Here is a 63,666-nt window from a genome sequence, read left to right as displayed (position 1 = left end):
CCTGGATTTGAACCTACAGCCTTCCAGTCTCAGAGACACAGGCAAACATTCAGCTTTGAAAACAAAATCCAGAGTTTTTTGTAACTAGTCTGATTCTGCATTTGTCAGATGAGAAACAGAACTAAGTTTCTGGCTTGCTGTGGGCCTCGTAAGTCAGTGGTCAGCCAGCAGGAGGTCGGAACACAGGGTCAACGTTCTGAAGAACATTATTTCTGGACGTTCGTGGTGGAGACACTGTGCTGGTATGGGCCAGCATCTCCTTTTCTTGGCCATCCCCACTGGTCTACTGCTGCCCATCAAACAAATGGAGGTTCCCTTCCAAATGTGGCTGCTTAGAGAGAAACCTGCTCTCTACCACTGCAGGAAACCTTACAGGGAAGCACAGACCATCTTATTTCCCTGCTCAGTGTACATTCTCAAACATGTCTGTTTTATAAAAGTATCCGGTTCTTAGACAAAACAATGGAACAGTTCACGGAAAATCTACCCCAGTTATCTAATGGTTATCCACTGAAGTGACCGGGATCCAGTTTGTTTGGTCTTCAGACCAACTTCAAACTGGGGCTCATAAGGTTCTCCTAACTTTTGTGTGTGTGTGTGTGTGTGTGTTTGTGTAAGTGTAGGTGCTGGAGGTTCAGGAGAAGATGGACTTGCAGGGCTCCATGGAATGTGATGAAAACCTCAGTGAGAAGGAGAAGGCCATCGTCAGGGAGATGTGTAACGTAAGTATTGGCTGTCTTACCTTTTAAACTCTCCATCTTTTATTCACTAGACTGGCCACATTTTGAGAGGGTTTGAAGGCCAACTCTTGAGCTGTATTCACACTGAATGCAATTTATGTTTGGTTTAATTGGTTTCTGTTTGCATCTTCATAGATCAGATGCAAATTCAGAGGAGACAAATTTGTTTGAGGCGTGTACGGTTCAGTGCTACAGACATGGATGGTGTTGAAGGAGTGGCTTTGATTTAATTTGAGACACTGGCAAACACGTCATGATGTCTGGGTTCACAAGTTCTTTCAGAAATGCTAGCAGGAGGCTTTGGAGGTACTGCAATACTGCAGGAGGGGGTATGTCTCTCTGTGGCCAGGTTTGATAACTTGCTGTCCCACATTAGTGCCTGAAAGTAAAAATAAGAGCCTTCACCTCACAGCACAAAGGCCTAAGTTCAAATTCTGATTGACCATTTTATGGAGTTTGCATGGTCTCCTCGTGCATGCATGGGTTTTCCCCAGGCACACTTCCCACCACAGTCCATAAAAACATGCTTCATAGGTTGATTGGTTACTCTAAAGTTGTCCTTAAGTACACATATGCATGGGTGTGTGATTGTGTGGACCTGCAGCAGGCTGGTGACTTGTCCTGGGTGTACCCCACCCTCACCCTACAGTGGTCAGGTTAGGCTGTGGCAACACAGTGACTCCAAAAGGGATAAAGCAGATTAAGAACATGGATGGATAGGTGGAAATATTTCCAAAAATTCTGGTTCTTGAACTCTGGAAAATTTGGGTCAACATTTTTGGAGTGCATCAAATCAAACGTTGGCATTAACTTAGCTTTGAAACTGCACACCCCCACCATGAGAATTGCATTTGGTGTGAATGCAGCATTAGTACAAGGCCAGTACTCAATCAGATGAATTGCAGGATTGAATATTGGTTTTGGTGAGTCCTTTGCCATATCTCCTCACAGGTGGTTTGGAGAAAGCTGGGTGATGCCACTGGATCAAAGGTATCTGTCCGCCAGTTCACAGGACTGCATCAGTAGAAACGGAGATGTCACGGGGGTTTGTCCCCATCCTCAAAGCAAAACCTTTACTCCATTAGATGAACATTGACTCTGACTCCTCCCATGTGCAGTCTGCCATGCATGCTGGGTATTTAGAGTAGCCAGACCTCTGCCTGCTGGTTAATTCAGGTGTTTTTCTGATGGGTTGTACACGTTCTGTAAGACTATTAGACTGTTGAGCTGAAGCACAAATATGTGACAAGTCATGTGATTCAAAAATGTCCAGCAAATGCTCACCTGTCACAGAAAAAACTGGTCCACCCCAACGACAAAACACTAGGAGAGAAGCAGGGCAAGTCAGGAGAGCTCTGACCTGTGCTTTAGTTAAAGAACCCCCTCACCATGGCTCTGCAGTCCACCTAAAGGACAGTGGAAGTTCTGTTTAATATTCTATACAAAGAGGACAGTTGGTTGAAAGAGGAGCCATGGAAGACATCTAAGTCTAAATGAAGAAACCTCTCAACAGAGGGGGCGGGCTCTGAAACATTTCCTGTCCTGTTTTAACGTCTCTTTCAAGCAGACTGGGGTCCCATTCACAACCCCTCATACACCGACAACAGACCACCAACGAGAACCCCAGAACCGCGAAAAGAACCCCATCAAGTACCAGGACATTACAACCATTCTGAAGATCACTGGATTGTTGACATTTGCATCTGCTCACATGACATCTAGTTCTTGAACTATTGGGATCACTTTGAAACAGTCGTAGTTTCAAAGTCTGAGTTCTCCATCAGTTGTTAGAGGAAAATAACTGGATGAGCAGACGAACAGTTTCTGGATCCGCTTTCAAAGTCCAGCTGACCTGGAGAACAGAATCCTGTTCTCTCTTGGTACAGTTGAGCACATCTCTTCAGTGATGGTTTGGTGAAGTTCCTCAGTCTTCTAAGCTCATCCTGCTGGTGCTTTATCAGAGAACATAATCAACCCAACTCTGGTCATTTTACCGGACAGTAAAATTCCCAGAAAAGATGTCTCCATGTGAGCATCAGTAAAGTTCTCAGATGAGCATCACCTGCCTCAGCAGGAGTCTCACTGCCCTCTTTTGCTGCATGTTTGCTTCATATTTAGTATCTGTGTCTGAGTTTTATGGAGTTATAAAAAATCTTTCACATAAACTGAGGTATACTCAACACCATTGCAGCTGAGAAACATTGTGTTTTTGCGTAGCTCAGGATGTTTTGCAGCAGTAAAGTATGTAAGAGAGTTTTAGATGCAACAAGAATTAAAGTTTATTTTGCAAACCTAAGTGATTGTGTGAATGTGGGATGATGAGCTTCACCTGTCAGAAACTGGTGGTGAACGGCCCATAATGGCAGAAACATATCCATTTAATAAACAAACTTAAAAATAATTTTAAAAAACTAAGGCCACAACCAAAAGGTGACAAAACCGATGACCCGACAATGTAGAACAGAAAATCAAACCCTTCTGAATTAGAGATATTTGCCCCTCTAAACATCTCTTATGATTGTGAAAATTAATCTTCAAAAATGCTTTGATCCAAGTTATGCAATGGATCAACTAATACATCTACAAATTTTTTATAAAAAATCAACAGAAAACCCATATAAGTATAGACGTTTTTAGACAAAATCAAAAAACGTGTGTTGTTTTCTAGGACATAGTTTCTGCAGAGTGGCAGTAGTTCATCAGAATTTCACCTCTGAGTTGTGTGTGGGACTGTTGGCACGGAATAAACCTGCGCTCATTTCCAATCATCCCTTTGTTTACTCACTCTCCCGCTATCTTACAGTCCTTCACAAACCCAAGCTAAATGATGAGCAATATCAGAGCTATCCAGCCGTACAGTTCTGATCCAGATTTTAGCTCAGACGAGGAAAACAAAGACGTTCATGAACCAATTTGTCTGCAAGTGGATGTAGTTTGTTAGCAAAAACTACAAAACTGCCCCAGGTGGAGGAGTTTAAATATCTTGGGGTCTTGTTCACGAGTGAGGGAAGACCGGAGCGTGAGATTGAGAGGCGGATTGGAGCAGCGTCCGTAGTTATGCGGTCGCTGTATCGGTCCGTTGTGGTGAAGAGAGAGCTGAGCCAAAAAGCAAAGCTCTCAATTTGCCGGTCGATCTTCGTCCTAATACTCACCTATGGTCATGAGCTCTGGGTCATGACCGAAAGAACGAGGTCCTGCATACAAGCGGCTAAAATTAGCTTCCTCTGTAGGGTGGCTGGGCGCTCCCGTAACCCTTGTGCTGTCTTAGGCACTTTAACGTTGGGAGTTGGGTCATCTAGACCCACTAGACAGTGCTCTGAACCTTTTTTCTTCAATGATTTGTGATCTTCACTGGTGTCCATGGATTACATGAAATCTTTCCACCTTTATCCACCTTTGTCATGGTTGGGAGAACACCTCAATGTAAGGGGGGGTCATCTAAGATAGAACAAGGACACGGTGAGAAGCTTGGTCAGTTGAGGGGTTGGAATGGCTGCCAAAAGCAACCACAAAATATATAGAATTTTCTAGGCTACCACCAGACCCTTACACCCTTCATCTAGTGCTGCACCGACATTCCTGAATCATAGGAAAAACTAAAGCAGGGGTCGGGAACCTTTTTTGCCGAGAGAGCCATAAACGCCACATATTTTTAAATGTAATTTCGAAAGAGCCATACATTTATGTAGTGTCCCTTTCCCACACTGAGGCACGGAGACTTAACCTCTTTTAAGGTTCTTTATTCTGGTTACTGCAGACCACAACAAACGCCGTACAATTAATTCAGCAACTCCTCAATCTCTCCCGCTGAGACGAGAGAGCGCTTCTCCCAACTTCATATTCCCCTGCTCCCGCTCCAGCCCTCCCATTTCCCTTATTCGGCCCATAGCTGAACCCCATTGGTCCAGATTACCTAACAACTGGCTGAGCGACAGAACTGAGGGCCAATCAGATCTCTGCTTGATGCGTTCAAGGAACTCCAGAACTTATAACGCGGCCCAACAGCTACGTTAAACTCAGTCCGCGACAATATGTTTAAAACTAAATATACACGTGAATGTGTGCATTTGATTTAATTTCAACATTTTTAAAGTACAATAAGTCTGTGGATTCTTTTGAATAACATTGTTATAGTGTTGCTGATAAATGATGAGTATTTGTTTCTCGTGGTGGTTTTGCTGATGGTCTAGTCTGGTTGATACGTGGTGAGTTTCTGCTTCATGCAGGCGTTGAGACTTTAAACGTGATCGTAGGTCTGAATGTTCTGTAGATGTGACAAAGACTGCTCACATGCAGACCTGTAGTCAAACACACACTCACACGCTGCAGTGAGTGACGGGCAGTGGGTTTTACGTTTTTACAATCCCTGCGCGATTCACCTGCTGCCTGTCCCCACAACACCTCACCCCCACCCTCTGCTTTCTTCCTCACACATCCCGTCCCCGCAACTGTGCGCTCTTTCTCAGAGAAAAAGCGCGCAGTTTTAGGCACGGCAATTCACAGGTTTCCAGTTGGTACAAACTCTGTGAAATAATAGATAATAGTAAACGGATAATGCTGGCGCTGATTTTTCTCCCGATACTACTGCCTCTGGCATCGCATCGCGCCCGAGAAGGACTGGTCTAATGAAAAAAAAAGTATAATTAAAGATTTGTCTGCGAGCCACATGTGACCATCAAAAGAGCCATAAATGGCTCGCGAGCCATAGGTTCCCGACCCCTGAGCTAAAGGGTTAAGATCTTTGAAAATGAAAGTAGGCGGTTGTTCCCTGCCGGTTCCCGTGTGGCGTTGGGGGGATTCCGGCTGCCGCTGCTGCTGCGGTGGGGGTCTTGGGGTGGGGATGGCTGGGCACTCTCCCTCCTTCTTTTCACGTTCCACCATCCATTTTAGAAGAACATAAACACTCACCTGAGCACTGGTGTTAGCTCACCTTTGCACTAACAGTTTGCATGACTGAATGACTGACTGAAATATTTCACACTAGTTGGTTTTAAGGCATAAGTATGCGTGTGAACACTATCTGTTTTGTGTACATGTCGACAGGTGGACATTTTTGCAACTAACAGGTGTGTTGATAACATTTGAGTGTGTGTGTGGACAGGCTCCGCCCTTTTTTTTTTTTTTACTACATTTGAACCTTACCATAATGATTAAAAACCAGTAAACTTGTTGCTTTATGCTGCTTCATGGTCTTATCCCCCTTCCCCTCCTATTATCACCCCCTACCCCCCCTCTCTCTAACGTCCCTCTCTCTTCTTCCCCTCTTTCCTTTTCCGTCCGGTCCAACACCAAAGATTTTCAAACATGATTGAAATTAATAAAGTTTGGCCTCAATTACAAAAGGGGTTTATTCAGTCATACCTTTGGTTTGTCTGAAGATGAATAACCCCTCTTGTTAAAATAAAATATGTCCAACACAAGAGGCCCTCAGTTCTCATCTGTCTGCCCAGCTGTTGGACAGGACAAGTTAAAAAAAAAAACAAAAAAGGAAATGAAAGTAACTGAACTGTACTAATCATTGTAAACATAACGGAGGAGAAATGAATAATTGTGGTTTGGCTGGAATCCTATGACACCAAGATGTACATTTATAGGAACAGAGCTGTAATTACAAGAAGCCTGGAGAAAGATTTGCACCGTTTTAACATTTCATATCAAGCTTCATCTCACTCTAGGTGGCAGACAAGCGGTGGCAAACAGTACAAAAACAGAAGAAGAATCCCCTCTCCGCCGCTATCTGCGTCTCCAGTGTGAACCGGCCAAATGCAAGTTCTTGAAGCCGCGTATAGAGTGCTCTTGAGTGTGGCATACGCGGCACGTGTGAACACAGCTTTTACACTGCCGCGCCTGACCCTCAGATGTCAGATTTTACCTATACCATTGAGTCAACATTGAAACTGGCCACTCCTGATGCACAATTCTTCTGCGTCTACTCTTGTTTAAGTGTCTACTTTCAATGAAAATTCTATGTAAATACCCGAAGACCCAAATTTTGGGCTTCTCTGTCCAGAACGTTAGCATTCACAGGTCGCTACACAAGTGGCAAAATTCAAATAAGTCCAATCATGAACTCTACGTACAAGTTGGGTGTTCATTGATCAGGCTGAAAGTTCAACCAGTTGAAAATCTTGATACTAACATGCAACAATGCTGAACTTTCACTAATCAGGGACCTAGAGTTGATAGTGACATATGGTGATCCTCACTTTAAACCACGGAAGTGCCAGCTGGTCGTGACAATCAACATGGATGAGAAATTAACAATAGGGGTTTGTGCTCATCCAGAAATACACGGTACTAGGAAACAAATATACTGGAACAAGGCAGTGAGGGAGAAAGCCTGTCGCAGTGTGTCGGAGGAGGTTGAAATGCCACGTAAGTAAAGTTCACAAGTTAAGTTATATGACATAAAATGCTGCTGACATCACCAAAAAACCTTTGTTATTTTAGTGGATCAGTGCAAGACAAGGTGGAAGAGCCTTAGAAAGAAGGCTCCTCCACAACAAACGTAGAGGTTGACAGGAAAAGTGGGTCAGCAGGAGGTCCATCTGGTGCTGCTGCTTCTGCCCCTTCCCTTCCCTTAGATCAGTTGCCATCTTCTGGCCCATCCACTGCTCTGGACTCATCCACCACCTGGCTCTCCATTCCCTCTTCCATCAACTGTTGCAGCTAGACCTATGTGTGGCAGAAATAATCAGGTTGTGTAAATTATAATTACTTCTGTCTTTAATGTCTGACCACCACAGCTAATGATAATTCTTCATTCATGTCCAATAGGATCAAAACGGAAGAGGAACCAGGCCCACACTGTAAAAAAAAAATCTGTTGTTTTTACAGAAAAAACTGGCAGCTGGGGTTGCCAGAATAAACATGTAAAGAATACATTGATTACGTGAACTATTTTGCAGGGATACTGTTAATATCACATAATTTAATGTTTTAATTTACAGAAACAAGAGAGAGATTGATCAGGAGATCCTCTGTGCACTGCAGGCTGGGCCCTCCCACCTGCACCCCCATCCGTCAGACACAGAACGACATTTCAGTCATTTCTAACCATTAATTGACAGTCTCCTGCTGAAAAGGGGAGACATTAAACCTGAGGTTCCATCAGCTCCTCATTCGCCTATGGACCTCCAATCATACGCAGAGGGTACAGCCACGAACTCCTTCACTATAGCCTGTCCCAGATGGCGGTTGCCACTTGGGGGATGATTGGGGCAACTGTAGACACACCAACATGGAAGCTGCTGGCTATGGTCTGATACGAGTCTCCAGTAGCCAGATAGCTGAAGAAGAGCAAAATCTGGAATCAATGTCTAATTCAGTAAATTGTCATTGTATTAATTCAATTTCCAATGATTATATGCATGAGAGCACATGCAGTAAGTACATATGGCCGTCATCACAAAGATGGCTCGTCAGATTCATCAACAGATGAATTTAAAAGAGGGTAACACATGATGTCCACTTGGACAAAAAACATGTGTCCAGTCACTGCAGTGAGTGGACACATGTTTTTAGAGGACGCTGGAATCCCCGGAGCAAACCCACGCATGCATGAGGAGAACATGCAAACTCCACACAGAAAGGTCCCCCATCGGTGTTCTGTTTCAGGTCCCCCAGCCTGAACTTGAGCTGGGGGCCTTCTTGCTGTGAGGCAGGGGTGCTAACCACTGCGCCACCGTGCAGCCCCGCTTCTTTTGCATGTAACCATCGATATAAAGCCTGAGATCTCTTTGTGAATTCTCACCACAGACAGATGGACAGGCGCTCCGCCGGTGGAATGGAGCACCTGCAGTTGGTGTCCTCATGAGTAATCTGTGCACCGATGTGGGACATCATGACGTCATCTGTCATACAGCAAGGACACAAGACACAAAACAAACTGTTGCAGTAAACTGAGGGACCTGTTTGGTTTTGCTGATCTGCTCCACTGGCACTTACCACACCAGGTGGGAGCAATTGAGATAACAAGCAAAGCAGCTGATTGTGGTCAGTAGGAGCATATAAAAGTGCTTAGAAACATTAGACCAGAAAGATAAGCAGAAGCTTTGTATGGTTCTGTGAGAAAACAGCTTCCCTGTGCAGATACAGCTGGTATGAGTCAGACATTTATTTTGGCTGTAGTAGTAAAGAATTGTTTAATTGACTAGAATAATCTGCTCTGTGTATTTATACTTTGAAAATTGTATTAATTGTGGTAATTGTCATCACCAGATTTTCACTTGTGTTTGAAGGTTTTTCACCTGGTTGTTCACATGACTTCAAAAATAAAAGACAATCTGAGTGGAATCCTGCTTCATCTTTTTAAAAGCAAGATAGAACCCCATTCAAGTGCAGGGGATGCAAACAATTCTGCAGCACTTCAAACTGTTTCCGCTTCATACCAAACTGACTGTGAGATTTATACCACTTTGATATTATCTTATTATTCTTCCAATAGTCTGTGGCGGCAAAGCTAGAACACAGTAGAGTGACAGAAGAAACCATTTTTTTATAAACTTGAATTTTATTTTTTTCAATGGAGCCATAGTAAAATTTAAATTTGTGTATAAAATATGGAAGAGACGGTTCTCATTTCTGAGTAATGTAATATTTTTGATGTTTGAGAATAGTCCAAATTATTCATAAATGGAGAATGTAAGATTAATCCAATTTATGTTTATCCTGAAATATGTACAAACAAGTGTTCTAAAGATTATCATTCTCCTGAGTACTAATTCTTTTATTTTGCTTCAATTTCTTTCTTTTTTTTGTAATGAAGAAATGACTTCTGAATTTATCTATTTTTTTCTCACAGCCCCTATAGTGTTATATTCATTTTCCTCAGATTTTTGTTGTGAGATGTTCAATAAAATTTAAAAATACCAGCTGAACCCCGTGTGAACGCAGCTTTTGGCTTTAGCTCTGGAGCTGAAGACAGCATTGTAGATCCATACAAAAGGCATTTGCAAATATACAATCACAAATATGTGATCTGTAGTTTCTCCACTTACCTTCTCTGGGTAATTGGAAAGCTCCTGCACCAATTCCTGCTGGGACGTGATATTTAAAAAAAAAATATATATATATATTTTACCCCCCCCCCCCTTTGTTTTATACGACAGGTTTAGGGCCAGTTTATATATATAGATAGATAGCTATATAGATATATAGATATAGATATATATATATATAGATAGATAGATAAAACTCAGCAATTTACGAGAGTCAGATTAACAAGGAAAGATCCCCCAAAGTTTTCAGTTTGTCGGAGCCTAGCTTGAAGATGAAACATGTGGAGCCTTTTGTGAACCTTTTTTCCGGATAGGTTTAAAAAAACAGATTCTGAACATTTTGGTTACTCAAAATCAGATATTTTCAGTGGAGCTGTCTTTCCGGGGTTCGGTGTCAGTAAAGCAGAGTTTCATTTGTAAAATGAGGAGCTCAGAGACACATTTGGGTGTAGAGGACCACTGCAGCCTTTATTCTCTTCATTCACAAGTTCATCTGTCACCTCACCTGAACCTGTCATCCGAACATCCATGCGGAAGTAAACGGCGTTACATACGCCACCTCATCCAGATGAAACGTCCCGGTTCAGCATAAAACAATAGAGGAATGAAAAGTCTGTTATATTAGCATTAGAACATTGAAAATGCCCTCGGACGGAAGCGTCACACAGACGTAGTGATCTGGTCTTTATTGGAGGAAGAAAGGATTGAAGTGGAAAGCTGCAGGGTTTCGCAGAACTTCATCGGCTGCAGAGATCCTGCAAACCACCCATCAATAAATAAAACATTAATAAATCGTAAATCAAACATTTGGAACGTTATCAATAAACATTCAGTTTAGGGAGCCGGTTTAGCTCGTGCTGGTTTGCGGCGCCTTCCGTCCGTGAAACCAGGGTTCGACTCCGGGCTGCTCCCTGTTCCCTTCTCTACCTTTGTGCTGGTTCCAAGCTCGGTTTGAGAAGGTTGCGTCAGGAAGGGCATCCGGCGTAAAACATTGCCAAGTTTACCCTGCGACTTGTTCGCTGTGGCGACCCCTGATGGGAGAAGCCGAAAGAGGAATCAATAAACATTCAGTTTACCTGTTCCATTGAGTTTAGTCGGTCTGCTCTGCTGCTGCGTGGCGTTCACCTGCTGCTGCACTGTATGCTCACTTCCACTTTAGTCTTGTAAATTTACGCGTTTTTTTTTTCGCTTTTTACTTTTTATTTATTATTTTTTTATTTTTGGTAGCCCTAAAACTCCGTAGTTTTAAACCAAGTGAAAATCTAGGTTTTCACTGCTCTCTAAATCAGACAGTTTAATCACCTTAGAGAATCCCAACACAATGGAGTTGGAATGAGGCCTTGTGGAGCATCTGTCAGGCCTGTCAGTCATTCATCCCCCCCCCCCCCCCCCCTATTTAAGCCCCCTCCCCAAGTAAAATCCCTTTTGTATCTAAATCTTTAATTCGTCTTTTGCCAAAGTCAGTGAAAACATTTCTGCACTGGTTGTCATGACCGTGGCGTGAACCTTTTTAAGAATCCAAAAATCTCTCATTGGTTTCAACAGCAGGAGACTAAAGTCTCTTATGTCAAACCACTTTTCCAGGAAAGCTGTTGTAGAGAATGGCGCCCCCTGCTGGCCTAATTGAGCCAATACAGAACGTTTGAACAGAATATCTACAGTATCTGTCTTTGCTAAGTTTATTTGTATTTTTGTAACCCTTGTGCTATCCTAGGTACTTTAACTTTGGGAGTTGGGTCATCTGGACCCACTATACCACATGTGTCAAACTCCATGCCCGAGGGCGAAATGTGGCCCGCCATGTCTTTTCATGTGGCCCGCGAGTAGGGCTGTGACAATGACCTCATCACCACATCACCGCACTTTTTTAATTTTTTTGTTGAAAGTTCAGCATGGTGCGTGATTGGAACTATAATAAACACATTAAACACGTTCATCTTTGCTGATAATTTACTTTTTCTGCATGTCCTGTGTTCACTTTCCTTTCTTTCAGACTGTTCTCTCCTTCTCTCCCACTGCGCCTGTCACTGGCTCTCGTAGGCACACGCTCTCACTGCCTCTGCTGCACGTGACACGCAGCTCCCTTTACACACACAGGTGCGCGCTTTCAGAAGCACACATCCTCATTCTACAACAGAAGTTTCTGTCTCGAATTACGACAAATTTACTGCATTCTAATTATTAATTTCCATTTGTATTCATTTCCGTAACAAGCTGCGTGCGTTCTTAAGTGCGCGACACGGCCGCCCGCCGGAGGATTTTGTGTTTGGGGGGGGTTTATAACTGTTCTCCTTCACTCTGTAACACCAAACATGAAGGAGAGCTGTTAAATTTCGATGAATATCACTACATGTTTTGTTTGGAAACTATTTTGTGCAACGTTACGTGTCTGTATAAACAAAGGCGGAGCCTCGTTCCCCGCGTTCTTCATGGGTGTCAGGTTCACAGCTACCGGAAAGGTGACAAAGTGTCTGCAGTCTGTTTATTACTGGGCAATAAATAATATTCTGAGAAGATGTCTGTATCAGAGAGTACAGGTGAAATTCACGTGTAGCTAGACAGCGGTCCACTGCAGAGGAATCAACACGCACCCCCAACACACGTGCGCGCTCCCTCTTCACAGTCCTACACACGACGCAGCGCGCTCACACAGTCACAGTCAATCTGCAACACCTATATAGTTAGTTCATTAGTTAGATAGGTAGTAGTTAGTTGTTACTTTCATTTGTTAATAAAGAATAGTAAGTCGTAATTGTATTTATTTCTGATGCGGCCGCCGGGGGATTTTGTGTTTTCTTTTCTTTTTTTTTTTTGGGGGGGGGGGGGGGTTGCGGGGGCATGCAGTTAACCGCGACACCGCGCCCCCTGGTTGTTCATCAACGCGGTGATCAAAAATCCGACACCGTCACAGCTCTCCCGTAAGAGCATAAAAGTTTTTAATTTCTTAAAATTAAAATTGGTGTGTATTTATTCATATCTAGGGGGAATTGGACTTGAAATATGGGATTGGACAACTAAACATTAAGACTTAAACACTGTCCATATAAACTATTCTGACAGAATCAAATGTAAAAGGATTTATGCTAAAGTAACAAGCAAACATATGTTTCTATGAAACTGTAATTGTCACTTCAAAACCTTATAATAAATAAATAAGTTATTTAACATTAAGGAGTAGTTACATTTATTTTTCATTACATTTAGTTACATGTATAAGTTACATCTGGCCCTTTGAGGACAGACACTATGCTGATGTGGCCCTCAGTGAAAATGAGTTTGACAACCCTGCACTAGACAGTGCTCTGACCCTTTTTTCTTCAATGATTTGTGATCTTCACTGGTGTCCATGGATTACATGAAATCTTTCCACCTTTATCCACCTTTGTCATGGTAGGGAGAACACGTCAATGTAAGGGTGGGGTCATCTGGACCCAACAAGATAGCACAAGGGTTAAACCAAAAAACAATGTTAAATCTCACATCGTCCAAGAACCCCGTCTGATGCTGTGACAGCTTTTATCTTTACAACATCTCACACTGTCACCTTTATGGGGCTTCAACGTGTGAAATAATTACCAGTGAAACCAAAACATCAAAGACCAACCAGTTTAAACTGAACTGAACTCACAATAAGTAAGTGAAGTAAGTAAATCTTTAATTATATGGCCCTAGCAGAGAACGACTTTTGTAGTTCTTCACAATGTTAAAAACAATAGACAATCTGAGAACACAGAATGGCACAGGGAGTCTAAAGCAGGTAAGACCCAAATAAAACCCACTCAGGCATATAAGTAAAAAGTTCAAATGAACACAAGCAAAAGTCAGCTAAAAGCTGTCCTAAATAAAAACGTCTTAACTTGACTGAGTCAATCTGGCGTAGAGACAGTGGGAGGTCACTCAAAAGTCAGGAAGCGACTGAAAGGCGAAGTCTCCCCTAGTTTTAAAACAAGTTTTTGGAACACATAAAACATTCTTATCAGTGGACCTCAGGGAATGTGTAGGAGTGTGTTAAAAGGTTAGAAATATAGTTTGGGGTTTGTCTGTGCAAGTCTCTTAAAAACTAAAATTAAAATCTTAATTAAAAGCCAATGTAGCGATAAAAGCAGAGGGGTGGCATGAGTGCACTTAATGGTTCCAGTTAAAAGCCTTGCTGCAGTTTTGGACCAATTGGAGATGTTTAAGATACTTTTTGTTACAACAGTTAAATTTTTTTTTTTTTTATTTAACCTTTATTTAACCAGGAAAGTCCCATTGAGATTAAAAACCTCTTTTGCAAGGGAGTCCTGGCCAAGAGGCAGCAAAAAGTTACAAACACAGACAACAAATAAAATTACATTCAATTATAAAAACAGTTGCATTTAAAGGAGTTGACCTCAAGTGCTCTCAGTCTGGTTTTAAAATGATTTAAAAAGATAAGATCAGGGAGCTTCCAGTTTTTTTGCAGTGTGTTCCATGACGTGGGAGCAGCGTGAGAAAAAGATCTTTTTCCCAGTTCTGTGCGGACAAATGGAACATTGAGCAACAGTTGATCATTTGAACGCAATGAATATGAATCAACATTTCTCCTCTGTAGTAAATCTCCAATGTAGGAGGGAAGCAGTCCAAGCATGGCCTTGTAAATAAAAATGTACCAGTGTCCTTGCCTTCTTGTGGACAGAGATGACCACCCCACACGAGAGTACAGTTCAGTGATGTGTTAATGCTCTACAATTGGTGATGAACCTCAGAGCAGCATGATACACAGAGTCTAGTCTATAAAGACAATGATTTGAAGCATTCATGTACAAAAGGTCCCCGTAGTCTAAAACAGAAATGTTGCTGTCACAAGCCTTTTTTTTACTTTGAAAGAGAAGCAAAGCTTATTTCTAAAAAGAAAACCCAATTTCAGTTTTAGTTTCTTCACAACATTTTCAATGTGGGGCTTGAATGTCAAGGAGTCATCAAGTAAGACCCCAAGGTATTTGTACTCATGTACTTGCTCTATAGCATCTCCGTGAAGAGTGAGAATCTTAGGGAGATCTTCTGGCACCTTTTTGGCATTAGAAAAGAACATGAATTTGGACTTTTCAGCATTTAGGACAACTGCATTAGTCTAAATGAGAAGAGATAAAAGCATGGATGATCAGCTCAAGACCAGATTTGGATAAAATTGTCTTCAATTTAGCCACATTCCTAAGGTGATGAAAACAGTTTTTGACTAGGAGCTTTGAATGAGAATCTAGAGGCATAGATTTGTCAAACCAGACACTAAGATTCCTGAGAACGGACCTGACAGAGTAGCTCATTGATCCGAGGTGTCTCGGAGGGTATTTTATCATCAGGGGCAAAAGATATTGTCTGTCTTTTTAGGGTTCGGAAGTAAATGGTTGTCATTTAACAACACTTTGATGTCGGCCAAGCAGTCTAGCAGATAAGAAAGATTTTTGTAATTATTTTTATCAAAGAAGCAATAAAACTGAATGTCATCAGCGTAGAGATGATAAGAAATGTGGGAAAATTTGCTGATGAGTCTCCTGAAGGGGGGTCATATAGGGAATGAACAAAATGGGTCCCAGAACAGAACCTTGGGGGAAACTAGACAGGATTTTTGCTTGTGAGAATAAAGAGTCCATACAGACCTAATAGGATCTACCACTGAAATCGGAGACAAACCAGCTTAGGACTGGCCCAGATAAAGCACAATCGTTATGAAGATGTTCAATCATAATATCAGAGTTTACAGTATCAAATGCAGATTTCAGGTCTAAAAGAGTGACAACAGTGTCCTGACCTGAATCTGCCGCCATGAGCACATCATTTGAAGCGTTTAAAAGAGCTCTTTCAGTTGAGGGGTTCTCACACCAGCTGAGCTTTGATTTCTGGTTTGGAGCTGCAGCTGCTTGAGGCTCAATTGCTTTTTGGATTTGTTCTGTTTTTAGTGTTTTTCTTCTGTTTTTGCTTCATGAATGTTCATGTCATTGGAAGCTCATTACTTTGGTCCTCTGTCCTCTCTTCTCAGTTGTGTTGTGTCATGTTGACAGTGTTTTACGTTTGTGCTGCCTTTCTTGTACATTTAAAGCTTCTTGTTTCAGAAAAGCCTAAAGATTACGCTGTGAGACTGAAACCAGACGTCTCTTTTGGGAGGTAAAAGTGGTTATTAAAGCCATGGCTTGCTATCTAATGAGCAGCTAGGGAACGGAGGTTTTACCAAAATGAGATGTTTGGGCTTTTAAGTGACAGAGGGGGAGCTGCTGCAAGTTCAAGGACTGTATTATCTGACGCATCATATCGCTGTGAACATGGAAAACCATAAACCTGCCTGATCTGTTATCGGCAGAAACCAGATCAGATATTTACAGATGGGATATGATCAGATGAGGGAGCAGCAGGTTCAGCACCGTTCCTCAGGCCCCACACCCACCACCCGCGGGTCACAATGTCAGGGGGAAGTGGTCCTGCTACCGATACTTTACCAAGAACATGTCTTTGTTTTGAAGAAGAGATGATGACACAAAAATAAAAGTAACTGAACCAAAACTGTAGGCCAGAGTAATCGAGTACTGGTTCTTCATCACAAGTCCACTAAAGTAAAAAGACTTTCCTAAAATTGAGGAGAGGGAACGTAATTTAGAACATGAAAGTGAGTGGATGAGGACTTTTTTCAGGAAGAGGTTGAACCTCTGAGCCAAGAACACAACAGAAAAGAACAGTGGATTTCTGACAAACTGCAGAGCTCCTTCAGAGTTTTATGTTTCCATTTTGCTCCCAGACTGTCAGGCTGTGACATAGCGTCCTGTATATCATGGGATTTGAACCTTTAACGTTTCACCAATGCAATGGAACTACTTCTAGTGTTTCTGTTGGCTGGAAATAACTGGATCTAAATCATCTGAAAAGCATTTCCTACAGCAGTTATTTTATCTGGTTACAGCACGTGTTCGTGTGGTTATTATAAGACAAAAATACTCTTTTTCTTTATATCCCAAATCTGTCTTCTGAGACCTTTGGTTAATGGCAGGAAAAGATTTTGACTTTTCAGCGAGGAAAATGCAGAGCAGAGAGGAAGAAACTAAAAAGAAACACTCATGTTTTTCCTGAAAGTGTTTGTTTGGAGACCTTTTTTTTTCAGACGGACCTCCAGGTTTGGCTCCAAATGATATCTCATGCACAAACGTGCACACACTCGTGCACAACTACAGACACAAACTCCTTCAAAATTGTGAAAGCTGAAACTCACTCCAAAAATTAGAAGCTGGATAAAAACGTTTCTCTTTCTTTTCCTAAATACACACTCCTACACAAGCACACATACTGACACACACACATGCATGTCGTCACGTGTTTTTACACTGTGTGGGTTTGAACTTTAGCTGTTGACTTGTGGGTAGATTGTTGATGTTTAACCTCAGGAGGCGTGTCAGCACCAGGGACAGAATAAATCTGAGCCGTCTTCTCTGTTTGGCAGGTTTCCTCTGCTCACCTCTCCTCCTCCTCTTCCTCCTCCTCTTCCTCCTTTTTCTTCTCTCCACCCTCCTGCCTCGCAGGCAAGCTCAGGCTCACCGCCAGACCAAATCCTGCAGAGCTGACTCCAGGTCAGCGTCCAAGCTCTTTAGCCCACAAGCCCCCGCTCTGTTCTGGGGAGCTTTCCTGAATAGAAGGCACCATGGTTGAATCGATGGTCTACGAGAAGCAGGAGCAGCGTCACTGCCTTCAAGGGAAGCACGTGGCCATCATCTGCGGGACTGTGGTAGCTTGTTCTTTGGTTTTGGGACTGGGGTTAGGCCTAGGCCTCAGGAGCCCCCCCTGCTCCACACTAGCCCCAACCACAACCAAACCAGCTCCAACAACAGCAACCATTGAGCCCCCTCCATCTGGGCGGGGGCCGTGTCTGCCTTCATCTGACTCCAGTGGGGACTGGAAGAACTTCCGCTTGCCGGACTACATAAAGCCGGTCCACTATGACCTGCACCTGGAGCCAGACCTGGACAAGGACACCTACACAGGAACTGTGCACATCCAGGTGGAGGTGAGCAGCCCCACCCGACACCTGTGGCTGCACATCAGGGAGACGTTTGTCAGCTCCATGCCCACTCTGAAGAGGCTGACCATTGAGGGGGGGCAGCAGGAGGTGGCTGTGAAGAGCTGCTTCGAGTACAAACCTGAACAATATGTGGTGGTGGAGGCAGCGGAGGAGCTGGCCCCCACCACGCCGGGACAGCCGTACCTGCTCAGTCTGGACTTCCAGGGCTGGCTCAACGGCTCTGTGGTGGGGTTCTACAGGGTGATCTACACCGAGGAGGGGGTCACCAAGTAAGACCTGAGATTTTCTGACACACGTCCACAAATCCCTGCCTCATGGGGGGGTTGGGCTCCTTCAAAACATAGAAACAGCAAATGGTCTATGAGGGGAGGGACTTCAGAACAATTGAAGATCCACATCGAAAGTTCAGATCAAATTTTATGTTAATTTACTTCATTTTTCCCTTTATAACTGAGGTTGTGTCAGGAAGTTACACAAAAATGTAAGACTTAAACAAATATGAACGTTTTTATGCTCCAGTTTAACCCAGAACCGTCCATGAAGGAAACTGTCTGGACTGTGTTTTGAAGATGGTCTAAATTAAGACACCAACAGATTGCGGTTGACAGTTTTCAACGCAGCCCTGTGGTTGCAAAAAGTAGTCTAAGTGTACTGCAAGTATACTTAGACTGTACTAAAAGTGAGGCAGTATGCACCTTTAGTATAGTATATATGTCTATATATTGTAAACCTAAAATGTTCCGGTTTAGTCTGAAATATTCAGTTTGTATACTTCCTAAACTTGGTTCAAGATCTATAGTTGCTGTAGTTATACTCAAGTATACGTAAAAAAATAAATTTCAAGTGTACAACCTTTTGCTGAGGGTGAGCTGGAGTTCCTCATCCAGTTTATCCAGAACATGCCTCAGCACTCCAGTCTAATGTTTCAGTTGAGATTTCCGCTTCCAGCTGTTTTACAGACTTCCTGCTATTTCCACACAACAGAGACTGACAGAGCAGCAATCTAAAGATTGTTTTTGATCCTTTCCTGATTCCTGACTGACAGATTGGGGTGGGGGGGTTGATATCTTGATTAGAAACTGAAACATTTTCTTTTAGTGGCTAATGCTGACACACAATTGTAACTTGTTGGGATTCTCCTCTACTTCTTTGCCTCTTTTTCAACAATTTACTTGTGTTGTTGGCATTAGTCTCTTCCTACTTAAAGGTTTTAGATCCGAGGTACTAAAAGTTAAAAACAAGGATGATGCTTTTTCCGAAAAACACTTTCTAAAAGTCATCAACCATCCCCCACATTTTCACAAGCCTCAGGCGTGACGCAGATTTTGTCATGATAAATTGATTGATCCACCCATTATACAAAAATGTCATGGCAACCCCACAAACTCTCAAGCTTAAAAATGTGCATGCATTAAGGAAACTACCGCACGAGATCTTTACATCACCCAGCCGAACAACTGCTCCAACATGCAGGGGTAGACTGACGTCAGGGACTGTACTGGATTTACTGCTCCAGAAGTTTCTAGAATCCATGACGGCGACTTCATCTACATCTCATCCTTTGGCCAGCTTCCTCCTGGAAAACAGGAAACCAAAGCCATTCCCATGGCTGCAATGGTTTTTCTGTGGTGACCTCCCAAATATGGTGGCCCACTTGGTTGGTCTGTGAGGTCATGGAGTTAGAGTCTATCCCAAGTTAAGCGCAATCATTTGTTCCGTAAACATTGCTAAGTAGATATGCAGAACTTAATTTCACGTGTTGATGTAGGACACATTTTATTGTTGCTTTGGAGTTCTGCATTTCTCAGAGGAGACATTCGTCCATACAGGGTTGTTTTCAATAAAAGTCGCAACTGAAGACAGATTGAACTCTTCCTGTTTTTGAGATGCTAATGTTTAGCCTCAACATGGCTCCAGATGGTTGATCTATTCCTCTGCCGATAAGTGAGATGTAGCCAAAAATGCTTCTGTCCTATAAATCACAAAAACCTTTGTCCAACTTTTCTTTGTGGTTTTTCAGCATTTCTGAGAAAACTGTTCCACAGAGAAAGTACAGCACAGTTGATGGCCACGGTCTGAAACAAAGTCTGTGTGTTTTAAAACAATTTATTTTAATTTTCATGACAGAAACAATGTGTACAGCAAACATGTGTCTTATCCTCTGTGGTTCACATGACTTTAAAGGTGATCTTTTTAAACAGTGGCAGTTTGTCTGATCACCAGGAAGATCGCTGCAACGGATCATGAACCAACAGATGCTCGAAAGTCTTTCCCCTGCTTTGATGAACCCAACAAGAAAGCCACCTACAACATCTCCATCACTCACCACAAAGACTACAGAGCTCTGTCCAACATGCCTCAGGAGGTGAAGTGCCGCCGTCTTTTCTGCGTCTGTGGTGTGGGGATGTTCGCAGAGCAGTCATAAAAGTATCACGCTAAAATTTGTATCCATCTGTTCATTCGTTTTCTGAACCCGCTAAAACCCCTTTGGGGTCACAGGGTTGCTGGAGCCTATCCTAGCTACCGTTGCGTGAAGGTGGGGTACATCCTGAGCAGGTCACCAGCCTGTTGCAGGAGCACACTCACTCACGTTCACACTATGGGGCAATTTAGACTCACTAAATAACCTATGCAGCAGGGGTGCTCATTAGGTCGCTCGCAATCGACCGTTGGATCTTCAAGGACATGAGGGTAGATCGCAGGCCAGCAAAGATAAATAACCACAAAAATATATATATATATACTACTAAAAAATCAGTCAGCAAATCAAAATCCTCACCGAGAAGTGGGACTTGATTGACATTTGGAACGGCCAATCGAACATAAACATACGTCACTGCACATGCGTGTTTTAGTACACTGAGCGCAAATTCTGTCTGTCATCAGAAAGTCGCTACTTGCCCCGCGGCACACCAAAGACCACCCCGGCCCACTGGAGTGTTTATTGAGGCCCGGATCGCCCTGCGTGCCTCCGCGGTTCCGGCCCGATGGATCCAAGCTCACTAAAGCAGCAGTGTTTTCCTGTAGCACGCGGTTCTGGAGCGCCGCCCACGGAGCCAGTAGCGCTTTAGAAATGCCATGGTGCCCCCACTGCTCTGTTTACAGCAGAGCATGAAATACAATATTCACTGCTTTCTGATTTTGTAATAAAACGCCCCATCTGTTTATACTAAAGTAAATCCTAAAATACATTTGTGTACTCTTACTGGGTAGTTTTTGAATTATCAGTACATAAACAATTTTATGTACTAATAGTTCATAATACTATGTGTATTAAACAGTATTTTAGTGTCAAAATACTATATATATATATACAGGTAGATCTTTAAGACATTGTCGTCTCAAAAGTAGCTCACATGCCAACGAAGTGTGGGCACCCCTGCTATGCAGCGTGTTTTTGGATGTTTTTGGACTGGGGGAGGGAACCGGAGTGCCTGGAAAAAACCCACAATCTAGGGCAGGGGTGTCAAACTCATTTTCACAGAGGGCCACATCAGCATAGTGTCTGTCCTCAAAGGGCTGGATATGACTTATACATTCAACTACATGTAATGAAAAATAAACGTAACTACTTCTTAATGTTAAACAATTAATTTATTAATTTATTATAACTTTTTAAAGTGACAATTACAGTTGCATAGAAACATATGTTTGCTTGTTCCTCTAGCATAAATCCTTTTACATTAGATTCTGACAGGTTAGGTTATATGGACAGTATTTAAGTCCTAATGTATAGTTGCCCAATCCGATACTTCAAGTCAAATTCCACCAAGATATGTATAAATACACACCAATTTTTATTTTTTATTTTAAGAAATGAAAAACTGTTATGCTCTCGGGGGCCACAAAGATGACATGGAGGTCCACATTTGGCCTCCGGGCCTTGAGGTTACACATGTGATCTAGGGCCTTCTCGCTATGAGGCAAGATCACTAACCACTGCGCCACCGTGCAGCCTGCTAATAGCTTCAAGATTTTCATCAGACGTTTTTAGTGAATGCGGGGCTCTTTTGAAGCTTCACTTCAGTCATCAACATCACTAACATCTTCTCAAGGTCTCAGGTTTCTCATGATCAGTCTGACTCTGCTGCTGCATTTAAACTTGGCAGATGTTATTCACTCCGCATAAAAACTGATGAAAATGCATTTTGGTCACACATAATGCCTGAGGCTAAGATGTGCATTGCTGCAATGCCCGCATGTAATTTAACCTCTTGAGACTTCAGGCTTTTGTTATTTCATAGTCACAGGTAATCAGAATTAAATACAGTGGTAAGAAAACCCAGAATATGGTTTTCTGGTATGTAGACATCAGGTCTCAAGAGGTTAACCCTAACCCCGCCCTAATTACACACAATTAGCCACTTTTGGGGAAATTTGAGTTTCTATCTTTAAATGCACCTGAAAAGTGAATGATAACCGGTAAGGATCTACTTTAAAACATGGTCCTTTTAATGTCTGATAAACTAACAAAACCAAATGAAACCGCCACTTATTTGGCTCCAGCAGCAAATTCTAGCTTTTAAAGAATCAAATCAGTCTAAAGCTTTCTCTTCTTTATGAAACCTTTAAGTACAGAAGAGAAAAATCAATTTATGAATGCTTGATGAATCTGTGGACTTAAATTATTTAAGACCTCATGACCAATTTAAATCTTTTGGGGGAAAATCTGGGTTTGATCTGTCAAAAGAGTAAACACAAGACTTTATGTTCGTACTATTGAACCTGTGTGTGTGGTTCAATCTGGATTTTGGTGGTTTCACATAGAATTTGGGAGAACGATTAGGATCAGAACTCTACAGATCTTGATGAGACTTGTCGTTAGCATGATTTTGTAAGTAATGAGCACAGATGGTCAGACAGGTTTCCTTTGCGTGTTAGTGCAGATCTGCAGCAGAGGCTGCATCGCTTACATTTCCTGAGTCTGAGTGACGAGAACATGAACTCATCTTTCTCTGCTCTGCCTCCTCAGGGTCAGCCAGAAGTTCTGCCCGGCAACAAACTGAAGACTTCTTTTCAGAAGTCCGTCCCCATGAGCACCTACTTGGTCTGCTTCGCTGTGCACCAGTTTGAATTTGTGGAAAAAATCTCCAAGAGAGGAATTCCTGTGCGTTTTCATCATCCCTTCATTCAAAAACGTTCTGCTCAGAGTCCCACATCTTACATGTGAACCTTTTCTTTGCAGCTGAGGATCTATGCGCAGCCGAGCCAGTTAGGAACCGCAGAGTTCGCCGCAAACACCACCAAGGTCATCTTTGACTACTTTGAGGAGTACTTCGACATGTTCTACTCCATCTCCAAACTGGGTATGGTCAGATAACAACATCGTAGGATCTACAGGGCCTCCTGCATGTAAACACATCGCCAGGTTGTTTCTGACAGCAGTTTTCTAAAGGAGATCCAATAAAATAAATCAGTCAAACATGTCAAGAGGATCCGGAAACATTGGCTATCTACTGAATTTGATTGAATGAAGTGAATTGAATTGAATCCTGCAACTTCTCAACAGTAGGATAACTTCCAGGCAGGTTTCAACTTGGATGACAAAAGTGTGACCTTTGACCTGAGGTCGGAGAGCATTCAGTCAAATAAGCAACTTTAGGACCTGGCAATTTGACTTCAATCACTAATATTTGTGACCCGTAGGACGCCTGGACAGTAGCTGCATTCAAGCGACTGTGTTGACTCGCGTTCAAGCAGCCACTTTCAATGAAAAGTCCCTGCAAACGCGCGTAGACCTGAATTTCCCAATGTAGGTAGCAGACGAGCGCTATTAAACAGTAAAAAACACAGAAAAAAAATCCCTCTCCCTGCCGCTCCCTGCGTGTCTGGTGTGAACACCCCCGGCTGAATACGCGTTCATGGAACTGCGCTTGACGCCCGAATGCAGCTTGAAAGGACCAGACTGCGTTCACAATTCTGCTTTCTCGCTGAGTCTTTGAGCAAAAATGTTGTCCCTCCCACAAACTCGATAACTCACCAAAATTGGCACCCATCTTGTTCCCGGTGAAAATGAATTTAAGGAAAAGTGAATGACACCCCCCACCCCCCCAAAAAGATGACAACACAGCAGGAGAAACCGTCAAAAAATGAATGGAAGAAAATAAATGGGGACAAAATCTCTTATGGGTTTAAAATTAAATAAATCTAAATCAAGTAACATGATCAAGTAAATTATTATGGGATGGCCACAGGATTCAGGGCTTGGTGTTCATTTTGTGGCATAGTGAGAAATGGGAAAAGTGGGAAGTGGGAAAAGAAACTTTTGCTCAAGCAATCTTCACAAACTTTTACACACATGCCACCAGATTAACTCTACAACCACTAAATGGAGTTTTGTTGACCTTTGACCTCAGGAAAAGGCCACCATCTTGAATTACATTTTAAAACGGCATGAGCATAGCGAGCTTGCAAGAGTGGTGGTCCCCTGTTGCTCGCTCATTTGTAACCGGATTATCCGAAATCATCATAGTTCATGCAGATTAAGTATCAAAAGTCCAAAATATGTGCAGATTATTTTCATCAGAAAATCATGAATCACGTTTTGGGGCAAGTGAAGTGATATAATTAGAGATCAATCACTTTAACCATGTTCAATAACTGATTGAGCAATTTTATCATCATAATTATGAGGTAATGCTGTAAAAAAATAAAGGTCCATATTCTGTCAATTGTCCAAGGTTGGTATTCCTTCTTTTGCTGATTGACAGCCGTCCTTTTGGATTTAACAGAGTTCCCTACGCTGTGATATCTGCAGACATTGTTTAAGGTCCGTGTCCTTCTCCAGCTGAAAGTTGAGGTCAAGTTGTCTGCAGGTCAGATTTCTTTGCTGAAAATCAGGGCCACTGTTGACTTTTAGAGATAAAGAGACGCCAGGCGCCTAAGAAATGTGATTAGAAAATATTAGCAACGTGGGTGTCAAAAGCTTTCATTTCAATCTGTTTTATGGAGTCTCTGCCCTCCTGACTTCCATGAGGAGTTTGAGCTGGGTCCCAATTTCTCGCCTTGACCCAGTGATTTTAAAATATATTGTTTGTTATAAATGTGAGACAATAAAACCCCCCACAAGGCTTTGGAAGCTTTTCTCCTTATTAACGCGACGTTGATTGTTTCTTTACTGTCATCTTAGCGGATTTTGAATTTTCATGTGCGAAAACATGCGAGCAACAGTCCTTCAGACCTTCGCTGTGCTCTCTGATCCAGATCAGATTGCCATTCCGGACTTTGGGACTGGTGCCATGGAGAACTGGGGTCTGGTCACCTACAGGGAGACCAACCTGCTGTATGACGACAGAGAGTCCTCATCCTCCAACAAGCAGCGAGTGGCCAGCGTCATTGCCCATGAATTGGTCCACCAGGTAAGTCTGACAGGCTCCAGCCTGTTTGCACAGCGGACACATAAACAGAATAGAGAAAGTGACGCTGTGGTCCAGAGTTTGTGCGGTTGACCTCTATTCGGAAGATTGCAGGTTTGGTTCCTCCCCATTTGACAAAGTGTCCTTGGGCAAAAAGCTGAACCCCACCTCTGGTGGTTATTGGTTGGTGCCAGTGTTCAGCAGCAGTGTGTGACTGTGTGTGTGCATGGATGAATGGGTCTGTGACTGTAAAGCGCTTCGAGGAAGGCAGTAAAGTCCTATACAAGTACACGCTGTTTCCATTTTCCCTATATTTTAGGGTACAAAAGAAAGGGAGTTTGAGGATGATGAAGAAGTAGAAAGGGGTAGAATCACAAAGCAACAAGTTGCTGGAAGTTTATCACTTTTTACTGTCAGATGTACATGTTAGTCAAAAGGGGCGGGGCTTGTCTGCACACACACACACTCAAATTCCATCACGCATACTATTTGTGCAAATGTGAGCAAACACCTGTGGTAAGTAGGGGTTAGTATTTGTGTTCTTCTGGGGTGGATAATGGAATTTAAAAAGAGGGGGAGTGCTCAGTCCCCCCCCCCCACACACACACACCAACACCACAGCCCCCCCAATCACTCAAATTAATTGTCCTGTGAGGTAGGAAGGCAGTTTGGGCACAGTTTACAGACTGACCGCCAAATAATTCAAACAACTATCCCCCCCCCCCCCCCCCCGGCCTAAAGTCTCCCTAGCCCAGGAGCCCCATGACAAGGGGAGATTGAACATCTTCTGCCCCAGAGTATCTGTCAAAGGTCCATGTGTGGTTTGTTTAAAAACTGAACAATTGTAATAATTACGATGATGTGAATCCATAGACATAAATCAGGAATCAGGAACCAGATCAGATCTTTACAGAAAGGAAATGATCAATGAGGATGCAGCAGATGATTCTGTTCAGCACGGTTCCTCAGCCTCCCCTTATGATAGATGTCCCTTGTGAAGTGGACATCCATCCATTCTGAATCTGCTGGATCCCTTTAGAAGTCATTGGCTGCTGGGGCCTATCCCAGCTACTGTTGGGTGAAGATGGGGTACACAGGTCGCCAGTCTGTCGCATTCCTTTGTTTGATTTCCTCCTGGGAACAGTAATGGATCATCTGGTCTGATCAAGAGCTGCTTTCCTCTGATGGTCTTCTTGGTGTGATGGGTGTTAAGGTTCACCTGAACTCTGATGTGGACGATGAACAGGACTCGCCGCTTTTCTTGTTCCTGCTTTGTCCTGACCAGAAATCATTTTAGAAAATAGCGACACCAAATGTGCAGCTTTAAAAACTCTGTGATTTTTTTTTTCAGGAAGTTTGGTGCATTTGAGTCTTTGGTTCTCTCCTAAGAGCGCCATGTTTGAACACAAACCCAGCCAGGTGGAAGGGGGGCTTTATCATCAATGAAACAGTTAAATAAAAGGCTTTCATGCAAAGTTTAAACATGTCTCTTGGAGTTTCGGGCTAAAACGACCCAAAGTCTTAAAAAATTCAGGCTGGAAAACTGTAATGCTTTTCCAAAGGGCTTTCTCTGCTTTGTGCTTTTGACTGGGACACAGAAACAAATCTCTCATATTTGTCTATTCTATTAGTCTATTAGTCTCCTTTAGCCTACTGTCATTTTACTGAACAAATTTTAGAATTTTACTGATTCTGGTGTTTTTGCATTGTTAAGGTCTGGTGTCCTTCAAAGTTCCACTAAGCAAATGCCATCAGCAGCAGATTTGGTTTCACAGGGAGTCTCCTATCTGCGTTGGCAATAAAACAGATATTTTTATCAAGAAGGGCAGGTTATCTGTGAGGAGATAACGGTGTCCAGTGATCTTCAGATAAGATGAGGAGATGAAGGGATCCAGCTGTTTACAGCAGCAGATTCCTGTGATTTTTTTAGAAGATTAATCTCACTGCTTTCTTAAAACATTCAATTACATCAACTGATATACATATTCCTGCAGGTGTTGAACCTGATTTAAAAGATACATGGCTATTGGATTCCTCTGTCTCAGCAGGGATCCAAACAGGATGAAAACAGGAGGACCGCACTTCTTTTTTCCTGAATGCTTTTTTCCCGTCTTAGCCTTAACCCTTGTGCTATCCTATTGGGTCAAGATGACCATTGACGTGTTCTCCCTACCATGACAAAGGTGGATAAAAGTGGAGAGGATTTCATGTAATCCATGGACACCAGTGAAGATCACAAATCATTGAAGCAAAAAGGTTCAGATGACCGGATGTTAAAGTGCCTAGGACAGCACAAGGGTTATTGACTCTGTAAATGTGTAATGCCCAGAGATCTTCCACAGCTGCAGCAAACAATAAAGAATTCTCTGCTCAAACCTGAGCAGAGTCCAGATCTATAAATGTTGAAGAACTTTATGAGGACAGCTTTACTGTTGCATAGTTTCTGAAGCTCACGTGTTGGAGCTTTGCCCTCCATAAAGTTTGATAGACTCTCCATAGTTTCAGGATTTATGGGCGGATTTTACTTCATGTGAAGCTTCTACACATGAAGCCTGACATGAACCCAAACAGGTGAGGGGATGACGTCACTCACCGTCAAGGGTGACACATGTTCTCCTATTCTGGTTCTGGTTCTAAGAGAACGTTGCAGACATTTGCTGTTTTGCGCCCCCACCTCCACTTCCCCACACACAAGGAGGAAAACGTTTTTGATTCACTGCTAATTTGTAGATTTGCTCACTTATGCTCCTGCTGGCTGGTCTCTGGTCCTAGACTTGGTTGTGGATCCTGCCTCTGGCTCGTCTCGTGTAACCAGCCGTACCTCCACTCATCTGGATGAAGCCCATCTGCTGGACTATTAAACATAAACATAATCTAAGATTTCTGGTTCCAGAGTCCTGGAAGAGGATCCCTCCTGAGGTTTCTTCTTTTTTTTCCTGGAATTATTTTTTTTGGGAGTTTTTCCATACTGAGTAGGAGGGTCTAAGGGCAGGGATGCCCAGTTTAGTTTGGTCTTCTTAGTTTAGTTTAGCCATTACCTATTGAATTCTACAACTTCATGTTTATTATTGAATCACCGGTATGAAGCCCATTGAGATGACTATTGTTGTAAATATTGGGCTATACAAATAAAATTCAAAATGGAATTAAAGAAATTGAGACGGGAGCGATAGAAAATCAAAAAGAAAATTAATAAATCAACTTTAAAGAATTTATATAAAGTTATTTGCATGTCATTGAGGGAACTAAATGTTTAAAGGTCCTATTTTGTGGCCAAACCCTTATTAGCAGCACAGACGTCAGACATTTCTTGTAGTTGATGTGCAGGTTTCTACACATATCAGGGGGAATTTTGGTCCACTCTTCCTTGTGAATGACGAGTAAATCATTTAGATTTAGTGGCTGACCCTTCACAACTCTGAGCTTTAGCTCTCTACATTGTTTTTCTACAGGATTGAGGTCCAGGGAATTAGGCCACTCCATGACCTTGATGTGCTTCTTCTTCTTGGGTGCTTTGGCTGTATGTTTTGGGTGATTATCCTCTCAAAAAGACCCATCCATGACTCATTTTAAGCCTCCTGGTGGAGGGAAGGAGGTTTTATCTCAGGATTTTATGGTGCTGGCTCCATCGTCCTCCCATCCACAGTGTGAAGTATCCCTCTAAAAAAAATTCAACCCCAAAGCACAATGTTTCTACCTCCATGCTTGACAGTGAGGATGGTGTTCTTGGGGTCATAGGCAGCATTTCTCTTCCTCCAAACACAACGGGTTGAGTTGATGCCAAAGAGCTCCATGTTGGTCTAATCTGACCACAGCATTTTTTTCTAAATCACTCTCTAAATCATAAAGGTGTTCATTGGTCAGGCGGGCCTGCACACATGCTTTCTAAAGCAGGGGGGCTTTGCGAGTTCTGCAAGATGTTAAACCGTTGTGGTGTAAAATATTACCAATGGCATTCTAGTTTACTGTGGTTCCAGCTGCTTTGATATCATCAACTAACTCCTGCCGTGTTGTTTGAGGTCGAATTCTGACTGTTCTCGTGATCATGGAAACCCCACCAGGTCCGATCTGGTTTATAGACCTATGGGTGAATTGATGGTCATGTTCTTGAATTGTGGCACAATTCCACCAACAGCTGTCTCCTTAACCTCCAGCTTCTGGTTCATGGTTTTGTAGTCCAGTCCGGTCTTGTGCAGGTCTACCATATTATCCCTTACATGCACTGAAAGCTATTGAATTTCTTTTCTTATCTCTCACTGTTCAAATGAACCTACCAGGATGGCAGGCTTTCAATTTCTTTTTATGTAGGCAAACCTACAAAATCATCAAGGAATCAAATACTTATGCTCTCTACTGTAGTAAAAAGGCCGATGCTGAGTAAGAAGTAGTTCCATGCCAGTCTTGCACCACCTCATAGCCTGGGAGAGGGGCAAAACCACTGAGATGGAAAGCCTTTCAGCGTTCACCTACCTATTTATCATCTATACATGCTACTTCATGGAGGGTGATGGCATCACTGGAGGCTGTCCCAGTTATTCCCACAACAAAGGTCCTCTAGACAGGTCTTCAATCATTGCATTTTTTGCTGTTAGTGAAGCCACACTTGAGGGAGCAGAGATGTTCATCTTATCTTGGAGATGCCTGTCTTCTCTTCTGAACAGGCATTTCATTCTCCTCAAATGTCTGGTTTTCTCAGTGGTTTGGGAACATCGTCACCATGGACTGGTGGGACGACCTCTGGCTGAATGAGGGCTTTGCCAGTTTCTTCGAGTACATTGGTGTGGAAAAAGCGGAGCCGTCCTGGGGCATGGTGAGTCCAGACTGTTGCGTCAAACCACTGGTGCCCCGGTTCTGCTGAAGCCTCTGTGTTCTTCCTCAGAGAGACATCATGATCATCAGCGACGTGCTTCCTGTCATGGTGAACGACGCCCTCCTCTCCTCTCACCCCATCATTGTGGATGTGTCCACCCCAGCAGAAATCACATCTGTGTTTGACGCCATCTCATACAGCAAGGTAACAAGCTGCACCCCCCCCCCCCCCCAACACCAGCCCGGCAAGTTCTTTAAGAACAAACCAGACTCAAAGAAATAAATTTCTTTATGAAATCTATGTTTGAATACTGAGAGCACGCTAGCAACACATTTGATGAAACTTTGAAGTTACTGCATAAGCGGAGTGAAGATAGACGATTAATGCAAAAATCTGATGTTAACTTTAAATTCACAAATGTAAAATAGATGTTAATTTAACAAAGGAAAGTCTAAACTGTTGGAAAAAAATTAAACAATTAAAATGTTTGCTTAAGAACTGCGTTAATGATTGCTCCAATAGCAGAATGCACTATATTACCAAAAGTATTGGCTCACCTGCCTTAACTCAAAAATGAACTACATATTGAACATAGAGTTCAATATGATGTTGGTCCACCTTTTGCAGCTATTACAGCTTCAACTCTTCTGTGGCAAACACACACAAGGTTAAGGAGTGTGTTTATAGATGTTTTTGACCATTCTTCCAAAAGTGCAATGGTGAGGTCACACACTGATGTTGGTGGAGAAGGGTCGGCTCTCAGTGTCCGCTCTGGATGACAATTTTACCGGAAACTTTTAGATGTTCTTCACTTTCAAACAATAGGGCTTTTTTTCAAAATCTATAGATCCTCTTTACCAATGAAATTAAAACAATGTAATATCCTTATGAGCAACAAAAGATTAAGTGCAAGTAGGAATCTCCCAAACGAGCTGAACTTTTTGGTTCCCAGAAGGTTGAAACAGATGAAAGCATGAAGAAACTTTTGAAAACTGTTGACTGTGTTCAGCAGCAAAAGTGACGAGGACTCTGTTCTTCCAGGGAGCTTCGGTTCTCAGGATGCTGGAGGACTGGATGGGCAGAGATGCGTTCAGGGACGGCTGTCGGGTGAGCCTCAGACTCCAGCTTCATGACAGAGAATAAACTCAGGATGACAGTTGAGTGTTTTGTCTCTTATCTTTGCAGAAATACCTGAAAGACTTCTACTTCAAGAACGCAAAAACCGCAGATTTCTGGGCCTCTCTTGCTGAAGTATGCATGACCTCCATCACTATAATGTACGACAGTTAGGGATATAAATGGTGCTCTGGAAGTGACCTGGAAGAAGAAGCTGACAGATCTGAGCTTCAGTTTGGGATCATCAGTGCTCTAATGATAACATGACCCACCTGAGATGTGGCAGGGAACACAAACAATGAAGAGAAGGCTCCACTCTCCCTGTAAAGTGTGTGTGTGTGTGAGTGTGCATGTGTTGTGTGTCAGTACCATTGACTGTATTTGAGAACTGGACTGAGTGACCCCTCCCCCCTGGTGTGTTCTAGACAGGAAGTACCTGCTGGTTCCAAAAAGCCAAAATCCCATAGACTTCTAAAGAGACATAAACAACTGTTACTCAGTCATTCTATCAATCTGAATAACCATTCTAGCTTTGATACCTTTTTTTAATTTGTTTTTGATATTTTTTCCTGCCTTGGAAGTTATTTAAGTTATAAACTGGCCAATCAGATGCCTCAATAAAAGCACGCGGTCTCACCACAAAAGATCGAAGCGTTTGATTGACAGATAGCCAGCTTTCAAGTAGTAGGGATGTGGACTTCCAACAAGCTCACTCCTTATTGGCAAAAGTGGTTGCCATAGAAATGATGATTTAGAACATCATCCAAGACCAATCACTGCTTACTGACAATGCCTGGCTCCAACTTGGCAGTATATCATCGCGAATCATCGGAAATGATTTGTTGCTTCTCCTGCTTATCATAACCAACCACATGGGTCCATGTCCTGTACATTCTGCTTTCCCAGTTCATGTATGTTCAGGAGGCCTGGGAATGCCTCACTATTCTCCCTGAGCCAAAGGTGACCATAAAGAAGCAGATCTGGGCTTCCTGGCTGAGTGTGCAGCCTACATGACCTGAGTAGAACTATGGAAGGTTGCCAGCATGTATGAATCAATCACAAATGAATATTGAATGAGAGAACGGCGCCTTGGATAGGTTTTTATGCCTGTTGACCGCATTGATGTTAGACGTAGCTCTGATGTGTTTGCTTATCCTCGTTCAGGTTAGCGGGCTGCCAATCGCAGACGTCATGGACACATGGACAAAACAGATGGGTTATCCTGTGCTTCATCTTTCTGTCTCGGACACAAACTCCAAACTAAGCCAAAGGCGTTTCCTTCTGGACCCCAACGCTGATGCCAGCCAGCCACCTTCACCTTTTGGGTATGTAATGTTTCAGAGCCTTTAGAGTGGACGAGGGAGCAGTGACAGCACTGATGTTGTGTAAAGCAAAAGAGGTCGCTCCAAAGGTCTTAATCTTTGCGGAGTCAGGTTGTTTTCTCCATAAAGGAGGCCTGTCAAGTTAGCATGACACGACAAAAGTGAAGCTACAAAAGTTTCTTGATCAGATCTCACTGAGGTTGTTTGGGTTAAACATTAGACAAATAAACATCTAACTGGAGTGACGGTATGTGCTCTAACAGGAAAAGATCAGAGTTTTTACGACCATCATGATATTTTTCCCTGATTTCATCCATCCATTTCTTTGAACCTCCTGGAAACCTTTTTGGAGTCACAGGGTTACTGGAGCCAACCCAGCGACTCTTAACCAATCTTTTCCACCCTGTAAATCACCAGATTCTTTCTTTTGGACATCAGAAAGATCTGGGCCTGCTTACGAAAGGGAAAATGCCCTTTGAAGTGTGCATTATTTGAAATTAACGCACACTGTGGAAACCTGACCCGTCCAACGCTAAGCAAAGGACGGTTCATGAATAAATAAATGCACTGTGTGCATTTATTTCTGATAATGCACACTTCAGTGGGCCTTATCCTGCTTATACCACGGTCACTTACAAAATAAATAATTATTCAATCAGTTTTTTTGGTTGTTTATTCCTGTAATTTTTTTCGGTTTAGATAACTGTTTCACAAAAAGCGAACTATTCTATAAGTGGTGCGAGCCGGCACCGACCTCAACTGCAGGAAGCGATATCTGTGCTGACGATGGGTTAAATAAAGCATCAGTTCAGAAGGAAAGTTCACCTCTTACCGCTTGTTTTTGTCTTGTTTTAAAGAAGCCAGCGCAGTGATAAAGAACATTTGGGTTATGGGACTGGAACTTCTTTTTTAGGTGTACATTATCACAGTTCATTATCACTTTTAATCCTCACCCAGCAGCCAATCAGAATCAAGTATTCACCCGGACTATGGTATGAATCAATTTTTATCAATGAGAACCTTTAAAGACAAGCTGGCAGATGGGTGTGGATTCACCTCTCACTTTCCCTCCACTGGTGTCCCACAGAGTCCTGCCTTTGACCTCCTTCTTTTCACTTCTCTGAGTTCCATCATTTGCTCACATGGTTTTTTTCTTTTACCATTCCTATGCTGATGACACTCTACTCATCTTCATCTCAGGCTGATAAAAGGAAAATATTCTATCTCACGAAGACAGAAGCTTTGATATTTCCTGTGGACTTTCAGGCTTTTACTGTGATTGTTTACCAGGCCTGGCAAAAATTTCAACTGTGACATTTTTGTCAGAGCACTAAGTTCAGAAAATGTGTGACTGTTTTTGGTTATGAACATCAGTTTTAATTACTTTGGATAATGGTCTGACAGATACATTTAATTTAAATGCAGTTTCAAACATGTGCAGATGTTTTGGAAGTACATCTGCTTTTAAAATTCAAAATATCCGTGGATAAATTCAATTTTTTTGAATATTATCCAATTCATTTCAACACATAAATAAAGAACAATGGTTTTCTGAAGGTGCTGATGGAGTTCTCAAATGGAGTGAAAGTTATGATCCAAGTCCATAAATATCAATCTGGTCAAAGGAATGTCTCACCCCATCAACAGCTTTTGTAGTTTTCATTCTATTTTCACACTCTGTTTTGCTTTTATAAAAAAGCTAGATTGGAGTTATTTACCTTTAGACACCTGACTTACTTCCTTTTCCATTTTTTAAATTGTTTTTGTCCAAACCTGGTTTCATCAGTTTACATTCTTCCCATTTAATCTGAAAATTCCTTCAATGGACTTTTTTGTTTTTTCACAGATACACCTGGACAATCCCTGTCAAATGGCACTCTACACAAAGCAACAAGAACGTTTCTGTCATGTTTGACAAGAACAGCAAAGGTGACTCCTTAATTCTTCTGTCTACCTGTGGAATAATAATGGATGGATGTGTATTGGAGCTCTTTCACAGGAAAATCCTTGGTTGGCGAGCAGAAGATAATTATTTATCAATTGTCCGTCTTAATTGTTCCGTTTTGTTTCATCACTTCTGCAGTCATAACACTTATTTGAACCTGCTTTATATAAATGGAAGCCATGTGACTATTCATACTTTTGTTATTTCTTAGTTGGATGGGAAAAAGTAGATGTATTACACACTTAAATAAAGTCATGCATTAAGGTAATTGGATCTCCAGACCAAATAGTCACAAAAATAAACACAACAAATTTAAACATTTTTGTAAACTAAGTATTTCTCTCTGTGCATGCGTGGGTTTTCTCTGGGGACACTGGCTTCCTCCCACTGTCCAAAAACGTGCTTCTCAAGTGAAATGGTTACTCTAAATTGTACATAGATGTGAGTGTCTATGGGTGTGTAATTGTTGCCCTGCGGCAGACAGGGACCTGTCCTGGATGTCCCCAGCCTTCGCCCGCTAGTGGCCGGGATAGGCTCCAGCAGCCCATTGATCCTGAAAGGAAACAAATGGATTAAAAGAGGAATGAATGTATTTCTTTAAATCCTCCCTGAAACAGGACTGACTGAACATGCAGGAAATCCTGCTGCTTAATATCCATTAAAGTATCTGATCTTTTAACAACAACTGTTGGAATCTGTTTGAAAAAAAAAAGTTCTGCAAGCTTAGAAAAACTAAAAACTTTGTGTGTGTGTGTGTGTGTGTGTGTGGGTGGGTGTGTGTGTGTGTGTGTGCGCGCGCGCGTGTGCGTGCATACTAAAAATCCCAATGCCGTTTCAGAGCTCATTCTTATGAATTACTCACCTTCAACTGACGGCCTGCTTAAGGTTAACGATGACCACATGGGGTTCTACAGAGTCAACCATGATGACCACATGTGGACCGACATAAGCCAGCAGCTGATCACTGACTTCTCGGTATACAAACATCCATACACACAAACACACGCACGAAACACCTACACACACACACATAGGCACACTTGTATTCCTGGCCTTGTGTTGGGTTTCCATTAGCACAAGGCCTTTCTTAGAACCTTATCCAAACTATAATTCTTATTCCAACCTGTTCATTACAACCTGTTCATTTATTGAGCACCTTCCACCACAGTTCAAGGAAGCTCAAAGTGCTGTACATAATATTACATCAATAAATAAAAAATGCTAAAACTTTAAAAACAATTAGACAAAAACTAAGAACATAACAAAAGGTCAGCTGGGCAGAAACTAAGGCTCAGTACTCGAGCAACAGTTTAGCTTTATAACTCTCCAAGAGGGTAACCTCTCTAATAGCTAGTGGCAGCTTGTTCCAGAGTTTAGGAGCCAAAGCAGCAAAGGCACGGCCCCCCCGGAACTTGCTCTTGGTTCGAAGAACCAGCAGCACCCACTGGTCCAAAGAACGCAGGGACGAATATTATAATATATACGAAAATACGACGCAGGGGGAATATTTTATAGGCAAACTGGAGAGGTAAGACCTGCGAGTGACATGAATGTAAAAACAAGAATTTTAATAAAAATCAAATGTTCAATTGGCCGTCAGTTCAATGAGACCAGCATTGGGCTTATATGCTCAAACATCTTAGCACCGCAGGTAAATCTAACCACTCCGTTCTGAACCAGCTGCACCTTTGGCAATGAAGCTTTCGGCAACCCAGCATATAAGGAGCTACAATCATTTAGTCTGGACAAAACAAAGACATGTGTCACAGTAGCTGCGCTTACGTGTGCAAAATGTCTTTGATTGGATCAAAGATCGGATTAGAATTGAACTGTGTACATGCGCCCAGAAAAACTTCATCCGATTATAACAAACGTTTACAAATGCCACGCTTTTGGTCCGGATCAGAACTATCTAAAATATCGAAAAAGGCTGTAGAATAAGAAACAGCAAGTTCCATTGTAAACAAACAAAGCTGCTGCATATAGCAAGACGATCTTCTAATTGTGCCTTTATTATTGTTAGGATTATTATTAAGTGCCTGTTTGCTCACAATTTTCTAAATATGTGCTCACTCAAGCATAGCAGCAGGACGGACTGCGGTCCAAACCCCTCCTGGGCCCGCAAGCACGAAGCTACGAGTCCGGCTGCTCTGCTCAGAGACACGGTTTGCTCACGCGGAGCAGCCGGCCGGTCCTGTTCATGCTCCAGGACAGGATCGCTACACAGTCTATGCATGACGTAAAAACCAGAGCAGAACCCACGATCGGAATAAATCGTTCACATGCACCATGATCGGATCAACAATTGACTTAACCCACCTTTCTCAATCGGTAGGAAATTTTGATCCGATTGAGTCTGAACGGGGCAGAGCATTCCGAACGGTGTTTACACGGTGCATTTTTATTCTGATCAGGCATTCATTCTGATGACTTTTGTCCATGTAACCGTAGCTAGTTTGAAGCTTTGGTTTTGATAGGAAAGACTCGATCCCAGCCAAACGTCGCAGATGAGAAAAGCATGATCTGGTTACGACGTTTATTTGGAGGTTCAGTTTTAATGCAGCATCAAGCCTTACTCCAAGATTTGTGACTACTGACTGCTGAAAGGGGGATAGAGAGAGGAGGTCAAGACCATGATCCTTGTGACCATCAGGGGAAAACACTATTACCTCAGTCTTGTTTTCATTCAAATCAAGAACGTTAGCAGACTGTTCTAGTCTAATATGAGCAAGGCAGTCATTTATTGTTTTAATCCTATTTGACAAATGTGTATTTTCCATTAAAAAAAATTATTTAAAAAGCTTGTTCCAACAAACATGCCCCTTAGAAATGCATTACTGAAAAAAAGATTGTTACGAACATTTATTCCTTACAATTGTCTATTCCAAACAAACATTTGTTTTTTACAAATGCATCTTATTTTTTACAAAACTAAGATCTTTACACTTTTTCCTTTGAAAGAATTATTCTTTACGATACTTTTTCCTGGCAAATAGGGCTCGGTTTATGTAAATAAAAAGATTCATTACTAAAGGTACATTGTTGCAACAAAAAATAATCTACCTAACACAAATATTTCTACTTATGTGCTTCATTTGTTTTTTCTGTATGTGTTATTGAAATACTTCAAACGTTCTGTGGAAAGTCTGCAAAAGATTGATATTTTTGCAGGAGTTTGATGCAGCTGATCGTGCAAGTTTCATTGATGATGTTTTTTCTCTTGCAAGGTAAAAATATTCCTGAAAGTACTCTTTATAATTTCGGTGGAACTGCTGGAAGAATATAACTCATGCTCATCTCCATCCCTCAGGGCGGACGTTGTTGATTATGGTAATGCCTTTAATCTAACATTGTATCTGCAAAATGAGGCTGACTACATCGTGTGGAGCCGTGTTTCCTCCTCTATCGCCTACGTTCGCGACATGCTGTCCTTTGATAACGATCTCTACGCAAAGTTTCAGGTAAAACGATCATCAAATCGTAAAAGCTTAAAGTTAAAATTATTTTTGAAGTGCCTTTCTATGTCATTTAAATCATAAAGAAAATTGCTTTATTAGTATTTTTTAACCTTTTTTAATGTCAATGTAATGTAATTTTTTTTGCTTTGTCTATTGTTTGTGAAAATCAAGTGTAGTTAAAGTTGAGTTGTAAATCGTCAAGTGAGCTGGTAAGTTAGGTTTAGTCTTCTGCCAGATGTGCAATCCAAAGTGACTTCATGTTTCTTCCAGTGGAGGGTTATGTGGAATCAGATGTTCTCCCCAGAAACACCAACATTTCCTTTGGAATTCTTAACCACTGATAAACAGAATAAAAGACATTTTCCCAACTAAACAGCTACAGCCAGCTGCCCCAGTTATCATTAGTTAGAGTTCAGTACATGTTAATAAAATACATTTAAATATAAAGAAAGAAGAATATTTTGTCATGGAGGAAAACTGAGTGACAGCACTGCAGTGTGACTTCATTCTGACTGGCAGTGATTAATGAATGATAAACGCCGACCTCATCAAATCACAGAAAGTTTTGTTTGTGCTTTTTTTTCTTCTTCTCGTGGCTTTCCCCTTGGACAGATTTCTGTTTCTGAGTTTTCTTCAGTATTTTTAATCTCTGTTGAACTTTTGCAGAAACTTTTCAGAGAACACGTTAAAACAATCGCAGCGAAGCTTGGATGGACGGATGAGGGACCACAGACGGAGAAGTAAGCAGAGCAGGACGATTAAATCAAGGAACGCTGGTTGTTGCCGTAAACTGTGGTTTTCAATGCTGTTGTGAAGAGGAAATGTGGATATTCACACAGTGTGTGAAGTTGTGTGTTTGCTCTAACATTGAGGGCTGTGTTGCAGGCTGCTGAGGGAGACAGTGCTCAGCATCGCGTGTCAGATGGGAGACCAGGATGCTCTGAATGAAGCCTCCAACCTTTTTGACCAGTGGATTGGTGGCGATCTAAGGTTGGGTCTTGACTCTCAGCTTCAGAGCTTAACTTTGCGCAGAGAGACGGCTGGTAACCGGACAATTGTCTGACCTACAGCAGTGTGGCGGTGAACCTGCGGCTGCTGGTTTATCGGTATGGCATGAAGAACGCCGGCACTCCAGAGAAATGGAACAAAATGTTTCAAAAGTACAAAGACACAACCCTGGCTCAGGAGAAGGACAAGCTGCTGTATGGACTGGCATCAGTGGAGAACGTGGACCTTCTCTACCAGTAAGGAAAACTTACATTACCCGTTTGAGTCGCCGTGAAAAAATATGAGATTTATGGGAGTCTTTTCCATCATAGCACTCCTCTGGTCTGCAAAGGTGACCTAAACCAGGGAACTCCCCTTAACAAAAAGTACCGGTAGTACACTTGAAGTTTATTTTGTGAAATATACTTGGTTATAAAAAAAAGTATAGTGAATATACTTTTGAAAATGTAGAGTAGGAAGAATACGTAATACTTCTTCAGACCAAGTACCGGTAGTACACTTGAAGTTTATTTTGTGAAATATACTTGGTTATAAAAAAAAGTATAGTGAATATACTTTTGAAAATGTAGAGTAGGAAGAATACGTAATACTTCTTCAGACCAAGTCAGAACATTTTAAGTTTACAATTCATAGATAGCAAATAAAAGGTCAACTTGAAGTACACTACCTCTCTTTTAGCATAGAATATGTAAACTTGTAGTACACTTAAATAGACTACTTTTTGCTAAGGGTCATCAGAATAACCCTAAAAAATTAGGCAAAACCAGAACGTCAACTTTATTTTTTTATATAAAAATCATCTCTTCAAAAAACTGATCTAAAACAGAAAAAGGACTAAAATGTGTGCCTAGTGTAGGTTTTTGTCTTCAGGATTCTCTGTCTCGTTGTTTTTAATATTGATTTATTTTCCATTACAATGAATCTTGATTTTTTGGATTTGATTTTTGATTTTATTGATTTATTTCAAGCATTGTAGTCAAAGCAATAAAGAATTTACACATATTTATCAAACTCATTACAGAAATGATGAAATGCATAGATTAAAAAGACAGAAAACAAAACAAAAATGTCACTTAAATCATATATGCTTAATTAAATACAGTGATCATTAACTGAAGTATAAGTAGAGTTTGATTTATTGCTTGAAAAGGAGTGGGAAGAAGCAAGCTTATATAATCCCACCCCTACTGAGTTCATTCATTTGATAGTTTTACAGAGTTTTAAATCCGGTTCTGATCAGATAGATTCTCTTCAAGTAACAAAATCCAGTGCCTAGAAATGATTGATGATCTTCAGAAAACATTCATTCATGATTTCAGTAAACAGTAACGATACTGATATGTAATAATAATTGATTATCATTAGAACACATGATAACATCAAACTAGTAATTATTGCTACACGTTGCAGATCAAGTAAACAGAATCAATAGCTTATTGATTGTAATTCAAACCTTTCAGTAATCATTATTGCACATTACAATGTAATACTCAGTGGTTGTAATTAAAAGAGCTTTGATTATTTCACCACAATCAAGTTCACACATGGATTTGGAATTATTCAAACACCTGTTGATCCTTAAATCCTCTTATCTTCATATCCTGAAATAAGAGTTTCTTTATACATTTTCTTGAATATTCGAATATTTGAACATTGTTTGAGCTCATTACTGAACCTGTTCCAAATTTTAGTTCCACACACCGACACACAGAAACTTTTCTTTGTGGTTCTCATCAGTTTGATCTTGAAGTTCCTACATTCCCTCAGTCTGTAGCTTCCTTCATTTTCTAAGAACTGTTTTTGGATATTGAATGGTAACGATTTCCAACTGGCTCTGTATAAAAGTTGCGCAGTATAAAAGTCCACAAGGTCATACAGTTTTAAAAGTCTGGATTGATAAAATAGATTGTTCGTATGATCAAGATATCCGGCTTTATGTACAATTCTGACGGCTCGTTTTTGAAGTAGAAAGAGAGGATGTAGTGAGCTCTTGTAATTATTCCCCCAAATTTCTATACAGTAGGTGAAATATGGTAATATTAAAGAACAGTACAATAAATATCTATTGTTGTATCCTAGTATATGTTTAGATTTATTTACGATTGAAATACTTTTTGAGACTTTAGTTTGTATGTGTCTGATGTGTGGCTTCCAACTTACTTTGTCATCGATAAAAACCCCTAAGAATTTGATTTCTGTAACACTTTTGAGTAAGACATTATTTATTTCAATTGAGAGCTCTTTATTTGCATTGAAGTTTCCAAAACACATCACTTTGGTTTTATCTAGGTTCAAAGATAATTTGTTGTAATCCATCCATAATTTTATTTTGTTTAACTCTGTGTTCACCACCTTGATAAGTTCCCTATGATTGTCTGTAGAATAGAATATATTTGTGTCATCAGCAAATAATATGAGTTTCATAAGCTTTGAAACATTGAATATGTCATTTATGTAAATATTGAATAGCAGCGGGCCCAGAATTGATCCTTGTGGGACACCACAACTTATCTCTTTGGTTTCTGATTTATATTCATCAATCTTGACAAATTGTTTTCTTCCCGTTAAATAGCTTTTGACCCAAGTTAACGCTGGTCCTCTTATCCCATACACTTCCAGTTTGTCAAGTAGGATGTCATGATTGAGAGTGTCAAATGCTTTTTTTAAGTCAATGAAAACTCCAGCTGCATATTTCTTTTTGTCCAAAGCATTTGTGATTTCCTCCACAGCATCAATGATAGCCAATGAGGTTGATCTATTTTCGCTAAAACCATATTGGTTTTCATTTATAATGTTGTGTTTTTCAAGAAATAAAGCTAATTTATCATTGAATATTTTTCTAAAATTTTTGAGAATTGTGGAAGAAGAGAAACAGGTCTATAGTTTGTAAATTGGTGTTTGTCTCCACTCTTATAGATAGGAATCACTTTGGCTATTTTCATTTGGTTTGGGAATCTCCCAGTTCGTAATGATAAGTTACATATGTATGTCAGAGGCTTAGATAAACTATAGATGACTTTTTTCACCACCTTCATATCTATATCCTCACAATCATTTGAGTTTTTACTTTTGAAATTATTCACAATTGATATCAGTTCATTTTCGTTCACATCAGAGAGAAAGATGAAGCTCGTCTGCTGGACTTTATATATGTAGTTGTAGATTTAGATAAGTTAATTTTTCTCTATGAGTTCTGGTAAATCGCCTGTCCGTCCTGGGGGAGGATCCCTCCTTCATGTGGGCACCCCTGAGTTTTCTTCGTTTTTTCCGGAATCCGTTTTTTTAGGAGTTTTTCATTACCGCGAAGGGGGGTCTAAGGGCAGGGATGCCAGTATAGCTTAGTCAGTTTGTTAGTTCATTTTACTATATTCCTATTGATCTCTTTGTATTCATGATCCTTTTGAGTTCATGTTTTACTTCAAAGCCCATCGAGACGACTGTTGTTGTGATTTTGGGCTATACAAATAAAATTGAATTGAATTGAATTGAAAGATTGATTGTGGGATCCTGTTGATGGGTGGATTATTGTCTTTGCTAGTTTTGCATTTTGGAATTTCCGCTGCCAACTCTGGACCCACGTTTACGAAATAGTTATTGAGGCCGTTTGCTGCTACATTGATGTCATAGCTTTGACCCTTCTCATCTGTAAAGTAATCTGGATAAGTTTGCTTTTTGTCCCATTTTTAATGATGTTATTTAATATTTCCCAAACTCGCTTTACGTTGTATTTATTTTCATTCAGTAGATTATTGAAGTACACTTTTTTACTGTAACGTGTTATTTCAGTTAGTTTATTTTTATATGACTTATATCTTTGTTCAGTTTCTCTTGTCCTCTGTTTTAAGAATTTTTTATAGAGGTTATTTTTCTTTTTACAAGCATTTTGTAAACCGGTGGTTAACCAAGGGCATTTGGCAAATTTGTTCTTGAATTTATAAATTGGACAGTTCTTATTGTAAAGTGAGCTAAATATTTCTAAAAAACATTTATAAGCAATATCGACATCTTTCTCTCTGTACACAGAGTTCCAGTTTTGTCTGAATAAGTCATTATTCAGAGCATTCATGGTTCTTTCATTTCTTAACCTTTTATAGCTTTTATGGTTCTTTTATCATTTTTTTTGTCTGCACCTTGATGTCAAATAGTGCAAAAACTGGTAAATGATCAGTTATGTCACATATCATTAGTCCACTCATATGAGTGTATTCTATATTATTTGTAAAAATATTATCAATAAGAGTAGCACTTTGAGTAGTGATTCTGCTGGGTCTTGTTATGGTTGGATGTAAACTCATAGCATACATTCTGCTGATAAAGTCGTCGGTGGCTTTATGTTTGCTGGGGTTTATCAGATCCATATTGAAGTCTCCACAGATGTATAATATTTTGTTATTTAGAGAGGTAAACATCTTTTCCATCCAGTCACTGAACACTTCTAAGCTTGACCCTGGCGACCTATAAACACAGCTTATAATGACATTTTTCCCTGAATAGTTACATATTTCAATTGTAAGACATTCCAGTATTCCATCCACTGCGACAGACAATTTATCAATTACCGTAAACTTCATATTTTTTTCCACATATATTGCGACTCCTCCGCCTTTTTTGTTTACTCTGTTCACATAGTTAAGTTCATAGTTTTCCAATTCAAAGTCAGCGTCCTTGTCGCAGGTGAACCAAGTCTCAGATATGGTTATGATATCAAAGGAATGCCCGATGTTCTGTAAATAGTCCTTGATGTCTTCAAAGTTGGTATACATGCTTCTGCTGTTAAAGTGAATGATTGACAGTTTTTCTTCTGGGTTAACAGAGTTTTTAAAGTCATCTATGCTGTAGTATTTGCAGTCCATATTAACAGTGGAAAAGAATTGATCAGGGTCGATGTCTTGAAGGTTGTTGTCATTATCACTGAATATTTGAAGGTCGGTTTGCTCACCATTCAGATCTCTCTGAGAGTTGTGGTTGCGGGTGACTGTTGTAGAAAAAGTGTTGTTTTTTTTAGAAGCCATGGATAGTAGAGTTTGTCTCCTCATCTCGTAAGACCAGCATCTTCACGTATCTCTTGTTTAGACTGTAGTGGGTAAATATTTTTCCAAATTTTGCAGGCTCCTGATAAGAACAACCTTGGACTGCTCAGGGAGACACAGAGTTTGGCATAAATTTTACAGTCTTTTACCGAGGTTCCCTGAATTATCCCCTGCTTTTTAAAGAAACGTGCTCTTCAGGCGATGTCGGCATTCCTTTTCGTGAGGTTGTCATTCATGAAAACGTTGGTTCCCCTCAGATTTCTTCCTTGCTTCAATAAAGCTGCTTTGTGTTTCCGATTGACAAACTTTAAGAGGATTGCTGGTTTGTCGGTGTCTCTTTTCCTGGGAAGCGGTCTGCAGATCTCCACATTGTTGGTGTCCAGAGAAATTCCATTGGACTTTAGGAACTCCTCCACCTGTTTTTCCACAGAGCTCGTCTCCTGCTCGTCGGATTCCTCAGCGTTCCCAGCGGTCACCGCATGCGCGTGGGACCGGGGTTTGATTTTCAATCCGGTGATTATCACGTCATTAGATCTGGAGATCTGCTCTTGGTCATCCATTCGTTTCTCGATTATATCCATCCTGTTGAAGCACTGCTCCTGCAGAGCCCGGACCTGCTTCACCTCTCCGATAGCATCCAGAATTTGTCCATGAACAATCTTCATAGCTTTGATCTCTTCCAGCACGAAATCAAGCATCTTCCTCAAGTCCTCATATTCCTCAGACACTGGGTTTCTTCTCGGCATGTTTAGGAATTGCTTTTCTCAATATTTACGCTTTTATGCGGTAAATAGAGTTGAGAACTGCAGCTGCTCTATGCCTGCGTGGCGTCTTCTCCGAGAGCCGGAAGTCACTTTTGATTCTTTGATTCAAGAAAATGTAAAGTGATCCATTCCTTGAATGCACCCCCCCCCCTCCTTCGGCAAGTTGGGGGGTGGTTGCCTAGGGTGTGAGGTGGGTCTCCCTGGGGGCCCTGGTTTGTGCCTGGAGTTGGGGTGGAACTCCCGGGTGGTGCTTGTCTGGGGCTGGGGGGTGGTCCCTGGTGGGTTGGGCCTTGACCTAGGCTCCCTGCCGCGGTGGGAGGGCTGTAGTCTGGCTGGGTTGAGACTCGAACTATGATGGTTTCAAAAACACTCATAGTGTTTGGAGTTCATAATCACACTGTGAGCAAACCAATCATCTGTTTATTTTCAGCTTGAGGTCCAGGCTATTGTTAGCCACACCCCTGTCAAATGTTGGTCAAATCACTCAGTACCAGAAGTTTAACCTGTGTTGGTTACAAGCTGCCATTATTTAGGTCTGAGAGAAAACCTAATGTCCTTCCTGTATGAGTGAGAACATGAACAAACAGATGTTTTTGCTCTTACACATGTCTGCTCTTATAAATAAGAAGCGTTACTTTTGTTCAGTAACACTGTGCATGTGAAGACAAGGATCTTCGTTTTTGTCTTTTCGCTGCTCCTTTTAGTGGGTGCCACACCCAATCCTCCCCCTCCATCTAACCCTCTCCATCTTCCTTTTTCCCATTTTCCACCTTCATGTCCTCCTTCATTACATCCATGAACCTCCTGAAATGTGAGGTTTCAAAATGTCTCACTGCATAGGAATAAACATAATGTAGCAGAAACTGGTGGTTTGTTTCCCAAATGTATAGACACAAAAGTATTTTCGGCTTAATTTTAGTAGATTATTAACCATCAAGTTCAGTGTTTACGTGTTTTCAGGGTGAAAACTGGTGCTAATGGTTTGTGTGAGCCTTGAGCTGTGGGACAGTAATCCTTCCTCTGCCTGACAGGCTCCTAGAGGCGACGAAGGACGAGGCCGTGGTGAGGAGTCAGGATCTGTTCACTGTGGTGCGGTACGTGTCCTACAACCCACTGGGGGAGAGCATGGCCTGGGACTGGACCACCTTAAACTGGGACTACCTGGTAAAGAGGTTGGTGTCAGCACTCACTAGTGCCTTTCACATGGTAAATGGTAAATGGCGTATACTTATATAGCGCCTTTCTTCCTACAAGGACAAAGCGCTTTACAGTCACAGACCCATTCACCCAGTCACACACATTCACTCACACATTCACACACTGGTGGTCGCTCCGCTGCCAAACACAGGCGCCCGCCTACCACCAGAGGCAAGGTGGGGTTCAGTGTCTTGCCCAAGGACGCTTCGACTCATGGGCGTGCAAGGCGGGAATCGAACCTGCAACCTTACGATCATGGGACGACCGCCCTACCGCTGCACCACGGCCGCCCCATCACATCATTTGATCCTCATCAAATGAGAATCCTTGTTGAGATTGGGCGTATGAGTAATCTGAGTACAGTTTTATCTCAGGGTTTCGTTCTTTGTTGAAGCTGCTTCTGTTTTCACAGGTACACCATCAATGACAGGAACCTGGGCCGCTTGCTGCAGCAGATCTCCTCCACATACAACAGCAAGCTGCAGCTGTGGAAGGTCAGGCCGTCTGCCGCTCCTCTCCATCTGTCGCCTCCTTCTCCTGACTGAAACATGAGCAAAGGCTAACTGTGATACTTTCTCCCCTCCTTAAGATGGAGCACTTCTTTAATCTGACCCCAGACGCAGGAGCGGGGCAGATGCCCCGCCAGCAGGCGCTGGAGACAGTGAGGAACAACATCGAATGGCTCAACAGGAACCGAGAGGAGATCGCCTCCTGGTTGCAAAAGAACGTCATGTGAAGACAGAAGAAACTGAATGTTCTGGAGCTTCATGTTCTTGTCTAAAAATTATTTATTCTTCCATGTTTTTTTGAGGCTTCTTCGCGTTTTGATCAAAGGAAAGAAATAAAATCTGAAGAGGCACACAATGTTTTTCAGTGCAGAATTAAAAAACCTCTTTCGAATGTTTCTGTAATCGGTGTGTCCGCAAAGATGTGTAAATGAATGAAGATATTTCTAATAAAACAAACTCATCTTTTGCCATGGAGAGGTGCTAATGTATACAGTAATATTTCCATGCATCCATTGTTTATACCTGCTACATCCGTTTCGGGGTCACAGATGAACTATGAACAGAGCCTAAAGGCCGTGTCACACAGCCACTACGTTTGCTTTGTGAATATTGCACCGATTAAAAACTGTGAAAATTCAAGGAAAAATTGAGAAAATGTGTGGTTTTTACGTAAAATTTTCACAGAATAAATCACGTTAAGAACACGTAGGTCAACGTGAACCGAGTCGTTCCGGGTTACAGCACAAGGCCCAACAGTTCGTTTTCTTGGTCACATAATCGATGAGGCTGGCGTCAGAGCAGACCCACACAAAGTGACTGGTATAGAGAAATTTGCACAGCCGCAAAATGTAACTGAACTCAAAAGGTTCTTGGGGATGGTTAATTATTTAGCCAAGTTTTCACCCATTGTATGAGCTACTGAAAGGACATGTGGAGTGGACGTGGGGACCTGCACAGTGTGAGGCGTTCCGGAAGGTGAAGACAGCACTGACTACCTCTCCAATACTCACCTTCTACAACACCAGCAAACCCACCCTTGTGTCAGCAGGTGCTAGCAGCTATGGGCTAGGGGGCGTCCTCCTTCAGCAACACGGGGACCACGGGAAACCTTTAGCTTACTGCTCCAGACGCCTCAGAGATGCAGAAAAAAGATACGTACAGATCGTAAAGGAGTGTCTGGCTAGTGTATGGGCGTGCGAACACTTTGACAAGTACTTATATGGACTGGACTATTTTAGGTTGGTTACAGATCATAAACCACAGAAGAACAAATACCTGGACTGTGTACCAGTTATGTGCCAGAGGTTACTGATGAGGTTAATGCGTTTTAATGCCATGGCAGAGTATGGCCCAGGTAAGACTTTAGCGGTAGCAGACGCCCTCTCTAGCAGCCCTGAACAGTGTTATGGTGATGAGACCAGTCATGAGGATGTGGCAACACATATTGAGGTGGTCATGAGTCAGGTCCCAGCCACAACATACAGGATGACAGAGTTAAGACAACACACAGAAAATGACAGTCAGCTACAGGCAGTCATAGGTTTCATCAGAAATGGGTGTCGACATGGTACCGGAGTCGGTCAGGGAATTCTATCACGTCAGAGGAGAACTGTCAGAGGTTGATGGGTTAGTCATCAGAGGCAATGTTGTTCCCACAGAAATGAGAGAGATTGTATCGAGGAGAATACATGATGGACATCAAGGCCTGGTTAAATGCAGGGAAAGAGCTAATCAGTCTGTGTGGTGGCCCAGAATGTCTGAGGAGATTGTGAAAACTGTGCAACAGTGTGCATTCTGTGGGGAAAACAAAGGTTTGCAGAGAAAGGAGCCATTGATGCCTAGTGAGCTCCCATCAAGGCCGTGGCAAAAGGTTGCCATAGATTTGTTGGAGTTTAGGAAGAAACACTATTTAGTGGTATCAGACCATTACTCCAGATACCTTGAAATACTGAACCTGCCCACAACTACCAGCAGTCAGGTTGTAACTAACCTGAATGCCACATTTGAACGTTTTGGCATCCCGGAGGTGCTGATGAATGATAATGGGCCCCAGCTAGTTACTGCAGAGATGAGAGAGTTTAGTCAGGAATTTGACTTTGTTCATGTCACGTCAGGCCCACACTACCCACAGAATAATGGGCAGGCTGAGCGGGCAGTTCAGACAGCTGAAAGCATTTTGAAACAGGATGACCCACTTCTTGCCTTAATGTCGCACAGAGCCACACCTTCCTCCTCCACAGGTGTCAGTCCAGCGGAACTGCCGATGGGCCGGAAAATAAGAACAACGCTACCTTGCATGACAACCTGAAACCGGGATGGCCCACAGAGGAGGAGATCAGACAGGCAGATGCAGCTGCCAAGCAAAAGAAAGCTCACTACTACAATAGCAGAAATGGAGTAAGTCTTTTACGTCCACTGCAGCCGGGGGACCCAGTGCTCACCACACTGGACGGACAGAAAGGATGGACAACGTCTGCTGTGGTTCACAGTTCTAGCTCTACTCTAAGGTCCTACATCGTGGAAACAGAACAAGGAGAGCGCTACAGAAGAAAAAGACAACACCTGCAGTTCATCCCATCACCACCTGAGCCTGTCAGTGAGACCACACACCAGCATATTCTAGAAGACACGCGGGAAGGGGAAAAGCAACAAACTCCTACAACTTCCCCAGGGACAGGTACAGTCACTCGCTCAGGCAGAGTGAGCAAAGCCCCAGTCAGACTAGATTGGTGATTTCGGACTTTTGTGGGAAGATTAGTAGTGAAGATTAGTAAACTCTGAAATATGTATGCTTTCTTTGTAGATGTATTTCAACAACTGTTTCAATTAGTTAAGCCATTTTGCTGGAGCTGTTTTGAAAGAAAAGGAGGGTAAGAGAAAAAGGAAAAATGTTAATCTCAGGTAATAAGTTCAAGGAAAATGTTAATTTTAGGTAATAAATTTAAGCCTAGATTAAGGAAGAGTGTTCAATTTCATGTAATAGTATGAAGCTTAAACTTTTTATAAGGCAATTGAGTTATTATTAAAATAACTGTTTACACAAGGAAGTTATTAGTTCCACTAAGATTTTTCTAAAACAGTGTTACTTGAAGCGGAAGATGTAATGTTAGAAATGACCAGTAGAGGGCACTGGTAAGTTGAGCATGAAGGTATTGATGTGGAAAGTATGGAGTCCTATACTGTTCAGAATTAAATAAATAAATATTTAATTCAATAAATAAATATGACCTAATGCAAATACACAATCAACCAATAAATCTCTCATAAATATATAAAAAGATCATGAAATTGTGAAAAACCTGCACACAGATTTTAAATTAGCCATTATATCATTCAATATACGTCATTTTGCTTTAGAAACCTGTTCATTATTTTAACAGCATTTTAAAATGTTGATTTTAATCATGTTGAATATTATTATAATTCTAAGGCTTTTTTTTCAGAACTTCGGATTTAAAAATCAATATTTTCCAAAGTAGCTTTGTTTTTATTTCATGTTGCTAATTTTCAGAATGACATTTATTTCATGAAAAGCTTTTGCAGCAGAATGAGTCTGTCTGTCAATCAGTTAAAGTGGGCGGGATCTAAACGCTCATTGGCTCATCCATGGAAATCGACTCACATTCCTGGATACCCGCTCTGCAGTGTGCCAGTCAGAGAGATGACATGTTTCAGCGACACAGCTTTGATGAATTTAGAGGATCAAATAGAGACAAACAACCTGTCTGCTGCAGAAGATGCAAACATGGACGACTCTGTTTTTATAGTTTGAGGGTTTGTGTGGACCAAACTGCAGAGGAGCTCCGGTCGTCCACATCTTGAAGTCCCCCGTTGAAACACTCCTCATTCCATTGACTCAGAGCTCTTCTCTGCTCTGCAACTAACAATAGGAAAGAAATCTTCCGCTTTTCAGTTCTTTCCATCCATGCGTGTTCAGTAGTCGAGAGTGGTAAACAAACCAAGGATTCAACCGGATTAAAAATACACAAAGTTTTTTGCCCTGACAATAGTTCTAACACAGATTTAAAGACATTGTTGCAGATATCTGGATTCTCAAGTTAAAATGCCTACAGACGCATAAGTTACATGCGAATTACTCATAGGTATTCCTTAGAACAATTGAAAACTATCAAAACAACCCGCCAATTTTAACCGCACCTTAGACATTTAGGGCCCCTTGGTGGGGAGGGTGAGGGGACGTCACTGTGAGTAATCAGGAGATGTCCCCTTAGTGCCCTACCCGCCAATTTTAACTGCACCCCCCTTAGTACACACACCCCTCCCCCCTCAATATATACATCCCAACATAAACACACACACATGCACACACACACCATCTCAAACACACATACACGCACACACATTTTGCAAGGAAGGTGGGACCTGGGTCCATCTGTCCCCTGCCTCTTCCCTGGTGGGGGGTGCGGGCCCCTTTGCAACGGCGGCCGTGTCCCCGGGGTGCCGGCTTCCTGGGCCCGGCGGTGCTCTCTCCGCGCGGTGGGGGAGTTCACATTACATCTGAGCCGGGGGTGTCTGGTCCCTGGGGGGTGGGTTCTGGTCCTTGCTCCTGAGTGCTGGGCCCCGCCAAATTTCCAACTGTGGCCGAGCCTGGTCGGGCCATATTTATAACACCCCTTGTGGGCCCTCTTTTTTTCCCCGGGGTTCCCCCCTCCTGGGCGGGGGCGGCGGGCCCCCTGCCTCGCTCCTCCCTGGACCAACCGTGGGCCGGGCGGATGGCTGCCTGGAGTGCGGAGCGGGTCTCCCTTGGGGGGTCCTGGCTCGTACCTGGGGTTGGGGCGATGCCCGGAACTCCTGGGTGGTGGTGGGGTGCTCGTTTGGGGCTGTGGGCGTCCTTCTCCGGTGGGGCTCTGCGTTGGGTTCTCCCGGCGCGGCGGGGGGGCTGCTCTCCTGGTTGGGCTGGGGCGGCCCTCTCTTTCCCTCCGTGCTTCCCTGGCCTCTGACTCTGGGGGCCTTGCGGCGGCCCTGCTGGCCCTGGCCTGGGTGGCGGGCTTGGTCGCCCGGGCGGCGGTTGTTCCCTGCCGGTTCCCGTGTGGCGTTGGGGGGATTCCGGCTGCCGCTGCTGGTGCGGTGGGGGTCTTGGGGTGGGGATGGCTGGGCACTCTCCCTCCTTCTTTTCACGTTCCACCATCCATTTTAGAAGAACATAAAACCTCACCTGAGCATTGGTGTTAGCTCACCTTTGAACTAATAGCTTGCATGACTGAATGACTGAAATATTTCACACTAGTTGGTTTTAAGGCATAAGTATGCGTGTGTGAACACTATCTGTTTTGTGTACATGTCGACAGGTGGACATTTTTGCAGCTAGCAGGTGTGTTTATAACATTTGAGTGTGTGTGTGGACGGGCCCCGCCCTTTTTGTACTGCATTTGAACCTTACCATAATGATTAACAACCAGTAAACTTGCTGCTTTATGCTGCTTCATGGTCTTATCCCCCTTCCCCTCCTATTATCACCCCCTACCCCCCTCTCTCTAGCGTCCCTCTCTCTTCTTCCCCTCCTTCCTTTTCCGTCCGGTCCAACACCAAAGATTTTCAGACATGATTGAAATTAATAAAGTTTGGCCTCAATTACAAAAGGGGTTTATTCAGACATACCTTTGGTTTGTCAGAAGATTAATAACCCCTCTTGTTAAAGTAAAATATGTCCAACACAAGAGGCCCTCAGCTCTCGTCTGTCTGCCCAGCTGTTGGACAGGACAAGTTAAAAAAAAAAAAAAAAAAAAAAAAAAGAAAACTATCAAAACAGTCTTTTTAACATGTGGTTGAATCTCCGCCTTCCGGAAACATCGTGGCGGCCGAATCTCCGCCCCTGGTAGCTCTGATACGTCAGCCGAGAGCCCTCCTGCTTTCACTGGCCTAATAGCTGGAGTTGCAGCCACAGGGTTCACTCCGCCCTGCCGTTGGACCACATACGAGGGTGCACTCGGTTCACCGATGAAAAGAGTCCCCATCAATCATTCCTGGATAACCTTAGGTTCCATTACCGGCATCCAGGGCTAAGGTCAGCTCCAACCTCCACATGAGAACACGAATTTGAACACGTGGAATAAGCCTGCTCGGGCCTCCTGAATCTTATGATATTTTTCTATTTTCATTGAGACAATGATTATAATCAGGTCCTCTGATTTTATTTTTCCCTCTCTGGAAAATGTTGAACCTTTCCTGCGATGACGTCTCAGACCGTGGACGGAAAACGCAGCAGAGATCCGGGGTTTGATTTGGGGATCACTTCCCCGTTCCTGACGCCTCCAGAGCGGCTTAAAAGAACCAGTCTCTATACTTTGGAGGAAACCCTTTTTTACTTTTCCGGCGAACTGAGCAACAGACCCTTAACTTGCACTCTCACACACACACTTGCTGCGCGCTCTGATTTATACGTAATTTAAGACGTAGTTTCACTGGAGGAGCTGAAGCAGAGACTCTCTCGGATGATCTCATGAACTCAAACATGGAAACATTGTTATCATGTAGAACTATTCAAAATAAATAAACCTGGGGCCTGTTTCAGAAAGGAGGTTAAGTGTAAACTCTGAGTGCGTTAACCCTGAAATCAGGGAAACCCTGGGTTTTCCGTTTCAGAATGGGAGGTTTGTTAAACCAGAGAAAGCAGAGTAAGTCAAACCCGTTTCTGAAAGAGAGGTAACTTCTACTCGGAGTCAGTATACATGGTTACTTATGCTGTGAACCTAACCTGGTCGGGAGCAGGTTTTATTCTCTAAACTCAAGGTTTCTGCCGGTCCCCTCCCCTTTTCAAAGACGAAGCGGTATTTTTCGCTTTAACCTTCATTGCCCACATTTCCGTCACACAGAGACGGTCTAAGTGACAAGAATGGCTTGTCCTTTTTGGAGGACCCAATAGACGAGGAGGCTGCATTAATTCCAAGAGAATTACAATTACGTTGTGCGAGGATTTTGAGACCTAGACTCGATTTTTTGTCATTTCCCCATACGTTTTTGTTTGAGTGTTACCGTTTTTTGTTGCAGTCAATTGCATATAAACAATGAAAACAACATTAGATATGTATTGCTATGTAGATGTTTCATCTGTCAAATCCATGACATGCTCAAATTTGACCTGATTGAATTATGTTTTTATACTTCATTTTTAGCTGCTGCCATGTTCTTTTAATTCCTGCAGGATTGCATCTACATGAAAATGAAATCAGGGACATTGAATTAGATTAATGTAACAATTACTTTTTGGAAACACAATTTGCTAGCACTGCTTACTTTCTTAATCCCATATAAACCAATACCACTTGATCAATACAAGGGTAGACAAGAGTTCACTTTTAAAAACATAATTGAATGTATTAACATTAAACTGACCAACATTTGCAAGAGGGGAAGGTTAACAAAAAAGTCCTCTAAACATTACCGACGTTAAAAGCATTTTCCCCCCAGATTGGTTCTGTACACTGTGCAGCATTTCATGCAATTACACCAGGAATAACACTTCAAAAGTACACCTAAATATCACCATTTTTTATTTCACCCCTTACGCTATTTAGAAAGGTATTACAGCCAATATTTTATAACAATGATTTCAATGCAAACTTAGGCATTAACTTGAGCAGCTATGTTTTCCCACGCTAACTGTCTCTGTTTTGCAGATGCAGCGGTGTTGCTTATCTTCTGGAATATGTGCTCATATTCACTGTAACTCTGCAGCAGCACGTCAAGTTCAGCTGGCGAAAAATACGCAGACCTCTTTTTTTCCACGGTTGCCATGGTGACTCGTAATATCTGCGCTCCATTGATAATGGCTTCTTATAGACGCGGTGCGCACGCTTAACTCCGAATCAGTCTACTCAGAGTTGATTGACCTAACTCGGATCAGCTTCTCTGAAACAGAAAACTCAGAGTTGTTAATCTCTCGATTGACCAACTCAGAGTTCAAGTTTAACCTCAGAGTTGGTTGAACCTCCTTTCTGAAACAGGCCCCTGATCTCTTAACATTCTCCGTGTGCATTGTGCATCCATGCATCTTAGGTGAGATAAACACAGGCTCCGCTCCATGTGGCTATCAGGCTAAAAACATTAGCTGGTAGCTCCTCACGCATACAGCGTGGTGCGTTCATGGAACTCCAGTTCATACAAGTTTTGTGGAACTCCAACAGCCACCCAGCCTAACTTAGACCACTAATATACGTTCATGAGAAGATGAAAACCGCCGAACCGATCACAAAATCACCTGAATTATGCACACTCGCCCAAAGCCACTTTTATCCACAAATTTAGAACCAAAACTGCCCAATTTCTGGAAATACTGTGGATGTGTTGAGGTGCATACTCCCCCTAGTGTTGAGGAGTGGGCATTGATTGACAGACAGACTCATTCTGCTGAAAAAGCTCTTCATGAAATAAATAAGTCATTGTGAAAAACAGCAAAATGAAATAAAACCAAAGCTACTTTGGAAAATACTGATTTTTAAATCCGAGGTTCTGAAAAAAGCCATAGAATTATAATAATATTCCACATGATTAAAATGAATATTTTAAAATGCTGTTTTAAAATAATGAACAGGTTTATAAAGCAAAATGAAATATACTGAATAATATAATGGCTGATTTAAAATCTGTGTGCAGGTTTTTCACAATTTCCTGATCTTTTTATATATTTATGAGAGATTTAATTGGTTGATTGTGTATTTGCATGAGGTCATATTTATTTATTGAATTAAATATTTATTTATTTAATTATAAACAGTAAAGGACTCCATAGGAAAGAGCAAAAGAAGAGTTGATGAATGACTGGAACTGGAATGTATGTCAGAGAGCAACGGAGGAATAAAAAGTCTAAGAGTTTGAACCTGCAGAGTGTCCCGCATACTATTTTATGTCTGTAAGACAAGAACAGACATTACAATATTCATGTTCTGTCCCTCTTTGGGAGTGCTTCCATATTCCAGTTGGCTTATCCGTGCTCCTGTACCTGACCGTGTACCTCGTCTCTATTACTGCTCCTACACCTGGCTGTGGATCCTGTCCCCGGCTCGTCTTGCGCCCCCAGTCGTCCCCCAACTTCAACTGGATGAAGCTCGTCTGCTGGACTTTAACCCTTGTGCTATCCTAGGCACTTTAACATTGGGAGTTGGGTCATCTAGACCCACTAGACAGTACACTGAACCTTTTTCATTCAATGATTTGTGATCTTCACTGGTGTCCATGGATTACATGAAATCTTTCCACCTTTATCCACCTTTGTCATGGTAGGGAGAACACGTCAATGTAAGGGGGGGGTCATCTAAGATAGCACAAGGGTTAAACATGTAGTTGTAGTGTTTGATAAGCTAATTCTCTCTTAAGAGTACTGGTAGATCGCCTTTCCGTCCTGGGGGAGGATCCCTCCTTCATGTGGACACCCTTGAGGTTTTCTTCGTTTTTTCCCGATTCCGTTTTAGGAGTTTTTCCTTACCCCGAAGGAGGGTCTAAGGGCAGGGATGCCCAGTTCAGTTTGTTTTAGTGTCATCCTATTGTATTCTATGCATTTATAATCTTTTGTGATTGTATGTATACCTTACAATTACCGGTACGAAGCCCACTGAGACAACTGTTGTTGTGAATTTGGGCTATACAAATAAAATTGAATTGAATTGAATTGCGGACATTAGAACAGCTGGATCAACTCCATCTATAGTCCATCTGTAGTTTTTACTCCTATAGGCTTAGAGATCAATGGCGCTTTTGCACAGTGAGGGAAAAGCACCTGAGAATAGATGGGATGGCTGGCTGCTGGAAATGTTTGTTCAGATTTAGTTAAACCTGTTTGAAAGGTAAGACAGATGTGTTTATCAGTTGTGAATGAATGTTTGAAGTGAGATCATAGAATGTGGGGCGGCTGTAGTGCAGCAGTAGGGTGGCCGACCCATGATCGTAATATTGCTGGTTCAATTCCTGCCTTGCATGCCAATGAGTCAATGCATCCTTGGGCAAGACACTGAACCCCACCTTGCCTCTGGTAGTAGGTGGCGCCAGCATTCAGCAGCAGAGCCACCACCAGTGTGTGACTGGGTGACTGTGACTGTAAAGCACTTGGGGCCTTGTAGGTAGAAAAGTGCTATAGAAGTATGCCATTTACCAATAAATTAAAAGAAGAAAATTTTGATATTTTACAGAGAATATCAATCAATCAAGCAATCAATCAAACTTTATAAAAAAAAACACTTCCATGTGTCTCAGTTCAATGTGTTTTACTACAGAGCCCATGACCTGACATAAGTAAAAAAAATACTAATTCGTTTCCTACGAAATAATAGTGAACTTTTACACGCCCCATATTTTCAACCGGAAAAAACCGTAATACATCCAGTTACACATTTGCTGTAAATAAGATAACGGGTTTAAAGCAATAATATAATTAAAATATATTTAGCCACTGCATCATAGATGTTTCCTGTCCTATGGCATCACAGTGTGGTTTTCCCACTGCACTGAAGCAGAACGGCAGAGCCTCCAGACAGTGGTCAAGAAACCGCAGAGGATCATCGGCTGCCCCCTCCCCTCACTGAAGGACATATACCAGTCACGCTGCCTCAGCTTAGTGACTAGCATCATCAATGACTCCACCCATCCTGCTTTCCCTTTTTTTGAGCTGCTGCCCTCTGGTAGGAGGTACAGGTCCATCTGAACCAGGACAAACAGACTAAGAAACAGCTTTTTTCCACAGGCAATTACCATACGGAATACACATACGTCCATCAACCACACCTCACTCTGACTTCTTACTACAATGCGTGCAATATCCTGACTGTGCAATGACCGGGTCACTGTGCAAAAACTCGATATTTATTATGCTGTGCTCACAGCAACTCATCTCATTCCATTCTATCTTATCCACAAATATTTAACACTTAACAGCTTCTGTACATATTGTTCTTTTTTTGTTAAGAGTTGTAAGTACAATATTTCTATTTCTATTCTATTTTATTTTTATTTTATTTAACTTCCTGCTGCAATTTCATTGTATCCCCATGTACAATGACAATAAATGATTCTGATTCTGACCATAGCGAAGTGATCGCTATGCCAGGCGGCAGACAGACAGCCGCTGTCTGCCGCCGGAGAACACTATGCCGCTAGCTGAGCTCATCTGCTTGTAATGCCGCCACCCAGGCAGCTCGCTGCCCAGCAGACAGAGCTGGGGCTTCCTTATGATATTTTTCATATTTTCATCGAGACTGTAATTTCTCTGCCTAATTCCCGGCCCGGTGGAGAAAGAAAAAACAAAATGCTTGAATTTCAGAACTATCACTTGTCAGTAACTGAGTAACGTAATCAGTTACAATTACTGGACAAAAGAGACCCTCATGACTTCACTTCTCACATTTTGGTGCAGTGAAAGCACAGGTGACTAATCAAACAAATGTGTGGAAACAGTTAACTTTGACATCTGTCTGCAGGTTAAGTGAAACAAAACGGATACTCATGCAAATGCAGAGCTGGAGTTTGGTCAAAGTCAGATGAATAGAGGGTAATATGGTCATGGACGAATATGTAGGGACATTCAGCAACTAAAGAAATTCAGATTATTTCAAATTGGTTGAAAACAAAGGCAAAAACATTTCAGGTAAGAGCGAGGTAAGTCCTAGAGACGAACTGCTTTCCACTTACCTAGTGTCATTGAGCAACCTGTTTATACACTATACAGGCTACTATTTTATATTATACATATTGTAGCCTTTCCCACACTGAGGCACGGAGACTTAATCTCTTTGGAGGTTCTTTATTCTGGTTACAGCAGGCCGTAACCAACGTCGTACAACTTACCCAGGAACTCCTCTATTCTCCCCCAAAGAGAGCGCTCCCCCCAACTTTTTATTCCCTCGCTCCCGCAGCAGCCCTCCTATTTCCTTATTCGGCCCATAGCTGAATCCCATTGGTCCAAACTTCCCGACGACAGGCTGAGCGACAGAACTGAGGGCCAATCAGCATCTCTGCTTGCTGCGTTCAATGAACTCCGGAACTTGGAACCCGACCCAACAACAGCCACCCAATTAAAGTCAGTCCGCTACAATATATGTAAGGGTTAATTGCAGACGAAGTTGGTGAGTTCATTGAACGCATCAAGCAGAGATGCTTGATGCGTTCAATGAACTCCGGAACTTGGAACGCAAACTCACAAGACTGCGACGGTTCTATGAATGATGTCACTGTTCAGTAATGACATCAGAAAACATCACCCTTCTACATTTGGAATTACCTCGCAATTAATAACCTGTTATGACATCATTCTGCACCACTGCTTGATGCATAATTACATTTTATGATGTCATTTTGCACCCCTGCTTGATACATAAATACATGTTGATTTTCCCAGGACAAAGTCAAAAACATTTTAAGACTTGTGATCAACTGTATTCTAAGATTAAATCTTCAAAACAGTTGATCTGAAGAAGAACAATCTTGAAGTAAGCACGTCAAGAAAAGTAAATAGAAAAATGGAAGTCCTTGAGCTGATGGAAGGTCATTATTTAGTTGGAAATCAGGGGATCTATAAAATTCTGGAATTCCTGGGAGAAGGAAGCTTTGGAAAAGTGGCTAAATGTTCTAAATTGGGGAGTCCAGAATGTTACGCTATTAAAATCATGAATTGTTCCAGAGAAGGACAGAAAGAGTTTAAAATGATGAAACTGATCAAAGACCTGGATCCTGATGAGAACCACCTGATTAAGATGTTTGAACGCTTTACATTTCAAGGTATGACCTGCATAGTGTTTGAGCTCTTAGATGTGAGCTTGATTGACAGCTACAAGCGGGACTCGTCTACTCGGACCCATTTGTGTTTGATCAGAGTCATTGCTCAGCAAATGCTGAAGGCTCTCAAAGCGCTCAAAGGTATCGGTGTGACACACTGCGACATAAAATTGGACAACATTATGTTTGCGGAACGAGACTCAGCGAATGTAAAACTCATAGACTTTGGTCTGGCTGTGGAGACAAAGAAACTTTCAACCGGAACCGAAATCCAAATAACTCCATTCAGAGCACCTGAAGTTATCCTGGGACTCCCTTTGGATGACAGCGTTGACATGTGGGCTCTTGGCGTGGTGTTGGCCTCTGTTTACTTTGGAAATTATCCCTTTCCATGTGATACAGAATATGAAACAATACGAGCTATGGTGCAGATATTTGGTTTACCAGAAGCTGAAGTTCTCCATAAGGCAAAGTACAAAGCACCCCATTTCACTAGGGACAACGGCCACTGGAGACTATGCACACCAGAGGAATACACAGAATCAACAGGGGAACAAGTGGAAAAAGATCATGTGATAAACCTGGATGCAGTGATTCATGAACATCAGCATATATTTGACGACCATGATGAGGATGACCACAGAGCTTTCATTGACCTTCTCAAGAGCATGCTGGAAGTCAATCCTCAAAACAGAATCACGCCGAGTCAAGCCCTCCAACACGACTTCATCACCATGAAGCACCTTGCAAGAAAAAGGAAAGCCAAGTATGCTTCCAAAGCTAAAGAGCTCATGGGACAGATCCAGCTGGGAGAAAAGAAAAAAAAAGACATAAAAATGTCTTTATTAGTGTGATTGTGGGGGAGTTCAATGTTCTGGAGGGAGGGGGGATGAATCAGCTGTAGGAATCTCTTAAGTTCAGAATGTGGTGTGTTCTGTGTTAGTACTACATTTTTGGGTTGCATTATTTGCTCAAGGACACTTTGACACATGGGCAGGCAAGGCGGGAACTGAACCTGCAATCTTGGGATTGGAGGTGATTGTTGGGGGGATGAAATGTTATGAAGGGAGGGGGAGGGAGGTACCAATGACTTAGCTATAATGTAGGAATCTCTGATCTATTATATTTGTTTCCTTTAATTAGTTTTATCTTGATGTAAATATTTATTTTGTGTTTAGTTTGGTTATTAAAGGTGTTTAGAACTCTTTCTTGACCATGAAGCACCATGAGTTACAGAAGAATGAAAAGTGCTTTATAAATGAAGTTAGATGTGAGGAAATAAATGGAAATGGAAAGATGTTTGGGTTTTCTCTGGGAGCTCCAGTTTTCCCACAATCCAACAGGAAAGAGTTGGGTTACAAAAAAATGTACATTTGTTAATAATCCCTTGAAGAAAATTTAATTGAAATCTAAAATTTAAAACTGTTGAAGAAACCAGATTTTTATTACATTTGTTTTGGACAAGTATTATAAATTGTTAATCTGCTGACAAATTGTTACAACAACCTCTTATTCTAATTGCTTGTAAAGATTATTTAGTTAAATATAATAAACTATCTCATAAACAAACATAGCATAAAAACAACAGAAACACGTAATTCATTAAGTCATATTATTCTAACATAGAAATATGTGATTCTTAATCAATAAAATAGTTTATAAACTAATATAATACTAATGCAGCCACAACATATCATGCAATTAAAGAAAATCATTTATTATATATTCTAAGAAATATATTTATTTTATGGAGAAACAAATAGTAATGCAACCACAAGGGGGCACAATCCAGTGCTTCTTTGTGCCGGTCCCAAGTCCGGGTAAATGCAGAGGGAAGTGTCAAAAAGATCATTCAATATAAAATAAAGCCAAAATAAATCAATGAACAGAACTTTCTTACAGGATCCATGGTGGCCTGAAGTAACAACAACTGATCCAGGAAGGAGAGGTGGAAGGCCTGTTGTAGCAAGAGACAGAAAAGGAAGGAGGGAAGGACAGAAAATTGGTACATTGAATGGAGAAACTTAGAATGGAAGAAGTAGAGACTTGTCAGACATGATGAAAAGAAGACTCCTGCACCAGAAGTTGTTGACGAGGAAATCCACCTACTTCCACTGCTCTTTAACATCTCCTTGTTGTTTATGTTTTCACAGATTGGAGAAACAGCATCTGAGCAACATTCTAGGCTAACAGGATGCTGTGGGTCTAATGAGCCTGATCAGAGGATGGCTGTTTGGAATGGCTCTAAATTCTGTTAAAAATGTTGTTAGAACGTCATAGCTGAGCAGGGCGTGGCTTGCAGTGGCGTTTCTACATTGACTTACTCCATGGGCGAGAATCCCCACGCCACCCCACCCCCCACCCCCACCCCCCCATACACACACACACAAAAAATTTGACAACAACCTGTTGTGTTCCCTATCTTCTATTTAGCCATTTTACACAAAAAAGGCATGAATTTTCTAGACTCATATTACAGGGGGGGGGGGGGGGGGGGTCACGCTCAGTGGGGGCCTAAATTAAAAACACGCTTAAGGTTTTCGGCCGAAGATGATAAACATTTACTGAACACACTCAAGCTAAACTTTTAAACCTTTTAAACTGAACTTTTTGAACATAAATATGAATAAAAACAGGAACATTAATCCAGAGTAACTCAAGTTAAACCTTAAATAACTTATAATATTTTGCTCTCCATAAAAATATATTTTGTCAAAATTATACAAATATGAACATGCTGCAGAACAAAACAAAGAAAGCCTGGAAATAATAATAATTTTTTAGAGCTGGACTCCTGCTTCATTTTTAGCAATAATTTCTTAATGTGTGTAGTCCTGTGTGTGTCTTTGTGAAACATATCAGAGGGATCTGATCTACAAAAACTTATTGTGAATACTATTTTTAGGTCTTATAAAACATTAAAAACTAAATCATGGAACTCATTAGTGGGATTACTTCAAAAATATTTGGCATTTCCCTAAATTTATGCAACACCAACAGTAGAAATCCTCCAAAAAAACTCAATCCATAAAAAATGGTCTGCGTCCACCACCCCTCCCCTTCCCTCTGACTCACGCGGCTCCGTCTCTATGACGGGAGGCGCAGCTGCGGCTCAGAGTTGATTGTTAGATAGAAAAAGACTCCCAATCACCTGTAGTGTGATTCACCCAGCCACCGGTGAGTTGTCGCCCCCCTCTCGAGTTTTTTGACTTGTTATGTTCCAAAGACTATCACAAAGAGGTGCAGCATAGGGCGGTGGTCACGTGCACGTCGGGTCTGCTGTGTCGGACCAGGGAATTGTGGGAAATAATCCCCATTGCCTGCTTTGGTCGAATTTGTGTTGAGCACGGGTGTCTGTTCTGCCTAATTCCTTTTCATGTGCCTGTTTTACGTTGTTTCACTCTGAATTATTTCATCCTTTTTTTTTTGTTTTTTCTTTTTTGCACCATAAGTGTTAAGAGGAGAGAGGATGAAGAAATTTTAACAGTCTGATGTGTCAAAATAGGAGCGGAAAGTGTCAACAGCTGCAGGCATGTCAAAAAAAAGCTTAAAGTTGCCTCTTTGAATTTAGTAGCACATTATGTGTAACATGAGCATGTGAAGTGCCGCCCTGGTCCACCGCCCACTTCGCCCATATAAAAAAAAAAACATTGGTGGCTTGTTTTGCCGCCACCCAGGCAGCTCGCTGGCCAGCAGACAGAGCTGGGGCTTCCTTACGATATTTTTCATATTTTCATCGAGACTGTAATTTCTCTGCCTAATTCCCGGCCCGGTGGAGAAAGAAAAAACAAAATGCTTGAATTTCAGAACTATCACTTGTCAGTAACTGAGTAACGTAATCAGTTACAATTACTGGACAAAGGGAGACCCTCATGACTTCACTTCTCACATTTTGGTGCAGTGAAAGCACAGGTGACTAATCAAACAAATGTGTGGAAACAGTTGACTTTGACATCTGTCTGCAGGTTAAGTGAAACAAAACGGATACTCATGCAAATGCAGAGCTGGAGTTTGGTCAAAGTCAGATGAATAGAGGGTAATATGGTCATGGACGAATATGTAGGGACATTCAGCAACTAAAGAAGTTCAGATTATTTCAAATTGGTTGAAAACAAAGGCAAAAACATTTCAGGTAAGAGCGAGGTAAGTCCTAGAGACGAACTGCTTTCCACTTACCTAGTGTCATTGAGCAACCTGTTTATACACTATATAGGCTACTATTTTATATTATACATATTGTAGCCTTTCCCACACTGAGGCACGGAGACTTAATCTCTTTGGAGGTTCTTTATTCTGGTTACAGCAGGCCGTAACCAACGTCGTACAACTTACCCAGGAACTCCTCTATTCTCCCCCAAAGAGAGCGCTCCCCCCAACTTTTTATTCCCTCGCTCCCGCAGCAGCCCTCCTATTTCCTTATTCGGCCCATAGCTGAATCCCATTGGTCCAAACTTCCCGACGACAGGCTGAGCGACAGAACTGAGTGCCAATCAGAATCTCTGCTTGCTGCGTTCAATGAACTCCGAAACTTGGAACCCGACCCAACAACAGCCACCCAATTAAAGTCAGTCCGCTACAGTATATGTAAGGGTTAATTGCAGACAAAGTGTGCATTATTACTTTTTAACACACACCCTGGAAGCCTGAATGGTTGCTTCCGCGAAGTGTGTTAT

The 63,666-nt window shown here is 41.9% G+C and overlaps 2 protein-coding genes across 3 annotated transcripts in view; both read left to right on the top strand.

Moving 5' to 3' along the window:
• LOC101155247 (coiled-coil domain-containing protein 85C-A) overlaps positions 1–3,036 on the top strand; it is a 14,005-nt gene extending 10,969 nt beyond the window's left edge. Inside the window, exons 4-5 of the mRNA XM_023951928.1 lie at positions 624–722; positions 1,692–3,036. Coding sequence (XP_023807696.1) covers positions 624–722; positions 1,692–1,766 — 174 coding nt within the window. The 3' untranslated portion in view covers positions 1,767–3,036. The remainder of the gene's footprint in view (positions 1–623; positions 723–1,691) is intronic.
• A 14,138-nt stretch (positions 3,037–17,174) lies between these two features.
• enpep (glutamyl aminopeptidase) lies at positions 17,175–46,919 on the top strand. 2 transcript variants are annotated; one of them, XM_020699649.1, is made up of 20 exons: positions 17,175–18,028; positions 19,983–20,124; positions 22,732–22,866; positions 22,945–23,065; positions 24,963–25,117; positions 29,811–29,924; positions 29,994–30,128; positions 30,966–31,031; positions 31,110–31,175; positions 32,205–32,365; positions 34,209–34,291; positions 35,146–35,282; positions 37,479–37,534; positions 37,618–37,768; positions 38,432–38,505; positions 38,651–38,755; positions 38,839–39,009; positions 45,599–45,739; positions 46,177–46,258; positions 46,354–46,919. In XM_020699649.1, exons 1-20 carry the CDS (start codon positions 17,382–17,384, stop codon positions 46,498–46,500), a joined length of 2,889 nt encoding a protein of 962 aa, XP_020555308.1. In that variant the 5' UTR covers positions 17,175–17,381; the 3' UTR covers positions 46,501–46,919. The 2 variants fall into 2 exon arrangements, with proteins under 2 accessions (XP_020555308.1, XP_004084285.1); XM_004084237.3 differs by having other exon boundaries at positions 17,176–18,028; positions 38,836–39,009.
• The last annotated feature ends 16,747 nt before the right edge of the window (positions 46,920–63,666 follow it).

The sequence above is a fragment of the Oryzias latipes genome, chromosome 22, assembly GCF_002234675.1.
Source record: "Oryzias latipes chromosome 22, ASM223467v1".
In the NCBI taxonomy this organism is placed as follows: domain Eukaryota; kingdom Metazoa; phylum Chordata; class Actinopteri; order Beloniformes; family Adrianichthyidae; genus Oryzias; species Oryzias latipes.
This window is presented reverse-complemented; position numbering and strand designations above follow the sequence as displayed.

Excerpts from the sequence above, each read along its gene's own strand:
- enpep (XM_004084237.3), top strand. The coding sequence starts at position 17,382 with ATGGTTGAATCGATGGTCTACGAGAAGCAGGAGCAGCGTCACTGCCTT. Across the intron at positions 18,029-19,982 it reads ACCGAGGAGGGGGTCACCAA|GAAGATCGCTGCAACGGATC; the intron begins GTAAGACCTGAG and ends TCTGATCACCAG. Across the intron at positions 22,867-22,944 it reads TCTCCAAGAGAGGAATTCCT|CTGAGGATCTATGCGCAGCC; the intron begins GTGCGTTTTCAT and ends TTTTCTTTGCAG.